At 40.0% G+C, this 60,948-nt stretch overlaps 4 protein-coding genes across 6 annotated transcripts; 1 reads left to right on the plus strand and 3 right to left on the minus strand.

Moving 5' to 3' along the window:
* Positions 1 to 2,244: 2,244 nt before the first annotated feature.
* On the minus strand, positions 2,245 to 8,974 carry LOC127431327 (protein ABHD11-like). Of its 2 annotated transcripts, XM_051681727.1 has the most exons (7): positions 8,780 to 8,974; positions 7,516 to 7,651; positions 7,248 to 7,421; positions 6,904 to 7,074; positions 5,502 to 5,683; positions 5,168 to 5,335; positions 2,245 to 2,371 (listed from the first exon to the last, which is right to left on the minus strand). In XM_051681727.1, the coding sequence occupies exons 1-6, from the start codon at positions 8,911 to 8,913 to the stop codon at positions 5,200 to 5,202; spliced, it is 933 nt and encodes a 310-aa protein (XP_051537687.1). In that variant the 5' UTR covers positions 8,914 to 8,974; the 3' UTR covers positions 2,245 to 2,371; positions 5,168 to 5,199. The 2 variants fall into 2 exon arrangements, with proteins under 2 accessions (XP_051537687.1, XP_051537685.1); XM_051681725.1 differs by lacking the exon at positions 2,245 to 2,371 and having other exon boundaries at positions 3,394 to 5,335.
* A 22,235-nt stretch (positions 8,975 to 31,209) lies between these two features.
* On the minus strand, positions 31,210 to 38,256 carry LOC127431329 (claudin-3-like). The gene is made up of 3 exons (XM_051681729.1): positions 38,202 to 38,256; positions 32,746 to 32,894; positions 31,210 to 32,641 (listed from the first exon to the last, which is right to left on the minus strand). The coding sequence occupies exons 1-3, from the start codon at positions 38,239 to 38,241 to the stop codon at positions 31,970 to 31,972; spliced, it is 861 nt and encodes a 286-aa protein (XP_051537689.1). The 5' UTR covers positions 38,242 to 38,256; the 3' UTR covers positions 31,210 to 31,969.
* Positions 38,257 to 45,749: 7,493 nt separating this feature from the next.
* On the minus strand, positions 45,750 to 59,742 carry cldn3d (claudin 3d). Of its 2 annotated transcripts, XM_051681732.1 has the most exons (2): positions 59,192 to 59,742; positions 45,750 to 48,120 (listed from the first exon to the last, which is right to left on the minus strand). In XM_051681732.1, exons 1-2 carry the CDS (start codon positions 59,674 to 59,676, stop codon positions 47,457 to 47,459), a joined length of 1,149 nt encoding a protein of 382 aa, XP_051537692.1. In that variant the 5' UTR covers positions 59,677 to 59,742; the 3' UTR covers positions 45,750 to 47,456. The 2 variants fall into 2 exon arrangements, with proteins under 2 accessions (XP_051537692.1, XP_051537691.1); XM_051681731.1 differs by lacking the exon at positions 59,192 to 59,742 and having other exon boundaries at positions 45,755 to 48,470.
* On the plus strand, positions 56,146 to 57,356 carry LOC127431333 (claudin-4-like). Its single transcript, XM_051681733.1, has one exon. It carries the CDS (start codon positions 56,204 to 56,206, stop codon positions 56,849 to 56,851), a length of 648 nt encoding a protein of 215 aa, XP_051537693.1. The 5' UTR covers positions 56,146 to 56,203; the 3' UTR covers positions 56,852 to 57,356.
* Positions 59,743 to 60,948: the final 1,206 nt, after the last annotated feature.

Consider the following 60,948-nt stretch of genomic DNA (forward strand, 5'->3'; position numbering starts at 1 on the left):
AGACTGCTGATCTGACAGTTGTCCAGAAGACAATCACTGACACCCTTCACAAGGAGGGTAAGCCACAAACATTCATTGCCAAAGAAGCTGGCTGTTCACAGTGTGCTGTATCCAAGCATGTTAACAGAAAGTTGAGTGGAAGGAAAAAGTGTGGAAGAAAAAGATGCACAACCAACCGAGAGAACCGCAGCCTTATGATTGTCAAGCAAAATCGATTCAAGAATTTGGGTGAACTTCACAAGGAATGGACTGAGGCTGGGGTCAAGGCATCAAGAGCCACCACACACAGACATGTCAAGGAATTTGGCTACAGTTGTCGTATTCCTCTTGTTAAGCCACTCCTGAACCACAGACAACGTCAAAGGCGTCTTACCTGGGCTAAGGAGAAGAAGAACTGGACTGTTGCCCAGTGTTCCAAAGTCCTCTTTTCAGATGAGAGCAAGTTTTGTATTTCATTTGGAAACCAAGGTCCTCGAGTCTGGAGGAAGGGTGGAGAAGCTCATAGCCCAAGTTGCTTGAAGTCCAGTGTTAAGTTTCCACAGTCTGTGATGATTTGGGGTGCAATGTCATCTGCTGGTGTAGGTCCATTGTGTTTTTTGAAAACCAAAGTCACTGCACCCGTTTACCAAGAAATTTTGGAGCACTTCATGCTTCCTTCTGCTGACCAGCTTTTTAAAGATGCTGATTTCATTTTCCAGCAGGATTTGGCACCTGCCCACACTGCCAAAAGCACCAAAAGTTGGTTAAATGACCATGGTGTTGGTGTGCTTGACTGGCCAGTAAACTCACCAGACCTGAACCCCATTGAGAATCTATGGGGTATTGTCAAGAGGGAAATGAGAAACAAGAGACCAAAAAATGCAGATGAGCTGAAGGCCACTGTCAAAGAAACCTGGGCTTCCATACCACCTCAGCAGTGCCACAAACTGATCACCTCCATGCCACGCCGAATTGAGTTAGTAATTAAAGCAAAAGGAGCCCCTACCAAGTATTGAGTACAAATACAGTAAATGAACATACTTTCCAGAAGGCCAACAATTCACTAAAAATGTTTTTTTTATTGGTCTTATGATGTATTCCAATTTTTTGAGATAGTGAATTGGTGGGTTTTTGTTAAATGTGAGCCAAAATCATCACAATTAAAAGAACCAAAGACTTAAACTACTTCAGTCTGTGTGCATTGAATTTATTTAATACACGAGTTTCACAATTTGAGTTGAACTACTGAAATAAATGAACCTTTCCACGACATTCTAATTTATTGAGATGCACCTGTATATATACACACACACATATACATACATACATACATACACACATGCACATACATATACACATATATGAATATATATATATATACATATACATATACATACATACACACACACACACAAACACACACACACACACACGTAGTGCAAATCTAAATACAAATCGTTTATGTACAGTGCAAGGGAATGTAATGGCAGAAGAGGTAGGATGTGTTGGATAATTTAAAAAGACTAAGCTGTTATTGCACATTAATTATTACTCAAAGGGGCAGTTTTAACTGTTCATGAGATGGATAGACTGGGGGAAAAACTGTTCCTGTGCCTGACGGTTCTGGTGCTCAGAGCTCTAAAGCGTCGGCCAGAAGGCAACCGTTCAAAAAGTTAGTGGGCAGGGTGAGTGGGGTCCAGAGTGATTTTTCCAGCACTTTTCCTCACTCTGGAAGTGTATAGTTCTTGAAAGGGGGGGGGGGGGGAGCAGGTGGCAACCAATAATCTATCAGCACTCCGAACTGTCCTTTGTAGTCTTCTGATGTCTGATTTCGTAGCTGAACCAAACCAGACAGTTATTGAAGTGCAGAGGACAGACTCAATGACTGCTGAGTAGAACTGTATCAGCAGCGCCTGTGGCAGGTTGAACTTCCTCAACTGGCGAAGGAAGTACAACTTCTGCTGGGCCTTTTTCACAATGGAGTCAATGTGGGTCTCCCACTTCAGATGGTAGTGCCCAGGAACCTGAATGACTCCACTGCTGCCACAGTGCTGTTTAGAATGATGAGGGGGGACAGTGTTGGGGGGTTCCTCCTAAAGTCCACAATCATTTCCACCGTTTTGAGCGTGTTCAGCTCAAGGTTGTTTTGATTGCACCAGACAGCCAGCTGTTTAACCTCCCTTCTGTATGCAGACTCATCATCATCTCGGATGAGGCCGATGACAGTGGTGTCGTCTGCAAACTTCAGGAGTTTGACAGAGGCGATGCAGTCATTGGTGTAGAGGGAGAAGAGTAGTGGGGAGAGCACACATCCCTGGGGGGCACCAGTGCTGATTGTACAGGCGCTGGAAGTGAATTTCCCCTGTCTCACAAGCTGCTGGTAATCCACTTTCTGACAGATAAATATAATAAAGCTGGTAATATATATATATATATATATATATATATATATATATATATATATAAAAGTATAGTGAACAATTACATTTTGAGCATTTCAAAAGTGTATATTTATGCTCCCAATTTTATGCCACACACAATGTTAGCACACCACTGGTCAAGGAAATGTTTCCCATAAACCCCTGCTTTGGTACTTTAAAAATTGTCGTCCAGAACAGGGAAAACCCTACTAAGCTAAAATGAAAAAGTGTGCAGATGAAGGCACATTGTTCTCTCTTTAAATCACACTAACAAAACATCACAGCTATGCAGTATCTAAAAGTTTGAAAAAGCAACAAAACAGGCATTTTAATCACGTGTGGGCTATTGCATGCAGTTTATCTGTTTATACATTAACACACACACACACACACAACACAAATGGGTTTAGTCTGGATTGAAAGAAATGGGAACCAGTGCCAAAAATAAAAGTTTGAGAACTGCTTTCTAGTAAAACAATGCTGTTGAACCTCGTAACAGAATGGGAGTGTAATACCTGACAGAGTAACTCTAATGTTAGCCGTTTTAGTCATATTACAGCAACTCAGCTAAGCTTCATTCCAACAGTTAAGTAAAACATTACAAAACTGCTTTAATTACACAGCTTAACGCAAGTTTAGAATAGTCAACAGCTATTTAAAAAAATAAAATAAAAATGAAGAACGTTAACTTGTAACACATTTTAAAGACTCAACCCATTGAGTTCACTAAAGACATTGTATCATTAATTGCACTGACATCTTAATATTTCTTATTAGAGCACAGTAAAAGCATGTCCATGTTAAAGGTGCTGTAGTTGATTTTTTTCAACCTAGTCGCATAGAATGAATGTTACTATAACTACATTTTAGCAAACTGACTTTTACATGCCGCGTTCTACGTTTCGCTGCAGTTTCCTGTCTAAATAAACACTAGAGGTGCTACAACAACTGCGTTTTATTCACTTTCACACAAATGACTACACATGACTTCAACTGTTGATTATGACTTTATAAACACTTTTCAGACTATTACTCAGACACTGGCATGTTATGATATCGAAACACTTTTACTATAATGCATCTTTTAAAAAACGATACATTTTAACGCTTATATTACAGACTCAACTACATTTACACACTTATTCCACTGTGATTAGCTTCTGTGGTAGCTCACCTCAAAGAGGTCTGGACTTTGAACTTGGAAGACCGCGGTTCGAGACCAAGCACGCAAGCTGACAAGTGAGATGACACAAAATGACTTGGATGCTTCAGAAAATGTGCTGTTCATTTCTCAGTTTGTTTTTGGACACTATTGGTTAGAACCAGGTGTTGGTTTAGGGTTTGTTTTGTGTAACTAATTTTATTTTAGATCACTTTTGGTTAGGTTTAGGTTCAAATTTTAGGTTAGGGAGGTATGTTTTACTCATTAAAACCTCCATCTAAGGGCCTATTTACACTTGGTCACTTGATGTATTTTTACTGATCGGATTGCTATCCGACTGAACAAGTGTAAATAAGCACAACACCATTGTCCATTTGGAAGACCTATTTGCGACAGAGCTTTAAATTCCTGGTGATGTCTTGAGATGTTGCTTCAATATATCCACAAAATTTTCCTTCCTAATGATGCCATCTATTTTGTGAAGTGCACCAGCCCCTCCTGCAGCAAAGCACGCCCACAACATGCTGCTGCCACCCCCATGCTTCACGGTTGGGATGGTGTTCTTCGGCTTGCAAGCTTCACCCTTTTTCCTCCAAACAGAACAATGGTCATTATGGCCAAACAGTTCAATTTGTTTCATCAGACCAGAGGACATTTCTCCAAAAAGTAAGATCTTTGTCCCTATGTGCACTTGCAAACTGTTGTCTGGCTTTTTATGTTGGTTTTGGAGCAGTGGCTTCTTCTTGCTGAGCAGCCTTTCAGGTTATGTCTATATAGGCCCTGCTTTACTGTGGATACAAATACTTGTCTACCTGTTTCCTCCAGCATCTTCACAAGGTCCTTTACTGTTGTTCTGGGATTGATTTGCACTTTTTGCACCAAACTACATTCATCTCTAGGAGACAGAATGCATCACCTTCCTGAGCGGTATGATGGCTACGTGGTCCCATGGTGTTTATACTTGCATACTATTGTTTGTAAAGATGAATGTGGTACCTTCAGGCATTTGGAAATTGCTCCCAAGGATGAACCAGACCTTTTTTCTTAGGTCTTGGCTGATTTCTTTTGATTTTCCCATGATATCAAGCGAAGAGGCAATGAGTTAGAAAGTAGGCCTTAAAATACAACCACAGGTACACCTCCAATTCAGTACACCTCCTATCAGAAGCTAATTGGCTAACTGTCTAAAGGCTTGACATCCTTTTATGGAATTTTCCAAGCTGCTTAAAGGCACAGTTTAACTTAGTTAAATCTGTCTGTAAACAATTGTTGGAAAAATGACTCGTTTCATGCACAAAGTAGATTTACTAAACGACTTGCCAAAGCTATAATTTGCTAATATGAAATCTGTGGAGTGGTTAAAAAATTAGTTTTAATAACTTGTAAGTGTATGTAAGCTTCTGACTTCAACTGTATCTGCTATATATTTCTATATATCCTCTTAATGTGTCCTATGCTAAGCCACAGTGCAAATACAACATTGAAATATGAATACACCAAACAATGTAACTGTCCAATTGTGCATTGTAAGTTAAGGGACTATATGAAAATCAGCATGGTCCACATCCATACCCTTCATTCAGTGCCTGTTTCTCATTGGGCTCACCAGTACAGCATGTCCTCCTCCTGAGACATGGACTATGATTGTAAGAAAGTTATTATGGAGCTGATGAAATCCAAAGGCTTATCAGCATGAATCCAGTGACTGGCATCTGGGATGTACTGGATATCTGCACAGGGAAAAAGCCGCTGGATTTCAGGGTAATCCTCTGAGCTGAGAGGATAACCAAGATGACCAGGGCAGGAAAAGAGATAAAAATTGGAATAATAAACACATATTTAAATAAAATCGAACATTGACAATCGAAGAAAAGACAGAGAGATAACATAAACCCCAATGTGCACACGTATATGGGTAACAGTCCTAAAAAGGTAATTACCTTATGTAGGCAGAACTACTGCCACCCAAGAAAAGGGTAGGGCCCTTATAAGTGGTGTTAAATTTAGGAAAACCTATGACATCCTCTATTTGATTTGTGATGGCATCCAGGTTAATCCTCCAGCCGTACTCGCCATTTTGCTCCTCCAGGTTTGTGAGGAGGAACTGACGCACTGAACGCTCCTGCAAACAACATAAATGTGCACTAGCTCATTTGATCGAAATCTGAATCAGAAAACACATTCACAAAAACTCAATAGAGCGCAACAATGCCCACCCACTTTTTCAGCCGTCTTGGTTTCAGAAGTACTTTTCCCATTTATTTATTTCCATATGAATTTCATTACATTTTTCATAAAACTCAAAGTATTCAAAGCCATGAACCAAACCAACCAGCTCTGAGGTGAATCACTACTTAAAAACTTTGATTAAAAGCATAAACGTATTTAAAAATCAGACAAAAAAACAAAGCTACAGGACTGTGTATATAATATCTTTCACGAGGGCATAAACTACAATCCCATGAAGCATTCTGAATCATCCAATTAAAAACGATGGGAAATATAACACTATTGATTTAAAGTTGTTGATTACAAGTATAGAAACAATATATTTTATTGAAAATATTCAGATATTTGCAAATACACAAGTAGTTTGAGAGTGAAGAGAGTAGCCTGATTGCGGTCGCTGCAGAGCTTGTTTGGCGCACTTTGTTTGCTGGGACTCTCTGATTGATTGGTGGATCGTTTCCCCTCAAGATCATGGGTAGTGTAGTTAGTTCTTCACCAGAAATTCCTCTATTAAACATGATTTTTAAAAACAATTTTTAATTAAGATGAAATAAAGCTAACTGATGGCTTCAACAGAAGTAGATACCGTAGATGAACAACGGTTTATAAGTCTTTATAGGTTTATAAGTTATAATTAAAAAAAAAAAAAAACACTCCCCTATGGAGAAAATGACTGGGAGTTTTGCTTCTGAAACTCCTATGGCTAATGACATTGTTAAATGTCCCTGTTACAATGAGTCCATTTACATGCACACAAATACGCTGATAAAGGGCTGCACAATTAATAAAGATTACAATTAAAGTTGTTGCAATTTTATAATTGTGACAAAATGTCTGACGTCAAAGCGTGAAGAGAAAAATTGGTGTAATGGGTAAAAATCTACCCGTGTCGGTCAGTTATAGTCTTAAGCCGTTTACGGCCTTACACCGATAAAGAAAAGCTGTTTAATGTGTTTACATCACACATGTTGTTGTAAGAATGTGCATGTTAAACGCGCTCACTGCTCCATTGACATACTTATTAGATGTATGTTTGGAAGCAGTTACTGTGATATCCAAAGGAAGATACAGTATATAAACTGGTAACTTTTGATATAGACCTGGCGCGCTTACCTTAACTAGCTTTCTCAGCTGGTCTTCGGCCAGTCTATGTGCTGTGGAACGTGGGATATTGCTGGCTACCTTCACTTCTTTCATTGCCTGAATGTAGGTATGGAAAGTGGTGTGGACTGAAGTCGGAGAGGGGCTTATGTCTACAACAACCAGACGTTCCACTAAACTAGGCTGAATGAGATAGAGACAAAGACTCATTAAGTCACTTATTGTTTTAGTTAACAAACTTTTTCCCAATTATAAACTACAAATATGCAGTATGAATTTGCAGCCATAACTTGAGGAAATTCTTAAAACTTTAAAAATATGCTTTTTATATCCAGACAGGAAGTGGCACACCATACCTGTGACAGAGCTGTCATCATTGCAACTTTGCCCCCCATGCTGTGTCCAATCAGGACACACTTCCCAATGTGCAGCTGGCCAAGCAGATATGTCAGATCACACGTCATTGCTTCATAGGTCAAAACAGGACTGTGTGGGCTTTTGCCATGGTTACGAGCATCTACTGTCAGCACCTAACTAGACAAAGTACAGTCAGGACACTAGCAAAACACTCTGGACAGTCCAGAGCACACATGTTCTAAACCACTGGAGAAACTGGATCCATACCTTCCTGCCCGTCCGCTGTACCAGGGACTTGGCTATGGAGTGAAAGTTGGACTTGCTCCCAAATAAACCATGTAGAAACACCAATGGTGGGCTGTCTCCCTTCCCATCAAACACATCGTATGTCAGGTTTACAGGGCTAGGAGAGAGCAAGTATGACTAGTATGTTTAATGAAGATCTGAGAACTGAAATCATATCACACAATCAAAACAATGACATGCATGATGACAATTATGAACTGACCCGATCAAAACAATTTAAGTCACGTAATTTCAAATGATGTTTATTAAGATACTGAAGTGCAAGCATAAAATGTCCCTATTCTATTCCCTGAGAGATATCAATAAAATCGGTACAATAAAATTCACACCAGTGATAGTATCTGAAAATAGAGGAAGAAATTGGCCGTGGTCAGTTTGACAGTTGGCAATACAAGTTTGAGAACACTATTTTGCTAATGTTGCTCTTTGCTACATGAAGATCTAGAACTGTCGATATGACTCCAGTGGCTTAATCCATGTTTTCTGAAGCAATATGATAGGTGTGGGTGAAAAACAGATCAATATTTAAGACCTTTTTTCCTATAAATCTCTACTTTCACATTCTTCTTTTGTATTTGACTCACATTCTTCATGCATATCGCATGAAGGGACTTAAATATTGATCTGTTTCTCTCCCACACCTATAATATCGCTTCAGAAGACATGGATTAAACCACTGGAGTCATATGGATTATGTTTATGCTGCCTTTATGTCCTTTTTGGAACCTCAAATTTCTGGCCACCATTCACTTGCATTGTATGGACCTACAGAGCTTAAATATTCTTCTAAAAATCTTTGTTTGTGTTCTGCAGAAGAAAGAAAGTAATAAATATCTGGAATTGCATGGAGGTGAGTAAATTTTTCATTTTTGGAAAAAAAAATTAATTCCTTGAACACATGGTGGAGTAAACACATGGCCTTGTTTATTTACCTATTTATTATTTAACTATATAAATGTGATAATTGCTTGTAAAAAACAACAACAACAACAACAACAACAACAACAACAACAACAACAACAACAACAAACAGAGCATGACATGCATACACAGCTTAAGTTTTTGTTCTAGTTTTACTGGCTAATTTGCTAATACGATTCCAGCATACATATACAATCACTTAAAAATACGGTATAGCGAACTTTTCAACGTAACAGCCCTCGCGTCCTCATGCAGCCCTGTGTGATTAACAGTTTGAATCAGAACATGAAAGGGGCAGAAGCACCTTGCAGCGCGGTCCAGTCGCGAGACTCCGCTGCAAAAATCCTGAACTCCGATAACAGATAAACATGATGACGGGCGGCCAAACACTCCTCTTGTCAAAATACGGCGCATGTTATTCATGGCAAAGCGTGACATGCATTCAAACTGGGTTGGCGATCTCAAAGGTCGTGTTGTTGTTAGCTTCACACGACAACCCAGACCGTACATGACGTCAAGACGTCGTGCGTCAAAAATACTTTTTTTTTTAATTTTTTATTATTGAAATATTAGTCCAGACCTCACACCGGGAAAACTGTTGTTTGTGTAAGGCGTGTTCACATATATTTGAGAGGAATTAGTTAAATGATGAGAAATAAAGAAAAAGAAAAACTTCAAACAGGAAATAAAAGAACAATACAGGAAAACAATTTCTGATAAATTACTGAGCACAGCTCGGGTAGTATTACCAGAGAGTGGCGCCACAGACCACAAAGACTTCATACTGTGACGGGAAGTTAAATAAAGCCTACTCAAGACATTTAGTACACAAAAAATATATTTTCGATTAAAACTTATTGTTCAAAACGATCAAAGCTAACTTTAAAATCTTTTTAAAGCAATAGTTCATCCAAAAAAGAAAATTCTCTCATCATTTACTTGCACTTGTGCCATCCCATATGTGTATGATTTTCTCTTTTCTGCAGAACACAAATGCAGATTTTTAGAAGACTATCTCAGCTCTGTAAGGTTCATACAATGCCAGTGAATGGTGACCAGAATTTTGAAGCTCCAAAAAGCACATCAATTCAGCATAAAAGTAATCCATACGACTCCATTTGTTGAACTATTCCTTTAAGTTGAAAATGTAATTAGAACAAATTTAAACTAGCACTCTGATTTCAGCTTTGCATACAGTATACTTCATTCCTGTTCAAATAATGCCATTAACATCCTTTGATGGACCATATTGTTAAACAGTAGGACTTGAAATCAAACTTCATCACAGTATTTTCAATGATAGATCATAAAATTTAGGACTGTGTTAAAACACCTGTCAAAGTAAATAAGAACAGAAGTTTTGCATACCTGTAGATGTAATGTTGCAATGGCAATTTGAAAGTACTGGCTCATTTGCTTCTCAATATTCTTGACTTTGGAAATTTACAATTGCATATCATTTAATTTGGCCCCACAAACAAACAAACAAACAAACAAACAAACAAACAAACAAACAGAAAATAATATATTTTTTGAAAAGTGGTGATGCAGATTAAAGAGGAAGTCTGCACACTATGGGTTGGCTTAGTGGACACAAGACCTATTGTCTGACCAAATACTCCAAAGCAAAACAACAAAAGGCAGACAGAAATAAAAAGAAGAAGCATAATAGTATTAGCAGCAAGATCCTTAAAGTAAACTCAAATGACATTTTTGGAAGGTTAAAAGCCACCAACAAATTTTCTATTAACCAAGACCATGTACTATATTCATAACAAAATCTACTGACTGAGTGTTTCTATACATATTTTTGCAGACAAAACTAAAAGGTTTATGTGGGGAAAGACAGAATAATAATAAATAAATAAATAAATAAATAATAAAAGAGCTTGATCTACTGTATAAAACAGTGATCTATTAGCAGTGGACTTTTGAGAGCATCTTGCTTGACTTGTTATATATCCAGTCAAAGAACAGAAAAGAAACATAACTGGATTGTAATGTTTTTGTGGACCTCAGCAAGGAAATCATCTAAAGCTAATGGATATACAAGTAAAAAAGTAATTTTTTCACACTATAATTTGCCCTAATTTTGTCATAGGGGGTTATTTAAGGTTAACAGTCTGCACATTCCCCACTGTTTTAGTACACAGTTGCCATTTCAGACAATTTAAGACTTAGTATAGTCTGTCAGGGCCAAATGCCTTTTGTTGATTTGCATCTAAGGAGAAAACAGGAGCCGGTGACAAAGTAAGAGCTTTGACTTCTTTCATGTCTGCTGCCGTGGGCAACACAGCAGTGGGAATAAAGCAGCTAACGATTACAGTAACCACGGTGAAGAAGCATCCATGAGAGAACCCTACAATAAGAAGTATTGCGGGGGAAAAAGGAAATGTTGCCTACATGGAAATACACTGAATACACATAATTATTTTTTTTATGTATGATGTAACACACATCTCTGAAATAACTGGGTATAACAGACAATTTTCTTTGTTCAAATAATGGGGTAACACTTTACAATAGGGTTCATTTGTTAACATTAGTTAAAAACATTAGTTAACATGAACTAATAATGAACAATACATTTACAGCATTTATTAATCTTAGTTAATGATAATTTCAGCATATACTAATACATTTTTAAATCAAAAGTTATATTTGTATTAGTTAATGCACTATGAACATGAACTAACAATGAACAACTGTATTATTATTAACTAACATCAACAAAGATTAAAAAAATACATTGTTAATTGTTTGTTCATGATACCTAATGCATTAACTAATGTTAACGAATGGAACCTTATTGTAAAGTGTTACCAATAATGGTTCATCTAGTTACAAAAAGTTGCTTGTCCTACTCATTTAGCTTATTTGAAGAATTAGTTACAGGCCCTAGAAATTAACCTGATAAACTTAGAGATTGACTAAATAATGTGTTTAGATATAATGTGGCAACATTCAATATTGTTAATGCCAACTATATATTGCAAGCCCTCTTGATATTTAATCATGTGCAGGACATGAATTACAGATATCTACAATTCAATTTCCACTAGTCAAAATGCTACTTCTTAATATCAGCTATTAATTTACTAGTAGTGAAAATTATTTTTTTTTATATCAGTAATTAGGTTTGCACTAGTAAAAATGTTATCTCTTGATATAAAAAATGTCATTACTCGAGGGAATAAGTAGGCTATTCTTGAGATAAAAAAAAAAATGGAATTTCAGCTGGTAAAAAACATTATTTTTGATATCTGTAACTGCATATTCAGTTTTCGAATTTCAAAATGATCTGTCATTTACTCCTGTTTAAAACACAATTACAGTTCCCTATTAATTCAGTTCACTTGACCTTGCAATGAACGCTATGGAAAATTCCTTTTCCACGACCTAGCCGAAGCCCTTATATCATAAAGCCAATCTTATGATTGCCAATGATGTTTGAGCCCCACCCCTTTAGGCGCGCATTTGCCCTATATAAGTGGGCGCTCAAACATAATTTCTTCAGAATTTTCTTCATTCAAGACCGACATCGTCTCGTCTTGACTACACATCTGGATCAGCCCTCCCTTCACCGTCAACGGACACCCATCAGCGGACGGGATTTCCCTGCAGACATCAGGACGTTCTTCGCCTGACTCTCAGCGCCTGCAGTAAAAGATTCACTCTAATGTTCTAGTGAAGAAGTCTCTCTGCTTCGCCGCCGGATCAGGTTCTTCGCTCAGCTAGACATCTACCCACTTCCCGCAGCATCCAGGTTGGAGCTGTATTCTTTGAGATATACATATTACATACAAGTGACGTAAAACACTCTATAAAAGTTGTGTGTACGCATCTTTTTGAAGATGTTGTATCGCAAGGTTTCCTGTGAGCGACACATTGCTCCGTCAGAACAACATGAGAGCTGCGTTCACTGCCTGGGCCGCCCATGCCGAAGCAGCTCTCATGGGGACAGACTGCCTTCACTGTAAGGACATGAGTCTCAAGACGCTCAGCTCTAGGGTCTCCCTTGTTCTGAGGGACGATTCCGCCTCCCGCGCCCTCCTGACCGCTTCCTCTATGTTAAGTCTCAAGGAACAACATGAGGAAGCACAGCGGGGCTGCGAGGTAGAAATAGAAGAACCCGAGGAGGATCTCGAGCCGGCGCAAGCCCCACTAGCCCCTCGATCTTCCCACACAGCATCTTCGCTAGTGCAGTATGCACGTGACGACCTCTGGCCCTCTATGAATGAGCACGGTGTTGACGTATTCGGCGGGTCTGATGATGATAATGATGCTGTGTCCCTCGCAGCATCGGAGAATGGTCCATGGAGGATGTTGCAGCCCCTCTCCCCAGTGAGGGTAAGGAGTGCGCACTGGCCATTGATACGAGTTACTCCGCATCATTACACAGGCGGTCAAGCTGTAAAATTCTCGCCTGAATGAATGATTCCTGCACACTGTCCGCCATCAAAAGACAGTGGTTCGGAAAGCAGTGTCGTTCTTCCCTGAGGTTCACACGGAGCTTACTGAGACCTGGTGCGCCCTACTCTGCGCGTGCCCAGATCAGAGGGGTTGCCGTCTTCAGGCATATTTTAGCTTCTTTGTATTGTGACACAAATAGTGCTGTCAGTCCCCACCGGGAAGAATCCCTCTGGAAGTATAGCAATTATAGGAATCTAGAGCTCCTGCCTTTTTCTATTATGTTTCGACTCGCCCTTCCCCGCTATTCTCGCTGGGCATGGGTCAGTTTTTATTGCAACGCTTCCTTACATTGCTTGAATAGCATGAGTACCTCGTAGCGGCTGCTCGACACACGATGAAGGCTGAAAAAGCTCTTTCTTCCTCTCCAGCCAAACTCACTCACCATGATAACCACAGGTGATTGGTGTCTATTGTTAGTTCGCTCGAGCCTTTACTATTAGCGCTGTGCACGGATGTGTGATGCGCTCTGAGTGAGAAGCTGCCATCTGATAAGCGGCAGCTATCTGTGCCCGTTATCTGTGCCCACTTGTGCATTTCGCGATCACGTGGCATGTTTCCGGGCATCTCAGAGAAAAATCAACCCACACTCCACACAAAATGCTCCCGTCTTACAAACAGCAACTCCCCTCAACATACGTGTGAAACTTGGCACCCACTCGCGCATTACACGGTCGCGAGCATTTCTCATTGTGTTAAAAGAACGGTAGTGTGCGGCTATACATTCCTGTTCGCAACGCGACGCGGCCGCCTCGCTTCAACAGCATTCTATCCTCCACGTTACAGTGCATGATACGCCCATTCTGCGCTCCAAGGTAGTAAATCTCCTTATGAGAGATGCAATAGGGGTCGTTCCCCATACAGTGCACAGAGAGAATGTCACAGCCGTTATTTTCTCATCAAAACACAGAAAGATGGTGGCCTCTGGCCTATCTGCATCTGTGACATTTGAATTGAGCCCTCTTTGGGTTCTGTTCATAATGATCACAAAAAAACAATTCTTTCTCTTTTGTTTGCACACTCATAAACAATACCTTAGTGTACTTATTAACTTTGGCTCAGGCCATTCTTTTTTTTTTTTTTTTATCCCCTTTTGTCCCAATTTGGAATGCCCAATTCCCACTACTTAGTAGGTCCTCGTGGTGGCGCAGTTACTCACCTCAATCCGGGTGGCGGTGGACAAGTCTCAGTTGCCTCCGCTTCTGAGACAGTCAATCCACGCATCTTATCACGTGGCTCGTTGTGTGTGACACCATGGAGACTCTGCATGTGGAGGCTCACGCTACTCTCTGCGATCCACGCACAACTTACCACGCGCCCCGTTAAGAGCGAGAACCACTAATGTGACTCTACCCTCCCTAGCAACCGGGTCAATTTGGTTGCTTAGGAGACCTGGCTGGAGTCACTCAGCACACCCTGGATTCAAACTCGCAACTCCAGGGGTGGTAGTCAGTGTCAATACTCGCAGAGCTACCCAGGCCCCCAAGCTCAGGCCATTCTTGAGAATTAGCCTTGCTTCCCCATTTCACACACTGTGCACCACCGCTTCCTAATGGTGAGCAGCACACTATCACAATTAGTGTCAAATATAAAGCGCCCGCTATCCCATTACGTGAATGCATGGCAGGCGCTCATGGGCATGTCAGATTGTGTACTAAAAATGATCGAACACAGGTATTCGATCCAATTCACATGCAGACCGCCTTGCTTCAACACTGTTTTGTCCTCGATAGTTCCGTCATGGGACGTGCCTGTATTACATGCAGAAATTCACAATCTCGCAAAAGATGCTATAGAGATTGTTCCAAGCTGCCACGACTACAAAGGGTTTTACAGCTGCTACCTTTTCTTTACGAAGAAAGGTAGTGGGCTTCAGTCGATTTTAGATCTGAAACACTTGAACAGCGCACTTGCAAAACGCTCATTCAAATGTTAACTCAGAAACAGATCATATCGCACATCTGCCCACAGGACTGGTTTGCGTCAATAGATCTAAAGGACTTATACTTTCATATATGAATCTTACCGCATCACAGGTTGTTCTTGAGATTCGCATTCGAAGGGATGACATATCATTGATGGACAGCGTGTGCATTCTGAATTACCTTGACGATTGGCTATTAAAGGCCCAATCAGAGGCTGTGATATGCGAGCACAGGGACTTGATACTTCACCATTTGAACAGCCTGGATTTGCCAGCATTCACCATCATACCATTAGGTCTTGTACACATGAGACCTCTCCAGTGCTGCTCAAACACCATGGACTGAGTTTCACCTGGCATCAGAGGCGCATGCACGTCACCATGACTCGCTGCTGCCTGGCTGCTCTAGCACCATGGACAGCTCCAAACCTTTATCATAAGGGTGTGATGCTGGGCCAGGTTTTCAGATGAAAAGTGGTGAAAACGGATGTGTCCAACACGGGTTGGGGCACGCTGTGCAATGGACGGCCAGCTTTCAGCACTTGGACAGGTGCGAAACGGGCATGGCACATCAACGCTTGGAAATGCTATCCGTCTTCTTAGTGGTGAAAGCTTTCCATTCCGACATAGTGAATCATCATGATCTGATTCAGTCAGACAATATGTCAGTGGTGCCGTACATAAATCGCCAGTGCGGCACTCGATCGCTACCAATGAATAGCCTGGCACAACGCCTCCTTGTGTGGAGCGGGCACCACCTCCTCCGGGCTGTCTGAACTGCTGAGCGAAGATGCTGTCATGTCAGGGACCAATGTTGGGGGAATGCAGCAAAGACCCAGTGAATTGCTCCATAACGGAGATCCTTACATTCCTTCAAGAGCGGTTGGATGCAGGTCTTACTCCATCAACGCTTAAGGTCTATGTAGAGACAATATCGGCATTTCATGCTCGAGGCTGGTTCTTCTATAGGCAGACATGATCTGATTATGAAGTTCCTTAGGGGAGCGAGGTGCTTGAACCCCCCTCACCTTGCTACGATTCCAACATGGGACATAAATCTGGTGCTGAGGGCGCTCACGAGCCCCCAGTTTGAACCATTGGAATCTGCTGAGTTACATGTGCTTTTTTTAAAGACTGCACTGCTGTTGGCTCTGGCCTCAGTCAAACAGGTTGAAGATATACAGGTGCTGTTGGTTGACAGTTCATGTCTGGAATTTGGTCTGGGGTTTTCAAAAGCCACCATCAAACCTAAAAAAGACTATGTGCCTAAGGTGCTTTCCACACCTTTCAGGGCTCAGATAGTGCACCTACAAGCTTTCTCTTCTCCACCATCTAATTCGGATGAGGAGCAGTTAGCGCATTTATTATGCCCCGTGCGGGCATTGCACATGGATGAGAAGCGCACTCGCCAGTTTAGACTGTCAGATCAGCATTTCCTTTGTTATGGAGGATGCACAAAAGGCATGTCCGTCTCCAAACAAAAGCTCTCTCACTAGATCGTTGATGCGATCGTCCTCGCTTATGAGTCACAGGGCATTATATGCCTTATTGGCAAAAAGGCACATTCAACTAGAGGCATGGCTTCCTCATGGGCATGGACAAATGATATATCCCTACAGGATATATGCTTTGCAGCAGAATGATCTTCACAGAACACGTTCGTGAGGTTTTATAACCTAGACATGGTATCCATCGCTTCGTGAATCCTTTCTGTCTAGAGAGCTTACTATTCCATCACCCAGCGGGTGAGCCTGAGCTACTTATTACGTGTGGGCTGCCTGTTATAATTTTAATACAGCTGCCTGTGTAGGCCGATATCCAATTTACTCCCACTAGAAGTCACAAGCACGTTCAATAGAATAAAACTTCCCTCCCTACCTCTGGTTATGAAGGGGTTAATTATTCTGTGTGTATTTTATGACTCATATAGATCCTCAGATTAACGTTCCATTTGGTTTTCACCATGTGGGGTTATTCATTTTCATACACACTTGAAGATATATATAAGTCATCGCCCGAAGGGCCAGTGACCTCATATACATATTCTTCTAAGTGTTTCTACCCTGGTACATCTTAGGATATGACGCTACGTAGTGCGGCGTGATGGGACTCCATTCCCCATAGCGTTCATTGCAATGTCAAGTGAACTGAATCGATAAGGAATGTCTCCGGTTACTCATGTAGCCTCGGTTCCCTGAGATAAAGGTAACGAGACATTGCAAAACTTGGCCGCACTACTACTTCAGATTTTCGATGGAATGAGTGAAGTGTTCTTGTCCCTCAGTCAGAAAATTCTGAAGAAATTATGTTTGAGCGCCCGCTCAATATTGTCTTGTATAGGGCAAATGCATGCCTAAAGGGGCGGGGCTCAAACATCATTGCCAGTCATAAGATTGGTGTTATGATACAATGGCTTCAACTTGGTCATGGAAAAGGAACTTCCCATAGCATTCATTGCAATGTCTCGTTGCCTTCATCTCAGGGAACTGAGGTTACATGAGTAACTAATGTCTTAGTAGCTGAAATTCCTATTTCACTTATCAGCTATGTACTTTTTTACTAGTAAAAATTATGATTTCTGATATCAATAATTACATTGTTACTAATACAAATATCCATTCCTGATATCAACTATAATTCAGCGAGTAATGAAGTCATTGACATCATTGATGACATTACCTGTATCAAGAATTAGCATTTTATTTAACGAAAATTTAATTGCAGGTCTATCATTCACATCCTGCAGATGATTAAATGTCAAAAGTGCTTGCGATGAACCATGAAGGCCTATGTAGTGTTGACTATTATTTATCCATTGATTCTTGGCAGAAGCATGAAATAACTGTAGGTACTAAATTAGGAAATGGAGGGCATTCATTATACAGTAGCTTTTCAGTCAATTTAATATAAATTTCATAAATGCTAATTAAATAATCATTTAACAAAAACAATTTTAATGACTGGAAATGGAGATGAGACTCATTTTTCTTATTTTGTATTAAGCGACTTCTTTTGAAAACTGAATACGTCGATGAAAGCATCCTAATCAATTTCCTTCTATGCTGTTTTGTCAACAAAAGAGGAGAAGTTTGGGGAGTTCTTCATTAGCAAACTATGACATTTTTAGGCAGACATCCGCCAGGCAGGTATGTCACTGTAAACACTCGCAAATACTGACCTTACTCACCTGCTGTGGCATCGGTCATGTGTTTCACTAGTTTCATTATGGACACTGTGGCTGCAGGTAAACTAGAACAGCCTGACTAAACAGAATTTAATTGGCCTCATCTCTATGTTCATATGTATATAAGCTTCATGATGGTGCCGCAGATGGCCGCCTCAGTGTGGTGCGCTTCTATTGTTTTGTTGTTTTTGTTTGTTTGTCCTGTGTTTAGTAATCTTTTTCCAGTCAGTTTTACCAGAGACAAACTGCTGAACATTCGACAGCTTATACCAGACAGTCTTTTCCTGATTTTTGAATATTCAGACATTTTGCTAGACATTTTAGTTGGAGGTGCAGCTTTGTTGTTCAGGAGACGCAGGCGAGGAAGACGAGCCGGTGCGCTTGAAACTCCGTCGGCGGGGCTTTCGAACAACGCTGCCGAACATTCATCTTGCGAATCTCTGCTCTCTTCCTAACGAAATGGACAAACTACATCTCCTCACCCGCACAAACAAGGACTTTTCAACCTCTGCTGCCTTGTGCTTCACAGAAACCTGGCTGAGTGAAGCCATTCCGGACAGCGCGTTACATCTGCCGGGCTTCCAGCTGTTCAGAGTGGATTGCATCGCAGAGTTAACGGGGAAAACGAGAGCCGGTGGAACATGCTTTTACATCAGTGAAAGTTGGTGTACAGATGTAACAACGTTAAAGAGGATGTGCTGTCCTAATTTGGAAGCACTCTTTATTAACTGTAAGCCTTTCTACTCGCCGCGGTAGTTTTCCTCATTTATTCTGGTGAGTGTGTATATCGCGTCAAACGCGTGTTTGAATTCGGCGCTGCAACAGCTGGCTGATCAAATCACAGACACGGAACAACAATACCCAGACTCAGATATTATTATTCTTGGGGATTTTAACAAAGCAAATCTCACATGTGAACTGCCCAAATACAAACAGCACATTACATGCCCCACCAGAGACAGGAACATACTGGGTCATTGCTACACAACAATAAAGGATGCATATCGCTCTGTCCGTAGAGCAGCTTTGGGACTCTCTGATCACTGTCTGGTTCATCTTCCAACTTACAGGCAGAAATTAAAATCAACCAAGCCAGTAGTAAGGACTGTAAAGAGATGGACCAATGAAGCAGAGTGGGAACTACAAGCCTGTTTCAATTGGATGGATTGGAGTGTTTATGAGGCTGCAGCCACAGACCTGGACAAGCTCACAGATACTGTTACATCATATACAGTGCATCCGGAAAGTATTCACAGCACTTCACTTTTTCCACATTTTGTTATGTTACAGCCTTATTCCAAAATTGATTAAATTCATTATTTTCCTCAAAATTCTACAAACAATACCCCATAATGACAATGTGAAAGAAGTTTGTTTGAAATCTTTGCAAATGTATTAAAAATAAAAAAACGTACCTTCACAGCCTTTGCTCAATACTTTGTTGAAGCACCTTTGTCACCAATTACAGCCTCAAGTCTTTTTGAGTATTATGCTACAAGCTTGGCACACCTATTTTTGGGCAGTTTCTCCCATTCTTCTTTGCAGGACCTCTCAAGGTCCATCAGATTGGATGGGGAGCGTCGGTGCACAGCCATTTTCAGATCTCTCCAGAGATGTTCAATCAGGTTCAAGTCTGGGCTCTGGCTGGGCCACTCAAGGACATTCACAGAGTTGTCCCGGAGCCACTCCTTTGTTATCTTCGCTGTGTGCTTAGGGTCGTTGTCCTGTTGGAAGATGAACCTTTGCCCCAGTCTGAGGTCCAGAGTGCTCTGGAGCAGGTTTTCATCAAGGATGTCTCTGTACATTGCTGCATTCATCTTTCCCTTGATCCTGACTAGTCTCCCAGTTCCTGCCACTGAAAAACATCCCCACAGCATGATGCTGCCACCACCATGCTTCACTGTAGGGATGGTATTGGCCAAGTGATGAGCGGTGCCTGGTTTCCTCCAGACATGACGCTTGCCATTCAGGCCAAAGAGTTCAATCTTTGTTTATCATGGTCTGAGAGTCCTTCAGGTGCCTTTTGGCAAACTCCAGGCGGGCTGTCATGTGCCTTTTACTGAGGAGTGGCTTCCGTCTGGCCACTCTACCATACAGGCCTGATTGGTGGAGTGCTGCAGAGATGGTTGTTCTTCTGGAAGGTTCTCCTCTCTCCACAGAGAAATGCTGGAGCTCTGTCAGAGTGACCATCAGGTTCTTGGTCACCTCCCTGACTAACGCCCTTCTCCCCCGATCACGCAGTTTGGCCAGGCGGCCAGCTCTAGGAAGAGTCCTAGTGGATCCAAACTTCTTCCATTTATGGATGATGGAGGCCACTGTGCTCATTGGGACCTTCAATGCTGCAGAAATTTTTCTGTACCCTTCCCCAGATCTGTGCCTCGATACAATCCTGTCTCGGACTTCATGGATTGGTTTGTGCTCTGACATGCACTGTTAACTGTGGGACCTTATATAGACAGGTGTGTGCCTTTCCAAATCATGTCCAATCAACTGAATTTACCACAGGTGGGCTCCAATCAAGTTGTAGAAACATCTCAAGGATGATCAGTGGAAACAAGATGCACCTGAGCTCAATTTTGAGTGTCATGGCAAAGGCTGTGAATACTTATGTACATGTGATTTTTTTTTCATTTTTTATTTTTAATACATTTGCAAAGATTTCAAACAAACTTCTTTCACATTGTCATTATGGGGTATTGTCTGTAGAATTTTGAGGAAAATAATGAATTTAATCCATTTTGGAATAAGGCTGTAACGTAACAAAATGTGGAAAAATGAAGCGCTGTGAATACTTTCCGGATGCACTGTATCAGTTTCTGTGAGGATATGTGCATTCCTACTAGGACTTATTTAAAGTTCAACAACGACAAACCGTGGTTTACAGCAGAGCTCAGGCAGCTTCGTCAGGCCAAAGAGGATGCTTACAGGGGTGGGGATAAAGTCTTGTACAGTCAGGCCAGGAACACACTGAAGAAGGAAATCAGAGTGGTTAAAAGGAGATACTCTGAGAAGCTGAAAAACAAATTTTCAGCTAACGACCCTGCATCAGCGTGGAGTGGCATGAAACCAATCACAAATTACAGGACTACTACCCCCAACCCTGTGGTGGACCAACAACTGGCTGATGACCTGAATGTATTCTACTGCAGATTTGAAAGGCCCAATCTCACACCCCACACCCACTCTGACCTTCACTTCACACAAACACCAACACCTCCTGCAACCCCCCTCCTCCGCCTCCTGCTACTCAACCTACACTTAAGATCTGTGAAGATGATGTGAGCCGCGTCTTTCGGAAACAATAGACGAGGAAATCTTCAGGCCCAGATGGCGTCTCACCAGCGTGTCTTCGATCCTGTGCTAACCAGCTGGCCCCCATCTTCACACAGATCTTCAATAAATCACTGGAGCAGTGTAAAGTCCCATGCTGCTTCAAACGCTCAATCATTATTCCTGTCCCAAAGAAACCAAAAATCACAGGACTTAATGACTACAGACCTGTCGCCCTGACGTCTGTGGTCATGAAATCATTTGAGAGACTGGTGTTGGCCCACCTGAAGAACATCACCGGATCCTCTCTAGATCCCCTTCAATTTGCTTATCGAGCAAACAGGTCTGTGGATGATGCAGTCATCATGGGATTGCATCAAATCCTGCTACATCTGGACAGACCAGGGACATATGCAAGGATCCTTTCTGTGGACTTCAGTTCGGCTTTCAACACCATCATCCCAGCTATAGTCCAGAATAAATTACACCAACTCTCTGATCCCATGTCTATCTGTCAGTGGATTACCAGCTTTCTAACAGAGAGGCTGTAGCTTGTGAGACAGGGGAAACTCACTTCCAGCACTTGTACAATCAGCACTGGTGCCCCTCAGGGATGTGTGCTCTCCCCACTACTCTTCTCCCTCTACACCAATGACTGCATCGCCAAGGACCCCTCTGTCAAGCTCCTGAAGTTTGCAGATGACACCACTGTCATCGGCCTCATCCGAGATGACGATGAGTCTGCATACAGAAGGGAGGTTAAACAGCTGGCTGTTTGGTGCAGTCAAAACAACCTTGAGCTGAACACGCTCAAAACAGTGGAGATGATTGTGAACACCCCAACACTGACCCCCTCACCATTCTAAACAGCACTGTGGCAGCAGTGGAGTCATTCAGATTCCTGGGCACTACCATCTCACAGGACCTGAAGTGGGAGACCCACATTGACTCCATTGTGAAAAAGGCCCAGCAGAGGTTGTACTTCCTTCACCAGCTGAGGAAGTTCAACCTGCCACAGGCGCTGCTGATAAAGTTCTACTCAGCAGTCCTTGAGTCTGTCCTCTGCACTTCAGTATCTGTCTGGTGTGGTTCAGCTATGAAATCAGACATCAGAAGACTACAAAGGACAATTCGGACTGCTGAGAGGATTATTGGTTGCCCCCTGCCCCCATTCAAGAACTATACACTTCCAGAGTGAGGAAAAAGGCTGGAAAAATCACTCTGGACCCAACTCACCCTGCCCATTACCTTTTTGAACTGTTGCCTTCTGGCCAACACTTCAGAGATCTGAGCACCAGAACCGTCAGGCACAGGAACAGTTTTTTCCCTCAGGCTATCCATCTCATGAACAGTTAAATTGCCCCATTGAGCAATAACTATGTGCAATACACAGTTTAGTATTTTTTATATTTATCCAACACCTCTAACCTCTTCTGCCATTTCATTCCTCTGAAAAAGAAACAACAACAAAAAAAATGTGCTCTGTACATAACAGATTTGTATTTGCACTGTACATAACAGATAACAGATTTGTATTAGATTGCACTACGTATGTGTAGGTGTGTATGTATGTATGTATGTGTGTGTCTGTGTGTGTATGTACGTATGTGTATAACTATTTTTTATTTTTTATTAATATCTATGTCTTGCTGCTGTTTTTGTATTGTTTTTGTATTGTTGTACACTGGAAGCTCCTGTCACCAAGACAAATTCCTTGTATGTGTAAGCATACTTGGCAATAAAGCTGATTCTGATTCTGATTCTGATATGTATTGTCATACATCGGTTACCTTGTTAGGAATTTTACATTAAATGTAGTAGGATATTAACTAAGTGTACAATGAAAAGGTAGGCTGTACATACGTCTGGCGCTTTATGACAAACATGACAAAAGCCCAGATGGTTTAAAAAAAAGTTCAGGTTCAAAAGCTTTATTTGAATTCAGACTCACGATAACAAATAAAAAAACCATTTAAATTCCGCTTCTCCAATTAGAAGGAATTTTTGGGCAAATCTCTTGCCCGACATATCCAGTGTGTGCTCTCAGTAATTTATAACTAACAATATATAAACATGATTTTATGTAAACACGCTCAGCAGCCATATCATCCTGTATCTCTAGACTGGTTTTCCACTGAAGCTAAGCAGAGTTGAGCCTTGTCAGTACCTGGATGGGAGACCTCCTGGGAAAACTAAGGTTGCTGCTGGAAGAGGTGTTAGTGAGGCCAGCAGGGGGTGCTCACCCTGCGGTCTGTGTGGATCCTAACACCCCAGTATAGTGATGGGGACACTATACTGTAAAAAGGCACCGTCTTTTGGATGAGATGTTAAACCAAGGTCCTGACTCTCAGTGGTCATTAAAATCCCAGGGCAATTCTTGTAAAGAGTATGGGTGTAATCCCCGGTGTCCTGGCCAAATTCCCCTTATTGGCCCTCATCCATCATGTCCTCCTAATAATCCCCATCCAATAACTGGCTGAATCAGTTCACTCTCTCCTCTCCACCAATAGCTGGTGTGTGGGGAGCGTACTGGCACACTGTGGCTGCCATTTACATTAATTATTTGGCAGACACTTTTATCCAAAGCGACTTACAAAAGAGGAAAACAAAAGCGAATCATCTTAAGGAGACAGTGGTATGAAAAGTGCCATACTACAAAGTTTCACTAGCATCAGAATAGTATTCAGAACAGATTAAAAGTGCAACAAGAATTTTTATTTTTTTAATTTTTTTTATTATTATTAATGACTGGTTAAGTGCTCATGGAAAAGATGTGTTTTTAGTCGTGTTTGGATGAAAGAGAGTGAGTCAGCTTCACAGATGAAGTTGGGAAGGTCATTCCACCATCATGGTATGATGAAGCTGAAAGTCCGGGAAAGTGTTTTGGTGCCTTTTTGTGTTGGTACAACAAGGCAACATTCCCTAGCCGACCACAGGCTTCTAGTGGGCCCGTAGCTCTACATAAATGATTTTAGGTATGCTGGAGCAGACCCAGTGACTGTTCTGTGTGGCAGCATCAGAGCCTTGAATTTGATACGTGCATCAACCGGCAGCCAGTGGAGAGAGACAAGAAGTGGTGTAACATGTACTCTCTTTGGTTCATTAAAGACCAGATGTGCTGCTGCATTCTGGATCATTTGCAGGGGTCTATTTGCACATGCAGGGAGGCCTGCAATGAGAGCGTTACAGTATTCCAGTCTAGTTATGACAAGTGACTGGACAAGCAGTTGTGTGGCATGTTCAGAGAGGAAGGGTCTTATCTTCCTGATATTGTAGAGTGTAAATCTACATGATCTTGCGGTCAATGAGATTTGGTCTGTGAAATTTAGTCTGTTGTCGATGGTTGCCCCTAGATTTCTGACCGTTTTGGAAGGCGTTACTGTAGTTGCACCCAGCTGCACAGTGATGTTGTGTTCAACAGCAGGGTTGGCTGGAAAGACAAGCAGTTCAGTCTTGGCTGGGTTGAGTTGCAGGTGGTGTTCCTTCATCCAGGCCAAGATGTCTGCCAGGCAGGCTGAAATTCGAACAGTCACTGTGGTGTCGTTGGGCTGGAAAGACAAGTAGAGTTGCGTGTCATCAGCATAGCAGTGGTAAGAGAAACCATGTGCCTGAATGATGGGTCCCAGTGATGTTGTGTATATTGAGAAGAGAAGTGGCCCAAGCACTGATCCCTGAGGTACCCTAGTAAGTAGCTGATGTGGCTTGGATACCTCACCTCTCCAGGCTACATTGAAGGACCTACCTGAGAGATAGGAATGAAACCAGTCAAGTACAGTTCCTGTGATGCCCAGAGAGGAGAGGGTAGAGAGTAAGATCTGATGGTTGACTGTGTCAAAGGCTGCAGAAAGGTCCAGCAGAATCAGGACGGATTATCTCAATTCAGCTTTCGCCTGTCTCAGCGACTCAGTGACAGAAAGCAGGGCAGTCTCGGTGGAGTGTCCACTTTTGAAGCCTGACTGATTGTCATCCAGCAGCTTGTTCTGTGAGAGATAGGCAGAGATTTGATTGAAAACTGCCCTTTTAAGTGTTTTTGCCATGAACGGGATGAGAGAGACTGGTCTGTAGTGTTCTATTTGTGTGGGGTTAAGTGTGGGTTTCTTCAGCAGCGGGGTTACTCGAGCCTGCCATCGCATCATCCAGGTGAAGAGGAACAGTTCAGAGGAACAGTTCAAAGGATTTATTAACAATAAATATCAACTTCCAATGTGCTGGCGAAGACTGAGGATCCCGGCACCGGCTGCAGTTGTGGAGAGGAGCTTGAGGATGCTTGCGCGTTGTGGCCACACAATGGGTAAATCCGTGAATAGTGTGTTCTTAAGAGAGTGTGTGCATTGTGGAAGTCGGGAGCAGATTCGTAGGAATCCTCTGTTGAAGCGTAGTGAGGTGCAGAGAACAAGCGTACATCAAATTCGAAGGCAACCACACTCCCGACATGCAGGCAGAGACAGGCAACCAAACAGATACATGAGACAGGACTAACTAGGCAGAGAGAGTGAGGTAAATTACTTCACATCTACCAACTTCCTATAATGATAACACACAACATACTACAGACTACATTCATTCAATAAACTACATTCAATAATCCAGAGAAGAACATGAGACACGAGGGGATTAAAATAGGCAGGAACAAACAAGGGACAGATGCTGTTTGCTAGCTGAGAGTTGGCATGATCGGTGTTCCCATGGAAACAATCAGGGTTCCCATGGAAACACTGATTCAGTGTGCCAGTGGCACCTGAAACACATGAGGGAGAAAACGTCAACAAAATTGGAACAAAACAAACAGAACATGGAGCATGAGTGCCAGATCCCGACACAGACCGACACCGAACCATACAGGAAGTCAGGATCCAGACACCCTGCTCCTGACATGAAACAAGACTGACCGAAGAGCACACAGCAGTAACTCACAACTGGACCCATGCGCTCATACAAAGAACGTACGCGAAACACATGTGATAATGATGTCACAGTCCCGTCAGATAAAAACCCAAGTTGACAGAATGACAGGACGACATTACCGAAGAGTGCACGGCAGTAACTCACACCTTAGGCCTGTACAATGAAGCCAGTTTCAGTGGCTAGCCAGGTAATTTTAGATTAGTTTGCCTCAACCCCACGTTTTAGGTCCCATGATAGTTGGCTGGCTTTTAGTGGTGTTCATCTCCATGGTAACCTACGCTACACAGCTAACCTGCTCCGTAGCAGGTTTCATTCTGGATTACAGATCGCTAACAGCTGCTGAACCAATCAGCTGTCAATAAAATGACATCTCTGACGCAATCAAGTCACTCCCCCGTGTCTCTTAAAGCTCACTTTACAAATAAAATCTTAGAAATCCACAAAATTGATGTTTCATGATAAATTATTTATTTGAGAATCTAAATGTAGATTTTCAGCAGATAGAGTGTTGTATTTCATTTAAAATTTAATTGCTTTTCATTTACCGTCTTTAGCCATAGCAAAATATACCTTTGAAAATATAAACACACTATATAAGGCAATCTATAAAACAGCCAGCAAGATGGATAAATATGATACCTGCAAAAATATTTTTATATAAAAAAAATATTAAAAGCTCAAGATTGCTTCTTTCTTTCATGGACTCGTGATGAACATACAGTATTTTACTTGAAGTTATAATAATATAAGCAATAAGTAATATAAGCAATACACAAAATATGTATTTTATAAAAAAGAACAAATACATCTTACAATTGTATACCATTTTTTTGTATACAGTATTCCAAGTGCTCACTTTTTAATTAATAAATAGTAGCCTTTTTTATGCTTTTTATTTTTTGCATTTTTTTTTACTAAAGACAAAGTACAAATTGTACATCAAGAAAGATAAATAAAAATAGAAAAAACATGATGTTATTTTGAATAACCTTATCAAACAACCATTCACAACACATTTCATAAATAACGTGTAATTCATTCATTTACATTATATATTTTATTTCAAATAAAGTGGAAGGAAAGTTAAGACATCACCTCCTTTTTTTAAATATTAAATGAGATAGGGCATCATACCTCGTATTTTAACTAATTTTGTTCAAAAATCAAGAATCTGAAGGACACAATCTATCTAAATTAATTTATAACATTTTCAAGTAAATCCCATTTATGTTCACATTCCAGACTTTTATTATTAATTATAAATGTTATTTGGTATATTTCCAAAATTGTTTCTCTCCATCTTTGAAATTGTAGGGGTTCTGGTTTAATTTTTTGTAATGTTTCAAAGTTGCTATTCTGATTACCCTAAATATATTTTGTTCAGTTTTATTTCTTAAGGACAATGGCATTTTACCCAAAATAAGGTTTTCTGGATGTATTTTTATTGTGCAGTTAAATAATAAATTAACCTGTCTAATCACTTTCCTATTATCCCGTATATATTTACAAAGTAGCCTGTTCCATTGTCTAAAAACACTTTTTGATATACTAACTGGTAGAATTTGACAAAGGAAAATAAACTTAGGGAGAATATTCATCTTTATATTCTCTATTAGTTTTGTAATCAATAGTAGCCTATATTTATTTGTAATAGTTTTGAATGATATATAACATTTTCAATTCAAAGAAATATAAAAGCTTTTATATTTTAAATAAATGTAAGCTTTCAAAATTAATAAGCCAGTGTGTTCTTGTTGTGGGCCTATATTAATTCACTTATGCACTGATATGCCAGCTGTTTTAATTTTTTTTTATCACATTAAGAATTTGTTTGCAGCAGTCCTCTTGAGCTCTCTTAGCAGCCACTGTTTCTTCTTTAATGTCTTTAATTGCTTCGTAATTTTACAGTTATCCCATGTACTGTGTAAATCATGTGTTTTAAGTCTTCACGATTTCATGCTGAACACTTGAGCAGTGTAAATGCATTTTATTTATTTGATATTTTCTATATATTTTTTTTAAAACAATGTCTTTTGTACAGTTTAAATTAATTTAAATTCATAATCATCAGAGGTAAATCCCGCTGAGTCTCTCACGAGAAGTGAATCACGCTCTCTCACACAATTGGTTGTGCACTGCAAACGTCACTCATTCATGTGCACGAGCACGTAATCTAATCTTAAAATCAGAATCGAAGCCTGAGTTGACAGAGAAAGTTGATGAGCTGCATCATGGTACCAATTAAACCTGATTGGATTGGTTTGAATTTGTCAACTTGAAACCAATCCTGAAACCCTGAGTTCGTTTAGCAACCTTCATGGTACAGGCCTCCGGACCCATGTGCTCAACACAAAGACAGGACACGAAACACAAGACAGAACAAGACAAAAACCCATCCTGAAAAGGTGACAGGACCGTGACACCCCTGTTCACTGTGTAAAGCGCTTTGAGTGTAGTGTCAGAAAAGCGCTATATAAATGTAACATTCATTCATTCATAAATGTGATTTATATTATGATAAAGAAATAATAAAAAACAGTTGTTCTAACAATCACACTGACTTTGTTAAGTTAAAATAAATACTGTAGACTAAGTTGTTGACATTAGTGAATGGATTAAGTTAAACTTAACAACTGTGGCAAATATGTTTTGTAATTTGGTTCACTAAATAATTAAATATGATATAATGATTGTTCTTGTCATCTGATGAAAACAATGTTGCTAACAATTATAGTACACTTATCTGGCGGACGGAACGGCTCCTCCTCTTCCTGGCAGAGGGCAGCGGCGAGAACTCGTGACAGCACATCCCTGCTCCTGGATGATTAGGTGACTCAGCGCCGGCCATGCCCTCCTCCTCGTCACAGTATTATTTAGTTTATAAGCCTACTGAGACAAATTCCATAAAACTATGCTGGCATGACAACAAAAATATTGCATCTTGGCGTTTGAGTTGATTATGGCCATTAAGAAAATTTCAGGATAGAAATCTGCCCTGAAATGTTAATACTGCAATCAAATTTGTTGTTGTACTTGCATGATTTTGTTGAGGACTGCATTTCATTCCCTTTGTGAGAGAGTCATCCCGTACAAAGTGTGCCCTAAATTTCAAATGAGGGATCAGTCTGTTAACTCGAATGAAAGAATACTGCTACAAATCCCTATCTTTACGACCTTCTCCTGAAAGGGGAGGAAATCTTCAGCTCACATTCCTGAGATAATCAACACGGCAGGCTGAGAGAATTCTGTTTACCCTTGCTTTGGATAACACACTTTTTGTGTAATTTCTTTCTGAGATTTTATGAATAAACTCTTGTGTGCTGTAAAGTTAATATGTATAGTAGTGATTTGGTCTTGTCACTGTTTTGTTGTATAAGTAATCATTTTCAACAGCGGCTAGGTAAATTCATACAACAGAATCACAAAACTGTTGATAAAAATTAAATCATTAAATAACTAAAGAAATGCCCTTTGTCCCAGTAAAGCTTGTTATTTGGAGGTAGACCACTCTGCCCCTAATATCTCTGCATGAAAGAAGCAGTTTGTTCCACTTGACCTTATTGAAAGGATAAAGTTGAACTTGACAATTGTATGTGGCAAATATGTTAGGTAATATTGGTAAGGTCTTGGAGGTGCAGTTGGTTGGAAATGTGATATATTTGATTAGTCCAATAGCAGAGCAAAAACCAACTCTTTGTTTTGGTTAGACTTTTTTCTCATGTCTTTTTGTTTGCTTTGAAACTTTGTTCAGTAAAAAACCGTTAACTGCACATGTTGTTTGCATTCGCATATTCTCCTGCAGCATGACATGGGTGAACATCTGTGCATTTATTAACACAACAAAATGCCCTTACACTTGACTGACAAAATTTAATTAGTCTATTTATAAACCTAAATCAATGGTCTTTACAGTGTGTTGGCTGCATTTGTCTGTTTATGAACACTTTACAGCCAAGTTACCTACAGTAACATAACCATCCTTCCTTAAAACATCCTTCCTTACCTCTTGATACTCTAACAATGGATTTGTTCATATTTCTGCAAAATAGTGACGCAATGCTGTTTAGATTCTTTATAAGCAGAATAATGTTTGTGGTATTGTCCTTCAATTAATAAAACATTGTATTTAATAACATAAATGTTCTGTTTTTACACGCTGGATTAATGAGGTTGAAATTAGATTTAGTTTTGAACCCTCTTGAATCGCCTTGAATTACAGAGAATATACAGACTAGAAGGAAGCATTAGTTTAAAAAAAATAAATAAAACACCTTGGTGACTCATTTTGCTGCACGGACTTCCCCTCCCCTCTAACAGGTGGAAACAGGGTGTCACCCAGAGGAGCATTGTCTCCATGGCAGCAGTGTTACAGAGCATACTTTAAATCTTGCCACCATGGGCAACAAAATCTAAGTGGCTGGATTATGTTAACATCCCTTAAGGGTTAGGAGTTATGTGTTTGCCCTTCACTATGGTTTCATTGCCCTGCTGCCTGACTTATGTTTGAGGTTCGATATATATATATATATATATATATATATATATATATATATATATATATATATATATATATATATATATATATATATATATATATATATATATGTATATGTGTGTATATATATATATATATATATATATATATATATATATATATATATATATATATATATATATATAAAATCTCCCCTTTACCAGAATAATGTAACGTGTACTGAAGGCTATGTGTGGATCTTTATGTGTTTTAATACCTTCATAAAGCAAACTCAAAACACTTTGTGCCTTAATCATTTAACTTAAAATACCAATCCCTCCCTCCCAGCCCAACCATTCAAACTGGTTTTGGTTGGATCTGTCTGCCACCACCTATGACAAACAGTACAGCTTTTCTAAGCTTTGTATGCCTGTTGGTCTCTCCCAGAATGTGTATTCACAATACTGCCCCAATTATATAACAAAGGAGCAATGTAAATTGATCTACAAGGTACAACCACTCCATCAGCCCATATCATGCTATAAACGACTACTTAATTTTGTTATCAGCTCTTTTGCATGTAATCAAATTTAATAATATAAAGGCAACACAATGGACATATAGTACTCCAATGATTATGAAAAAAAAAAAAGAAACATACGTATGTGGATAATCATAAACGCAACTCTCTACGAATTATAAAAACATTGTACAAAAAGTTTTAAGGAAACTATACAGAAACAAGTTCAATCTGATGTAAATACATGCAAATACATGTAAAGAGCTAAACGTCTGCCTGTTCCTGTCTATGTTAGTATTCAACAAAGCATCAGACTGAAGCAGGGACAGCTTGCTAAAAAAAATATTTACTGTATATTAACTTACACAGAACAATGAATCTATTTTCTGGTCTGACATATAAGAACACCATTTAAGATGACCTTTTTTGTATCACATAATACAAAGAACATTATCGGACAACAGTTGAACATTGCAGTTGAAAAAAGAAAACAGGTGAATTTAAACATCTGAAATGATATAAAACTGGAAATGTTTTAACACATAGCAAACATATCAAACTCTCTCACAAAATCCCTGACAAGTAAACCTATGAAACCAGCCCTGAACACACACCAGTCTTAAACAGAGGAAAAGCAAATATTGACAGCATCGTATGACCCTTCATTTCGGAGTCCTCTCAGAAGTATCTCCACCCCGTGTGTATGAGATCTTCAAATCCTTCTTCTTTCTGCAACAAAGCAATATTTTAAACATAGTCCTTCTTGTCATAGCCACCACTGACGGAACGTGGAGCCGAGTAGCCCATTCTTGGAGGTTTGTACTTCTTCTCCTTTGGGGGACAGGTGCAGCACAACATCGCTCCTCCAATTATTAGCAGAGCAGCGGCTGCAAATCCTATGTAGAGGGATGCCCCAAGCTCTCTTTGCTGAGCGTTGCTCAGAAGTGGGTTGTAGAAGTCCCGAATAGTTTGGTTTGCCACCCAGGCCACTGGAACGAGCTGTAGGATGCCAGCAAGAATGAAGAGGATGCCAGAAACAATCATCACTTTAGCCTTGGATGCTTCGTCCTCGATACAATTGGTGCACTTGGCGCCCATGATGGAGACCATCACACCAAGGATTGCCAAGATGATGGAGATGATGCACATGGCTCTGGAAGCCTGCAGATCCTGAGACAAAGCTAGCATGGAATCGTAAACCTTACATTGCATCTGTCCAGTGCTCTGGACAACACAGTTCATCCATAAACCCTCCCAAATGACTTGGGCAGTGACAATGTTCGCGCCAACAAAGGCTGAGACACGCCACATAGGGAGAGCGCAAGTGACAATGCCAATGATCCAACCAATGAGGCCCAAGGCAATGCCCCCAATCTCTAATCCCATTGACATTGTTGCTTTTTTGGGTTTACTTCTTATCTAAAAACAAAAAGCAGCCACTAATCAGTCATTTCACAAACAATGAGGTGTACCCTCAAATAGAAGATTGTTTTTTAAATAGAAGGAAAAGGAACAGAATTTACCAAGTGCTGCGATCTCTTCAATGCCAATATAGATGTGTGTGTCCTGATCCTTTGTTTCTTTGTGTAGCCTACTATACTGATGTGAAAGCTGATGTAAAAGCAAGCAGCCTTTATATTCCCAAAGAGACAGGTGTGGGAGAAGGAGGAACCTAGCATGATGACATAGGGAGGTTAGATGCTATACAGGTTCTTGCACTTTTCACCTGCCTACTGTGGCCACTGTGGGGAGAACGACGATGCGTTTGTGTTGGCTTTCGCTTGTAATTCAATGCCTACTAACATTGTGTCTGTTGAAGTAGAGAAACTGGCTCAACGGGGAGGAAAAAAAACCTGGAGGCAGAGTCGATGACAAGAGGGTGGAGAAGGGCATTAATATTACACCTAAATTGGTGAAATGGTGTAGTTGCATTGTGAAAAATAGCACTGGATGTATACAAGAGATGCAGCATTTGAAGAATGTCAAAATGGCACTGATCAACAGAGCCCAACAGTGCCCACCCACTTTTTTAGCCATCTTAGTTCTTCTATAGAAATTCATCATTAAAGAGTTCTGAGACATGAACCAAACAAACCAGCTTTGAGGTGAATTACAATTACACATTTTCACTTGAAGCAATAAATAAATAAATACAAATAATAATATTTGAGTCTGAGTGTGTGTATGACTGTGAGTGTGTGTATGACTTTTGATTGCACGTTGGGACACTCATAGACTTAACGATGTTGGTCCAGGCAGTTGCGACAGCTGTTTTTGTAGTTGCACTCAGAAGACTGATTGTTTTTGGTAGAAGTGACTGTTATAGCCTACTTAAAATAATCAATAACTGAATACTTTACCCATCTTTTCATTTATTATTACACTACTGGTTGTTGTAAGTGTATTGTGCTGTAGAGAATATGTAAGAACATATTTATAATATTTTATTTTGTGAAAATAATTGTAAAAGTTAATAATTTTTAATCATTTTGATTTTCAATACATTGTACATTAAAATATGTTTAACTGTAAAATTGAATTGTCCATAATTGCTGTAAAATATTAAATATAAGCCATTTCTCTCTACTTTATTTCTCATTAATACACTGCATAAAACTTATTAAAAATATATATAAAAACATTATTCTATAAACATGTGTGATTCATTAATAACTACAACTACAAACCATTTAAATTATATGCTTTAGCATTTCAGTTAAGACAACCAAAGACTGCTTTATACAACTTATCAGTATGTGGTTTCATTAAACAAATAAAAAGCATTAAAACTTTATTTTAAATGTTTATAAAGAGAAAGAAACCATGGTAATAGTTAATAAATTTTTTATTTTAAAACAACATTTACTAATTCATATATTATATGCCACACTGGCTGATAAATGACCAAAATCACAAGTATTAGGCAAGAACAAACAAAATAAGGTGATTATTGGGTGAGAAGGATAACAAAGAGGTATATAAATAAACATCATATATATTTAGTCATTATGATGCTGCTATTAAGTCATCCCCACCAGTTGTGAACATTATATTACGCTTTATGTTGAATATATTTATATATGCAAAAATAAATATATACTTTACTTACCTTTTACCAGAGGTGGGTAAAGTAGCCAAAAACTTTACTCAAGTACAATTACTTTAAAAAATAAAATAATTACTCAAGTAGAAGTAAAAGTAATAATGTTAAAAATGACTCGAGTAAGAGTAAGAAAGTATGAAATAAAAAGAATACTCAAGTTGAGAGTATCTATCTACTTTCATATATAATGTAATGGATGTTTACTATCCTATATTCCAGTACATGATACACATTTAACATGCATTACAGAATGATTAATAATAATAATAATAATACTATTAATATTATTGTAAATAATGGAAATTGTCATAATTTACCACCATGTTGTTCTAAACCCATATGACTTCTTTCTTCCTTGCATCAAATTAAAGGGATAGTTCACCAAAAAATGTAAATGCTCTCATTTTCTCACCCTCATGACATCCCAGATGTGTATGATTTTCTTTCTTCTGCAGAACACAAATTAAGTTTTTTAGAAGAATTTCTCAGCTCTGTTGGTCCATACAATGCAAGTGAATGGTGACCAGAACTTTGAAACTCCAAAAAGCACATAGAGGCAGCATAAAAGTAATTCATATGACTCCAGTGATTTTCAGAAGCAATATGATAGGCGTGGGTGAGAAACAGATAAATATATATAACTTTATAATATATAAAGTCATTTCTTACTATTAATTCTCCTCCCTGCCCAGTAGGTGGCAACAAGAAGAAGAATGTGAAAGTGGTGATTTAATAGTAAAAAAGGATTTTCACCCACATTTATCATATCGCTTCTGAAGATACAGATTGAACCAGTGTTATTTGAATTCCTTTAATGCTGCCTTTGTGCTTTCTGAGCTTCAAAGTTTTGGTCACCATTCACTTGGATTCTAGTATAAACTAACAGAGCTGAGATATTCTTCTAAAAATCTTTGTGTTCAGCAGAAGAAAAAATCAACACACATCTGGGATGGCATGAGGGTGAGTAAATAATGCAAGAATTTTCAATTTTGGAAAAATTATTCCTATAAGGAGAAATGCTAACCTTAATCATCATTTAATTTACTGCATGTTTTTTTCCCCCTCCATATTTTGAAAGGTAATGGTGACTGAGGCTGTCACTCCCTAACATTCTGTCTAACATCTTTTGGGTTCCACAGAATACAGAAAGTTTCACAGGTTTGGAGGAACATGAGGGTGGGGAAATGATGATATAATATTAATTTAAAGGCTGAACTTTTAAGGATGCTCCTCAGATTTGGACGAATCTGTCAATTAGAAGAGAAATTTGGAAACCTTTTTCTAGTAATTATTACAGTGAAAAACGTGAACAACTTCACACAGTCCCAAAATATATATAATGTTTAATTATACACTGAAGCAAGATCATTCTTTATTCATGCCTTCTGTCATTATTTCACAGCTTTATGCATGTCCTGCGTGAATTTAATTCAGTGATGGTCCAGCATTGTCAGTGTCGAAATAATTTAGCTAATTAGTTCTGTACACTGGGTAAATTGCACCTTTTCTCTGTGTTTGGAAGCGTGTTGTCCATAAGACAAAGCCTCCCGCATCTGTCAAACACAGTGCACGCGCCAACCTTGCACGTGCAGAAATGCTCACAACCGCGATCGGCAGGGCAAAACATTTGCACTTAAAGTGGATGTTTACAAGGATTTATAAAGCAGGCACCAATATGTTACAGCACTGATATAAAAATGTAAACTTAGAAACTGAGGACATAAGAGCCCACAATTAAAGATTCATTCTGAAAATGAATGAGTATCACCATGACACAGACAAGCCCACATTGTCACAATCTCTAAAATTTACCTCATCGTGTTGGGGCTGCAATTTTACATCCTTATCTTTGTGTAAAATCAAGGCATCGCATGGAGTGAAGAAATGTTTGTTTTGCGCACTTGCTGCTGCAGTGTTAAACGCGACTTGAGTGACAGCGTGCAGCTGTGAAGTTCCGCTGTCGTAAGAGTCCCATTCAAATATCTCACTAAATTATGCAATTATTAACACTTGTTAAATTAAAACCAGTAATGTAACGACAGGAACGCTACCCATTGAAACGAAGTAAAAGTAAAACATTTTCATCAGAAATATATTTAACAGTGAAAAGTACCCACTATTAAACATACTCATAAAAGTAAATTATTTCCAAAAAGTTAAGTTACTCAAGTAAATGTAACGGAGTAAATATAGTGTGTTACTTCCCACCTCTGCCTTTTACAATCTGATTATAATAAATAACTTGAAAAAGCTTGAAAAGCTTTCCTTATTGTCATCATGGCAAAAATGCACCGATTGCTCGGGAATGCAGGGTGAGAGCTCCTGAACATGATGAACTCTGGAACTTAGCCTGAAAGACCGCTCTGAAGTGGTATTCGGGCAGGGGTGGATTTAGTGTGGGTTAAGTGCGCTGAGCTTTGGCCTGTTTTAGACATGGGACAGTCTTGAACACTTACTCGATGCCGCGTGCATGCACACTTAAGAATCAAGAACGCAAGTGGAGGTTTTGTTACAGGACCGTACTTTACGTCTTTCATGCGTGAATGAACTACAATCCCATGATGCATTATGATTGATGTAACTGAATTAAAAACAATGGAAGAATATAAAAGCATTAATTTAATTGCTTGATTACAAGTATATAAACAATATATTTTAGCCCTAAGTTTATTGCATAATATTCAGATATTTTAAAAGTGGCACATCATGGAAGTGGATGGTCAATGCAAAGCTCTTTTGTTGCATTTTGTTTGCCGTGATTCCCTGATTGGTAGATCTTTCCCTTTAGGATTCATGGGTAGTGTAGTTCTTCACAAGGAATTCCATCGTTAAACACTTATGTTTTAAATTAAGTTGAAATAATGTGTGCTGATGACTTCAAAAGAAGCATGTACTATTGGAGCTGAAGGTCTGTATTTAAAGGTATATCATTACAAACCAATTTGTCTATGGAGCAAACAAATTAGATTTTCCTTCTGGAACCCGTCAGTTGTTGATTGGTTATTGATTTTAAATGTGATTTTGTGTAGTGATATCTTTTAGATGAAGAATAAAGTTGGGATCACTGGATGAAGCACAGAGGAATCCATTTTTACCCTGTTTTTGTTATAATCAAAAAGACACTCCTTGCTCTTCTGTATCTTCAGCACAGCAAAACAGAGGAACAATTAAGGGCTTTTATGATGTAAGTACAAAGCTATTGTAAGGACTGAATGCTCAGGTGTCTTTATGTCCATTAGTGGTCACAAACAAACACCAAGAGATTCATGAAAAGGGAATGTTCTTATTAAGACATGCTGTGATTAGAGGCAGACAGAAGGCAAGGAAAGAGAGAGAAAACAGCTTTCAATTATTCTACAAAATTAGTTTGTGAAGTGCTAATTATAATCAACATTCATAGATTTCAAGTTACATTATTTTTTATTAATGCAATAACACTACTAGGTCATTATTTATTCATTTAAAGGGGTCATGACATACACTTTATATCCACTAATAATGTCAGTAAAGTTTTTTATGCACCAAAACAGTCATAATTTAATAATATATGATGATTTTCCACCCTGTCTCTGGCCCTCTGTCTAAAAGCTCAGTTTAAAGCTATTTGGCCCTTTAAGACTGTAAACGCCCACTGTTCTGATTGGCTAACATCGTGCAGTCCCTCAAATACAGCTATATTTGAAACTCAATCGAAAGAAAATTAACAAACTTTACATTATAATATATAACACTACATTACAGGGTTAATACATAACATTTACCCAGCATATTTCATCTGAATATATAAAAATATTCCCTAAATAGGATGACCAGATTCCTGCTTGTGGAAAATGGGACAGCCCCCTCCCAGCAAAATTGAAATTGACGTATCCTTACCTAGGCGCAGATCAGTGCGAAGTAGAGGGTGCATCCGCATCTGTAACTGTTGTCACCTTGTACTTTTCGCTAGCAGCAATTTTTCTCAGTGTGCGCTTGTCTTTTAAGAGTTTATCGTAAAATGCAGAGCAGTTCAGTCCAAAATTAAGATGTAAGAAAAGCATTGCCTTCATGATTGTTACACTGAGTCGAGATTTATCCGGTGTCCATGCTGCATTCATTAATGAGAACACACGCTCCACAGATGTCCCAGGCAGGCATAAAACAAACTCCACTACCTTGGCTAAGACTAAGAAGTTGATGGCCTTGCTCTCCAGCTCATGAAAAATGTCTGTCCATCTCTCAGACACTGCCGTCTTGTTCATGTTCCACTCAGTGATGCAACGAGTGACAATGTTTTTCATCAAAGAGCGTGGTTTTGTCAATCAAACTGAGAGCAGGGATTCTGGAGTAGAAGTGTTCAAGGCTGCTCTGAATGTTTTTCCACTCTGGGATGTCTCTCAGAAGGGCCCACTCAAGTTTTTCTGTGTTCTCCAATTTTGGAGGAAATCCACCGATGCTGAATAAAAGTTTCTAACTGCACAAAAGAAATCATCCGCTCACATGTCACCAGCTTCAACCAGGGCATCCAACTGCTTTTTAATGTCAGAGGATAAGAATGATTCCTCCAGCCTGGCCTGCAAGACTTTTCTCAGGTCATGAATGTGCAAAGCTATGGCCGTGCACAACAGAATGATAAGCAAAAAGTCCTTCACTTGCGTGCACCTTGTCAGATTTGGAACTTTGCTTCACAAAAAAATCACTAACACTTGGTGTGACACACTTACTTTTAGCAGCAACCACATCCTTTTTTGTATGAACATGCTGTGCGATGTCGGTGCGGCCTCCATGGGCGATGGAAAAACGAGCTCTACAAATCTCACACCTCACTTTACTAGGCTCTGTCTGTGACTCCTTTTTTAGAATTTAAACTCTTTTTGAAGATCCTCATTAAATGTACATGCACGCTTCCTTGACATTTTTCCAGCCGCAATTTCATCTGTGTGCTCTTTCAAACTGACTCTTCAATCAGTTCACTAACTGGATGTCTATTGATTGGGTACCGTGATTGGATAGTTTAATCCAATCATGTACTTCAAATAACATGGTGTGATTTTATTGGTTTTACAAGCCATATCCTTGGCTATCTTTGATAGAATACTCACTGTGACTGAGAAAGCTGCATAGGCTATCGAGAAATTTTAGGAGAGGGGAAATACGGGACAAAACATGATTTTAGTCGGGACACTAGAAAAAGTGCTTAAATATGGGACTGTCTTGGGAAAAACGGGATGTCTGGCCACCCTATCCCTAAAGCACAGCTGTGAGGGAAGGAAGGTCATTGGGACAGGAAGGTTCAGGTCTCAGGTGAGCTTTTAATCACAAACTTAGGGGTAACACAGTCACAACTGGCACAGTAACTTCTTAAGCTTCACAAACTCTTTAGCGTCACAGGCTCCTAGTCACAGCCTCTTCATCATCACAAAGTCTTTATCACAACTCTTTTAGCATCACGAACTCAGTAGCTTCACAATGAGATTCTCGTGCCAGACTCTCTCTCCCTTCTGGCGGTGGCGTGGCTGTTTATATGCTGCTCTCCCCAGGCTCACTGGAATTAGAGACAGGTGTTAGACATAATTTAGCTCAGGTGTAAGCGCCCTTACTGCTTTCTCTCTCTCCAGATGGGCGCTTGACCACGCCCCCGCTGCCACATACCCCCACTGCCAAGGAAGTTGGCGACAGCCATCTGTGCCCCCGGTCTGTGCACCACCTTGAATTTAAAGGGCTGGAGAGCCAGATACCAACGGGTGATCCACAAGCCATTGGAGTGGGGCATGGTCCGAGCAGAGGGTGAAGACCCGCCCCAGCAGGTAGTAGCAGAGGGTGAGGACCACCCACTTGATGGCCAGACACTCCTTCTCCACAGTGCTGTACTTGGTCTACATCAAGGAGAGCTTGCGGCTGATGTACAGCACCGGGCGCTCCTTCCCCTCCACCACCCCCAGTCCTCTGTCTGAAGCATCCATCTGTAATAGGAAAGGGAGAGAGAAATGAGGTGCATGCAAAAGCGGCCCCCCGCAAAGTGCAGTTTTAATTTGCGTGAACACCTGTTGGCACTGCTCTGTCCACTGGACCGGGTCTGGAGCCCCCTTTTTAGTGAGATAAGTCAGCGGGCTGGTGAAGTCTGAATAATTAGGCACAAACCTCCTGTAATAGCCAGCCAGCCAGAGGAACTGTCTCACCCCCTTTTTGGTCTTGGGTCAATATGGGGACGCACCTGCCCATGACCCAAGTGGAACCCCAGATACTGTACCTCCACCCGCCCAATCGCACACTTCTTGGGGTTTGCTGTGAGTCCCGCCCGCCGCAGCAATCTCAGGACCACCCTCAGATGCTGCATGTGCCGCTGCCAATCATTACCGTAAATGATAATGTCATCTAGATAGGCAGCGGCGTAAGCCGAATGTTGTCTGAGGATTCGGTCCATGAGATGCTGAAACGTAGCCGGGGCCCCAAACAAACCAAACGGAAGCGTCACAAATTGGTGCAATCCAAACGGCGTGAAGAAGGCTGTTTTTTCAAGGGTAATTGGTGTCAAGGAGATCTACCAATAGCCCTTTGTCAAATCCAATGTCGAATAAAATCAAGCAGTACCTAACCGATCGACCAACTCATCAACGCGAGGCATCGGGTATGCATCAAATTTAGACACTGCGTTGACTTTCCTATAATCCACACAGAGCCGCACAAACCTGTCGCTCTTAGGCACTAGAACAACCGGGCTGGACCAGTAGCTATGGGATTCCTCTATTAATCCCATATCAAGCATCGCATCCAATTCTTCCCGAACTATTTTCTTTTTGTGTTCAGGCAAGCGATAGAGACGGCTACGTACCACCACTCCCGGTTTGGTCTCAATGTGGTGCTGGATGAGGTTCGTATGACCCGGTAGAGGGGAGAACACGTCTGCAAATTCTTGTTGCAACTTGGCAACCCCTGCGAGATGATACGGTGAGAGGTGGTCTCCGCAAGTGACCGGGGTGCTATGATTAGGTTTTATATTCACCTCCGGCCCGAGCTCCGCCCTCTCCGGAACTACCGTAGCCAACGTCTCAGGGACCGCCTCGCACCACAATTTCAGGAGGTTGAGGTGATATATTTGACGTGTGCCCCCTCTATCGGTTCGCTTTACCTCATAATCAAGATCCCCCACTCGTCGTGTGACCTCAAAGGGTCCTTGCAACTTGGCGAGTAATTTGGAGCTCGATGTGGGTAGTAATACAAGTACCTTATCTCCTGGTGTGAATTCCCGCAGCCGAGCACCCCTGTTATACAGTCGCCTCTGTCGTTCTTGAGCTTGGAGCAAATTCTCCTGTGTTAATTGTCCCAAGGTGTGGAGTTTTGCTCTAAGATCAAGAACGTACTGAATTTCATTCTTGCTATCTGAAGGCCCCTCCTCCCAAGCTTCGTGGATGACGTCAAGCACCCCGTGCTGGCGCCACCCATACTGCAGCTCGAACGGGGAAAAGCCAGTGGAGGCTTGCGGGACCTCTCGTACTGAAAATAACAGGGGGTCGAGCCATTTATCCCAATTCCTAGCAACCTCGTGCACGAACTTACGAATCATGTTCTTAAGGGTTTTATTAAAACGCTCCACCAGGCCGTCTGTCTGTGGGTGGTAGACACTGGTGTGTATCGCCTTACTGCCCAATAATTCTTAAAGTTCGCGTAGTGCCCGTGACATAAAAGTTGTGCCCTGGTCGGTGAGGATTTCTTTCGGAATCCCCACCCGGGAGATTATCTTGAAGAGTGCCTCTGCAACACTGCGTGCTGAGATGCTGCACAGAGGCACTGCTTCTGGATATCGCGTTGCATAATCCACTAGGACTAATACAAAGCGATGTCCGCGTGCTGACAGCTCTAATGGCCCGACGAGGTCCATGCCAATTCTCTTGAAAGGGACCTCGATCAATGGAAGGGGACACAATGGTGCTTTTGGGGTGGCCGGTGGATTCACCAGCTGACATTCACGGCACACCGCACACCACCTGCGGACATCACCACCAATGCCCGGCCAATAAAACCGGGCTATTAATCGGTTCAGTGTCTTCCTTTCCCCTAGGTGTCCCACCATCAGATTACAGTGAGCTGCCTGGAATAGCATTTCCCGGCGGCTCCGCGGTATTAAGAGCTGGGTTGTATCTTCTTTTGTTTGAGTGTCCTGCGTCACTCTATACAACCGCTCATTTATAATCATAAAATAGGGATATGAAAGTGTGACACTCGGCCAGAGTGGTTGACCATCAATTACTCTCACTTAGTCGAAGGCTTGCTTGAGGGTCTCGTCTCGCGACTGCTCTATGGTTTGTTCCCCGAAATTTTATCACCAGGGTCACCATAGGGTATTTGTGAATATCCCCATGCACACACCTCACCCTCACCATTTTAGCGGTGCCCAATGCCTCGCATTGAACCAAGCATTGATTACGTGGTTTGATTACAACCTGTGTCCACCAGTGCTTGCTGAGTTCCCCCCTTGATTCTTACCAGTATCTGGTACACTCCAGCTCGGTCGGGGGCAGCCTGTGGGGTGTCGGGGATCCAGACCACCGTCCCCAGCTCCATCACCGGGCATTGATCCCGGAAGTGCCCCGGATCCCCGCAACCCCAGCAGAACGGCCCAGACGCCATGCCGCACCTGCATCGGCGGGCACTTCCACCTGAGGGGGAGAGCGATGGGGCACCATAGAGGTAGGGGGCAGTGTCCACCTCCTCAGGCGAGGAACTAGCTCTGGGGAGAGAGCAGAGTGAGAGGGATGGGGGTAACACATAGAGGGAGGGGGTAGAGAAGGAGAGAGAGAGAAGGGCTCTTCCGCCCTCGACGCAGGTGGTGGCACTGGACCCACTCCGCTGTCCCCTGCAGCAGTCGATGAATCAGCTGTTCCAGTACCACCTGGTCGATCACTCCCCCGACGTCACGATTCCCCGCCAGCAGCCATTTCCGGCACGCGTCTCGGAGCCGTTGGGAAAAGGCAAACGGGCGGTCGGTCTTCCCCAGCTTCAAGGTCCGGAACAGTTGGCGATCACAAAAAAAATGCTTCACAAACTCTTTAGCGTAACAGGCTCCTAGTCACAGCCTCTTAATCATCACAAAGTCTTTATTCAACTCTTTTAGCATCACGAACTCAGTAGCTTCACCATGAGACTCTCATGCCAGACTCTCTCTCCCTTCTGGCGGTGGCGTGGCTGTTTATATGCTGCTCTCCCCAGGCTCACTGGAATTAGAGACAGGTGTAAGACATAATTTAGCTCAGGTGTAAGCACCCTTACTGTTTTCTCTCTCTCCGGATGGGCGCATGACCATGCCCCCGCATATCAAACAGTCATGACATTTGAAATATTTGTGAATTAAACTGTGTATTCATGGTAGAGGTCTGCATGGGCCTTAAAATGAAAGACCCGTACCCGAGACCATGTGGCCCGACTCTACCTGGCCCGAACGATTCTGTCAGATTATAAGCCCGAACCCGAGTTGCAGACCTCTAACTCATGGGTCCGGTAGTGTTTAACTGCCGCATCTTTCAGTTCCTTGCAAAGCTTGAATCATATTGTGACTGGTTCAAAAGCAATCCACTCTGATATGAGCCAAAAACATACAATCCATGTTGAAATTTTCTGAATACCCAAATGTAATACAGTCCATGGTGATGTTGGGATGCTTCAACCGGCTTCAACAGGCCAAAGCAGAGATGCTGGTCTTCACATCTCACATCTTCCGCGTTTGTTTATACACAGGATTGCATGTATTTCTCCCAGTCAGTTCTCCCAGTGGCAGCAGCAGAATGAGATGCATTTTTAAAAGTTGTGCTTGTACCATTCTTAAAACGTGCCACAGATCACCGGAAACACATTGAAATGATTAGAGACGTCCATATAGTGCATTTGTACAAAAGACTAACAACTCGTGATGGGAAGATCGTATCATTTTACTGACTTCGATCTTTGAGTCTCGTTCAGCAAAACGAATGAATCTTTATTCAAGTCATTTCATTCATTTGAGCAGAATTAAATTAAAATGTTACATTTTCAATAGCTAAATCCCCCCAACATGTCTACTTACGCAAACATTGATTATAGTCCCAATAAGGAAAATTGATAATACAGTCAAGGACAAATTATGAGAAACAGAAATGATTAGTTCACCTTCGGAATCTTCTTGTCCGAGTCGTTCGTTCTTTTGTCAAGTGACAGCCGTATAGCGTATATGGCTGTCACATGACAAAAGAACAAACAACTCAGACCAGATGACTCAGGAGGTGAACTAATCATTTCTGTTTCCTGTGTGAGCAATGCATAGCGTATACGGCTGTCACGTGACAAAAGAACAAACGACTCGGACAAAAAGAGAAAACACAAAATGAACGAATCACTCTCTGAGACTACTCGATCTTCTGAGTCACATAAAAGATTCATTCAAAATAAACAAACCGTTCATGTACGACCCATCACTACTAAAAACTAAAAATAGTACAGATGGATGCAAAAACGGTCCAAGATGCCTTCAAAACAGCACAACTGCAAGATGAAACAAGATGGGGGTCTCCTTTTTAAGAGTAACTAAGTAACCTAACTTGACATTGTGTCTTATAAAAGCGGCACGAGATGAATAATAACAGTCAAAGCCATCTAGTGCAGGTTTATGTTGAAAAACATTTAAATCCAGATAGGCACATGGAGGTGTCCTGTGTAAGTCCCCTTTGGATGAATCTTCCATGACAGGCCCTCTCTCCTCTTCACCTGTGTGACTGACTGTCTGAGCTCAAGTGGGTGGGGCCAAGGGTGCAATGATGAAAAATAGGTGTTGATGTGTTGCTGAAGAGGCAGTCATATGCAGATGTATTTGGTCCTTATGATGTCACAAGTTCCACAAATTCCAAATGGCTCGTTTCTAGAGCCTGGTTTAAATAAATGCTCTTTTTCTTTTGAGGAAATTTTCAGTTCTGAAACTTTCAGTATGTTTTTATAGTACAATGACCTCCTGTATGTCAAAAGATCAAGTAAAATGTGATTCCTCATGTCATAACCCCTTTAAAACAATTAATTTAGTGCAGCCCGACTGCTAAGTAATTCTGTGTTGGTTTCTTGTGTGTGTGTGTGTGTGTGTGTGTGCATGCGCGCGCGTGTGTATGTGTGTGTTTTATTACTCCATTTGTCTTTTCTTTTCTTTTTTTTTTCTTTTTTATTATATAATATAGATTTATTTTCCACTTAACGTTTAACAAATGAGATGCATACATTGATTTTCACTTACCTTAACTAATTTCTTTATGCCCATCCTTTTTTCAAACTATTTTATTTGGTGTCCATTAGTCGAATTCCTTTGTCAGAAAAGTCTTTATGGTGTATTTTTGTTCAGTATATTGTTGTTTTTTGAGAAGTTACTAGTTCAGCAAATTATCTGAAATGTAGAAGTGCAGCTTGTTTGAACTATTTAATAGTCAAGAATTTATATGAATATATTTATTCAAATACATTATCAACAAGGCAAGTGGCAAATACACACCTGTACAATGTACATTTAATCCATAATGAAAGTTTGGGAGGTGTCTGCTCATATAATCTCTATATACCCTGTTGTGTTATCCAGGGTTGGAATTTATTTCATGCTTGTGTCTCTCCATAGTGGAAAGCAAACCAAATGTATTTTCCCTTTTCATAATCTGTTTTAATGTTTATGCAGTCTAATAAAATATGCACACACAAATGCTAAATGCATACATCTACATGTACATTTTGTATATTGATAGCACACATGCAACAGCACTTAAAGGAATAGTTCACCCACAAATTTTAATTCTCTCATCATTTATTCATCCTCATGCCATCCCAGATGTGTATGTCTTTCTTTCTTCTGCAATATTATATATATTATATTGGTCCTCACAATACAAGTGAATGGTGACCAGAACTTTGAAGGTTCAAAAGGCAGTATAAAAGTTGTCTAAGACACCAGTAGTTTAATCCATGTCTTCAGAATCGATTTGATAGGGTGATAGGGATTTGGGTGAGAAACAGATCAATATCTGTAAATCTACACTTTCACATACAGCCACCTACTGTTTGGGGCTGGTCAAAGGTGGAGATTGATAGTAAAAAAAAGGACTTAAATAATTATCTGTTTCTCACCCACACTTATCATATTGCTTCAGTAGATATGGATTTAGCCACTGGAGTCTTATGGTTTACTTTCATGCCTCCATGTCATTTTTGGAGCTTCAAAGTTCTGGTCACCATTCACTTGCATTGTGAGGACCTACAGAGCTGAGATATTCTTCTAAAAATCTTTGTTTGTGTACAGCAGAAGAATGAAAGTCATGCACATCTAGGATGGCATGAGGAGGAGTAAATGATGAGAGAATTTTCATTTTTGGGTGAACTATCCCTTTAACATTCCTCAGTCCAAACACTATCCTACAGCAAGACAAAGTGTACAATATAACCTATCATATCTAAGAGATGATTAGGTATTGGACCAGTATTAAAATGATCAACTACATTTGCATTTAAAAGGTAGGTTGGTGCTTTTCCTCTATAGCATATGTTGTCATGATTCTAAAAACAGGAAGTCTAAAAACAAAAACAGCCTAGTTACTTACTGTAGCTAAATGTAAGAGGAAGCATTTGTTTAAACAAGATCATCTTATCTGAGGTCTGTTCAAAGTCATAAATTAAACAGACTCAAATTTGTTTAATTATTATGAAATTGGAGGCTAATGTGTGGCTAAACTAAATATACAGCTAGTTTCAACACACATTATAGCACTAGACAACAGAGAACGAGAACGTACATGCCAAATAAAGAAAAGGAAAAAAAAATCAATCTCAGTCTTACTTTCACTGCTTTGTCCCCACATTTTCCTTTAAATCACCTAACAAATTGATTTAAAACATACAATCTTAACTGTATCTCAATATTCATGCACCTGGATCCAAAATATGTTTAACAAAGTGTGGAGTGACAATAGGCACTTATTGGCAAAAAAACAAAAAGCAAAAAAAAAAAAAAAAAAACATACAAAGCAAAAATATACCTTATGCAAAAATATGTAGACATATTCACAGACAAAAAGTAAACTACATTTTCAGTTATGGTTACCTCCGACCCACATGGTCACAATTTACTTCTATGAAAGACTCAAATGTTCTGTGATGCACTCAGACATAGTCTCTCTTGTTGTATGTGCTTGTAGCCACTGAGTGGTAAGGTGAGTAGCCAATACGACTTTGGGGTAGGTACTTTGGCATCTCTTGAGGTGGGCAACTGCAGCACAGGATGGATCCCCCGACCAGAAACAGAGCCGCAGCAGCCCAGCCCAGGTACAGCGATGCTCCTATTTCCATCTTCTGAGCTTCTGGTACAACTGGGCTATAGAACTCCAAAATAACAGTGTGTGCTGACCAGGACACTGGAATGAGCAGCATGACTCCAGCAGTTATGAAAGCAGCACCAGAGCTGATCATCACACGAGCTTTGGTCGCTTCATCTGCAATGCAGTTGGTGCACTTGGCCCCCACTATAGCAACAAGTAGCGCTAGGACACCTAAGATGATGGACACCACCACCAGGGCGCGAGCTGCCTGTAGGTCCATCGGAAGAGCCAGCATGGAGTCGTACACTTTACACTGCATCTGTCCCGTACTCTGGACCACACAGCTCATCCAGATTCCCTCCCAGTACACCTGCGATGTGACAATATTGGCGCCGATGAACGCGGTAACCCTCCACATGGGCATGGCACAGCACACAATGCCGAGAATCCAGCCAAGAACTGAGAGAGTGACTCCCACTATCTCCAAACCAAAGGCAGCCATGTCTCCGCTCTATCTTCTTTCAAAACTCACTCAGACCTCTCTTTCACTCTAACTTATGCTCAATGAAACTCTCCCTGTGTCCGTAAAAGTCCTTGAGACACTTGCATCAGGAATTTCCAAAGTCACAAAAGGATTGGCCGAGCATGAAGGTGGATGTTTGTTCACTGAATCTCCACTTGTGCTCAAGGATGGCTGGAATGTTCTGTCCTAGCCGAAACTTCCCTCAACAAATCTTATCTTCTGAGAATAAGGGCTGACCTACCTGGGTTCTGACATCAGATGATAAGGTGCAATCTTAGCATTGGCTGGCAACCTCATAAAAAGGGAGCTGCTTGCTCTTAACCCTATTGACAATGTAGCTTCCAATAAAGGTTTGTTTAAACCAAAGGTTGGTGTTGTTTTCCAGTGTTAACCAATAACTAGAACAATGAGGTAGATCTGTGAAAAAATGCTCCTTGATGGACAATTATTGACAACACCAACGTGAATGCCTTAGCATGGCCCATTATGCACCCATGCTAAAGATTTAAAAGAACAGTTCACCAAAAAATAGAAATGCACCCTCATGATTTTTTTTTTTTTTTTTTTTTGTGTAACTCAAAATGATAGCAGAATGACCAGGCAACTCTTTTCCATACAATAAAAGAGGATGCTGACCTGACTGTCAAGCTCCAAAAAGTACAAACAAGTACCATAAAGTAGTCCAAATGACTGATGCATTAAATTGTGAAGGATAGGCTGAAATGTATGTTGTTATTCATTGAAAATGGCAGAAATATTTTCGGAGTGACTATTTTCACGCCGGCATAAATATCATCTGCCACACAGTGCAGCTATTAGTCTGGTGGAACCAAAGAAATATATGACAAACTAGACAGTTGGTGCCGCTGCAGTGGCACGGGGTGTAAAGATGGTGTGTGAATGTGTACTGTTGTCCTAGTGACCCTGGTTCGATTCCGCCTTTTGTCCCACATTTTTTTTCACCATCCGATTTCCTGTTTCCTCTCTTAATATTTACTTTAATACTACTTAGAATAATAAATAAAAATGTATATAAAGGTTGATTTCATCGCAGTGATTTGGTCACGGTGAATGTCCAAGAGTAGAGAGAAGGGTTTGATCCGGAGGTGGGGTCTGTCGATTGCACTCGTTCCTGTGGCTCGGCATCGCTTGTGTGTACATTGCATCACTATCGTAATATTGTAATAACCATGTTTTTTGGCAGAAATCATAGTTTTAATGCAATTAACTATGGTGTTACCATAGTAATATGGTGGTAATATAGTAACCATGGTTACATTTTTTAGTTACTATAATTTTACTACAAAATACCATGGTGAAACTATGGTTACTGTAGTAAAAACAAGGTTTATTTTTTTCTAAGGGAAGGTAAAGGTTAGGTTTAGGGGTTAATGTAGTGTGTCTGTGGGACTCTAAATAAACCAAATAAACACGATAAACATGCTGCAGTGATGCCCCTATGCTGTATGTTAGTATTTAAATATGGGTGCAAATAGTATCAGACACTATTTGCACCAGGGTGCAATAAGTATCTACCATTATTTGCACCAGAGATGGGGTGCAAGTAATATCTACCATTATTTGCACCAGGGTGCAAGTAGCATCTGGCAAATGTTTTTTTTTTTTTTTTTTTTGGAGGGGGGGTGAATTATCCCTTTGAATGCTAAAAGTCACTGCATCTCACAAGCTATATTTGTTTAAATCCAGTTGTGGCCCTTAAAATGGCAAAATAAATAGATAAATAAATACAATCTAATGTGTTAATGTAGAAATAGTCTTGAAATTCAAACCTTGCATCAATTCCTGTTCGATCTTTGTGTGGCACTAATAAACACTTCTGTTGTTGTTTTAAAACTTCCCCATAGAAATACAACAGATAATTATACTGACCTTCTTAGCAAAGCAGTGTATTTAAGCAGACTAACTACTGAATTCAAAGTCCTGGTAGCAATCTAGGGCATCTTCAGCTGCAGGCCATAAAATCTAGCAGCAAAACATGGATGACTAGGGAATATTAGATGTCCATTTCCTGGTTGTCTACATGAAAAGGATTTAATTTACTGATGCAACCCAAAAACAAATGTGTTTAGAAGTGACACTAAGAAACTGATATGGCTATGTCCATTAGTAAATATGGTGGTGTGGTGATGGGGTCGTGGCTAAGCGATGTCTGTGGAGAGCGAGGCCAAGAGAGTGAGTGCGGTAAGGGTTGACACCTGTAGGAAATCACCTCTAACAACTGTTTTGTGGTGTGTGTGTGTGTGTGTGTGCATGCATGTGTGTGTTTGTGTGAAAATAAAAATACCTTTTGAGTTTGATGCACTGTCTCCTGCTTCCTCCTTGAGAGAGTGAAAGAACCTTGTTGCAGGTGGTTAAACAATTCTATCTTTAGGAGAATTGAAAGCACAAGTTTCAGTTTAAAAAATGTGATGCATGCTGAGAGAGACCAGGTTAGGTGAAACTGTTATTATCTTTTATTATCTTATATCAATATATACATTGCAGTTCGAGCTTTGTTCACTCAGTGGAAAAAGACATGTCTCTTCTGATGTGTACACACATATGAAGGCAGGAGTATGTGGTAATGTTCTGCTAGTGTCAAAGTATTGCTAGTGTTAGTGTCAACACAAAAGAACCAGATTGTTAAATTCCAAGGAACTCTTCATTTATGACATTCAGGAAATAAGGTATTTAGGAATTCAATGTGTGGAAATGTAACTTAAAGAAATAGTTCACCCAAAAATTACAATTCTGTCATCATTTACTCATCCTCATGTCACTCCAAAACTTTATGACTTTCTTTCTGCGGAACACAAAATAAGATATTTTGAAGAATGTATGAGGTGTTTTTTCTGTACAATGCAAGTCAATGATTCAATAGTTTCAACTGTTTTTGTCCATACAATGTAAATCATTTGGGTCCAAAACAACACTGGATCCCATTGACTTTCATTGTACGGACAAAAAGACATTTTGAGAAATTTTTCAAAATATTTTCTTCCATGTTAAATTTTGATATTTTGAAGATGCTGCTCTGTTTTCCATACAGTGAAAATGAATGATGACTGAGGCTGTAAGTCCCTAACATTCTGCTAACTAACATCGAATTTTGTGTTCAACATGAGGGTGAGTAAATTGACAGAATTTGTATTTTTGGGTGAACTATGCCTTTAAATTGTTTTATTTTTTTAAGTACTTCACATACACGTCAAAATAATAATAATAATAATAATAATAAAAGAAAAAGAAAAAGAAATGGCATTTGTCTTGTTTATAAAAGTCACAAAAAGGTGAGTGTGACATCATCAGTTTGATGGCCTTGTTCACATCCGGAAAACATTAATTCTATTTGAATGAGTTTCAGTGAGTTTCTGTGAGATAGGGAACAAGCGATGACTAATGAGTTTCAGTGAAGATGTTGTTCTCTCAAGCGTCACTGATGCAGATTCTCCTGCGCTCTTCTTTCTGCTCGTTAGCTCTCGTGAGGGCGGGATTGTTTGAAAGAAAGCCACAATACACGGCAAATACAGCAACACGGAACCAAAAGTCCGCACGCGCTCTCGGTTTAGATAAACATGACGGCGAGGGAGGGTGTGTATTTGTAAAAGGTAACTAGCTTAGAAAGACATCTACCCCAGTTATGCCTATAGAAAACCGGAATGATAAGTGATCTATATCTGCGATGACCTGCTTGAAACATTCTGAAATTGGCAGTGTTTTGATAACAAATGTGAATCATCAACCGACCTGGTGTGACGTCAGCATACGCATCCAAGCACTCATGTGATCACAGGCGTGTGTCTGTGTGTGTGTGTGTGTGTGTGTGTGTGTGTGTGTGTGTGAGTGTGTGTGTGTGTGAGAGAGAGAGAGAGAGAGAGAACAAAAGCTGACCAAAATACTACACATTACATGATTGTTTGTGCAGTTTTAACATTTCATGACACAACAAGAAATTAGTCTTAGGTATTATGTTTGTGCTTCAAATAGATGATAGAAAATTAAGTATGAGGTTCAGTAAATTTTTTCTGTGATCATGTTGCAACTTACAGTAAGCTGTTGGTTTCTTATGCTTCATCAAGTAGTTTGAATTATGTCAAAATGATCTTTGTCCTAAATGTTAGGAATTCACATAAACACTATGGGGACTTTATGTTCTATTGTTGTTGTTGTTGTTGTTTTTTTGTTTCCTGAGTTAATGATCTAAACATGATCTATATGGCAGGGACTTCCTGAACTTCCATTGTTATTAAAGAAAGCCAATTATAATAGCCATTTTTAGAGGTGAGTTAAGACATTATTTATATTTTTTTATAAACATGTATTTATGTTTATTTCCTAGATTTAGCTCAATACTGGAAAAAAAGTTCAGCAATTGTGTCCCCAAAGTAGGTCAGAAACACACAATTGAATACATAATCAAACAATCAAATCTTTACATTGTCAGTACAATCATTTGAGTAGATTAAGCACTGAACATGTGAGACATTCTTCTCACCCCATAGTGTTAGAAGTATTAGAAACTCTTATCTTTAATACTCACTGCATGTACAACAAACACTGAAGTTGTTTGACATTTTTTGAAAGATTTCTTATTTAAAAATGGACTGTGTTTTGACAGGATTGTGTTTAAAATGAGAGGCTACCTCAATCACTGATACTGGTATGGTAAGCTGTCATTATGACCAGTAGATTAAAGTTTTTGTTCCTAAATATTTCTTGTTCACAGCATAATACCATCTCTAATTGGGTTCTCAGACTGTTATTAAACAATAGCAACTCATTAACCTTTTTTTTTTCTTTTTTTTTTCCTTCTTTTTAAATGTGGCAGTACATGTTATGAATAAACAAGGACATTTTTTAGGGAATACAACTGGAAGCATAGGAAACATAATAATAAAAACCTATAGAAAACATATTGTTACTAGCCATATTATATTTATAAATGGTGAGATTATGTGAAAAAGTCTCTTTTATTTATGTCAGTAATTTTCACTGGTACGACAACAAACTAATTGTAATAATTCACTATTTGTCTGTTATTGTCAGTTAAAAAAAAACAAAAAAAAAACGTGTTGATGCGATGATCTGTTGAAGTTCTCTGTCCAGTCTTGCCCAGACATAATGCCAGCAGTCACCTGTGTCCCGATCAGAAACTGGTTTGACTAGTTCAGGTGGGTACAGGTGTATTCTGGGGAAGTAGTTGCCATGGGAATTTCTAATGTGCTGAGTAAGATACAACGTAAATCACGTACCTGTACTTGTTACATATGTGTGGTATCTAAAAGTAATAAACAATGAAGTCTCATTTGAAATATCCTTGAAGTGAATGGAGTGCTAAGAGATAATGATGAATGTCCCACAGCCCACTGAATGCATTCCAGAATCAGAATCAGCTTTATTGCCAAGTATGCTTACACACATAAGGAATTTCCCATGGTGACAGAAGCTTCCAGTTCAAAGAGAATACAAAAAAAATATACATATACAACATATACACACAAACATTTGAACTATACATATAAACATATATACATAAACAGTGAAATAAGAATAAAAAATAAGATTAATATATAGAGGAAACTACAGTAGGGCAATAATATTGTTCAAATATGTTTTATACAGATTTACATTTATGTGCAAGGTGATTTAATGTATTTGCAGAAGAGGTAGGATATGTCAAATAAATTTAAATGGAATATAAATATGAATGAATAGCTGAATATGAACATGATTGTATTGCCACAATGGAGAGTATTGGGGGCAGTTTTAACTGTTCATAAGGTGAATGGCCTGAGGGAAGAAACTGTTCTTGTACCTGACTGTTCTGGTGCTCAGTGCTCTGTAGTGCCGGCCAGAGGGCAACAGTTCAAAAAGGTAGTGTGCTGCATGAAAGGGGTCCAAAGCAGTTTTTCCAGCCCTTTCCTCACTCTGGAAGTGTACAGTTCTTGGAGGGTGGGAAGGTGAGAACCAGTAATCTGCTCAGCAGCCCGGACCATCCTTTGAAGTCTTCTGATGTCTGACTGGGTAGCTGAACCAAACCAGACAGTTATTGAAGAGCAGTGGACAGACTCAATGACTGCTGAGTAGAACTGGATCAGCAGTACCTTTATTCATCAGCAAAACCCCCCACATCCGCCGTATTGTGTTACATGAAACCAACTGCCACTTTCTCGTTACTTTGTAGACTATCATGAGGGTGTACAAATCAAAGACTTTAAAATGTGGTCAAGGTCATTATTGTGTTTTCCTGGAACAAAATTCCTTACATACTGTAAATAAGAATATTTATTCAGTACATTGATTATTTTGTGATCAGGTTTGGCTACCAGCACTTAAATTGCCCACAATCCTTTAAAGGAATATCCTGGGTTCAATACAAGTTAAGTTCAATGGACAGCATTTGTATAAATGCATAAAGTTAATTACCACCAAAAAATATATTTTCGAATCGTGCTTTACTTATTTTTTATTTGTTTTTGTTTTTAAAGAAAAAGAAAAGAAAAAAAATAATGGATACAGTAAGGCATTTACAATGGAAGTGAATGGGGCCAGTCCATAAGCATTCAAATACACCTTGTTTCAAAAGTATAGCCACAAGATGTAAACATTATACATGTTAACATGATTTTAGTTTGATGAAATCACTTACTATCAGTGTAAAGTTACAGTATATCCAAGATTACAACTTTACCATGACTACATAACATTGGTAAACCTTGTAAGCAGTCTTATCATAAAAATCATGTAGGACAGGCACTTCTATTGTAGGTGCCTCACTGTAACAGTGATTTTTGCATTAAAAAAAAAAATGAGGGACGAGTCTAAAATAATTTTTGTAATTAACATTGTACAAAGGCTGTTGATTATGCTTAAAGGGATAGCTCGCCCCAATATGAAAATTTTCTCATCATTTACTCACCCTCATACCATCCCAGATGTGTATGGCTTTCTTTCTTCTGCAGAACACAAATTAAGATTTTAGAAGAATATTTCAGCGCTGTAGGTCCATACAATGCAAATGAATGGGTGCCAAAATGTTGAAACCCTCAAATCCACATAAAGAGAGCATAAAAGTAATCCATAAGACTCCAGTAGTTAAATCCATGTGTTCAAAATGAAAGGTGTGGGTGAGAAACAGATAAATATTTAAGTAATTTTTTTTTCATAAATTCTCCTCCCTGCCTAGTAGGAGGAATTATGCATGAAGAATGTGAATCACCAGAAACAGGAGTAGTGAAAGTGAAGGAAAAAATACATAAAAATGTATCTGTTTCTCACTCAAACCTGTCATATCGCTTCAGAAGATATGGATTTAACCACCAGAGTCATCTGAATTACTTTTATGTTGCTCTTATGTGGATTTTGGAGCTTCAAAATTTTGGCACCCATTCACTTGCATTGTATGGAACTACAGAGCTGAAAAAATCTTCTATAAATCTTTGTTTGTATTCTGCAGAAGAAAGAAAGTCATACACATCTGGGATGGCATGAGGGTGAGTAAAAAATGGGAGAATTTTCATTTTTGGGTGAACTGTCCCTTTAACTTGTATTTAACCTGAAACATTCCTTCAACATTTTCTAAAAATAGTTCCATGTTTTGTTTTGTTTTCCTGGAGAATTTAATGTGGTCACTTCCTGTCATGGGCATTTCTTAACTTAAAACATCAACATCAACTACTGAGTAATAAGAAAAACCCTTGATACCATATTTTTCTTAATAGCACAATACACATGTGCTTGATTTGGTTTACTGATCCCTCCATGGATTTTTTTCATATAGATATTTTAAGTTTGAAGAGTAAATATTTTAGTTTGAAGAAACCAAATAAGGTATTGTATCTCCGGTGGAAAATGTGTAGGCAGTGACTCACACTTAAGCCTGGGAACAGTCGCACCTCATGAAGAGACCAAAAAACCAGCAGAGCAGGTCATCAGTTAGAAGTCCCGCCCCTATACCTCTAGAAGTACTATTAAAGCATCTGCGCACACCATTTTGAAACATACACCTGTAAGCAGTGCAAAGAGAGCCATTTCAAGAGGCGATCAAGAGACAAAGACAGCATAGCATCATGGTGTCTGCTGGCCTTCAGATGCTGGGCACCGCCCTGGCCATTATAGGATGGATTGGTGTCATTGTGGTCTGCGCACTTCCCATGTGGAAGGTCACAGCCTTCATTGGTAATAATATTGTGACGGCACAGATATCATGGGAGGGAATCTGGATGAGCTGTGTTGTGCAGAGCACTGGACAGATGCAATGCAAAGTCTATGACTCCATGCTGGCCCTCTCGTCAGACCTTCAGGCTGCCCGTGCCCTCATCATCATTTCCATCGTGATTGGAATCTTGGGCATCCTTCTGGCTTTGGCTGGTGGCAAATGCACCAACTGTGTCGAGGACGAGAGCTCCAAATCCAAGGTTGGTGTCACTTCGGGAGCGATTTTCATCGTAGCTGGGGTGCTGTGTTTAGTCCCGGTGTGCTGGACAGCCCACGTCATCATCCAGGACTTCTACAATCCCTTGCTCAATGCGGCTCAAAAGAGAGAGATTGGAGCAGCACTTTACATTGGCTGGGGGGCCGCCGCCCTGTTGCTCATTGGGGGAGGTTTGCTCTGCTGCAACTGCCCGCCAAAGGAGGATAGAGGAAATTACACAGCCAAGTATAACGCTGCCCCTCGGTCTGACGCTTCTGCACCCACCAGAAAAAACTTTGTGTGAAACTAAGATCTAATGGATTCTGGAAATAATGGATAATGGATTCTACCTTTGATGTTTACAATCTTGGGTTTGTCCAAGGTGTAATGGCTCAGAGAGTTTGGAGCTAAGCAGGTATCATGGGAACTTGAAAAGCATTGAATGAAAAGCCAATGGTACAAGTTTCCCCAAATTTATATACACAGTACTTAGAAAACAAGAGGAAAATGAGGAACCACTTAAATTGTTTAAAAAACCTCTTGTCAGTTAAAGGAGGCTAAGCTGGAAATCTGTCTTGTCTGAATATGATTTAATTGTTAACTCTTTTGTAATACGGTCCTGATAAATGTGTCATGTGATTTACTTTTATTATGCTTTTTCGTTTTTTTAAAGTATTCAAACTCATGTTTTTTTTTGTAAATATTCCAATTATATACAGCAAACAGCAACATATTTGGACATTTTTCTGCTTTTTTGATATGAACACATGTCAAATGGAAAAAATAAAAAAATACATATTGCTATTATACTTGTCTGTTTGAGTGTGGAGTGTGAACTGTTTTTTTAACTGCATGAAAGTCAGTTTTCTATCGTGTTGCAGCCCTTCATTATGTATCACCAACCCTCTGACACAAGTGATTTCAAAAGAGTCACTTTGTGCAAAATATTCTCAAAGGGAGTTGTCTTACACAGAAAATCCAGAACAGGTGTGGTTTTTCAGGTTCTCTCTCAGGTCCTGGAGCATGTTAATGCATATAACAAAGAAAGACTGGGGGTTTGGCTTGTGTATATTCAGTGCCAGATAATTCTATGCTGACTTCTATATCTGATCAACTAGTTCAGCATTAAACTTTTTCCTCAAAAACAATTTTAATTGTAAAAGTCAATAGTAACATCAACAAAACAACAAAAAAACAAAACAAAAAAAAAAAACAATGAAAATGAAAGAAGAGAAAACCTATTCTCATCAATAGCATGTACATGTCACAATTTACCCATTTTAATGCAAAAAATATTTCACCAATACACATGCATTTTTACTGCTTCGTCGAGCGCATCATAGAGGAATAGCTCAACCAAATGTGATAATTCTCTCATAATTTACACCCTCATGCTGTTCCAAACCTGTTTGACTTTCTTTGTTCTGTGGAATACAAATGAAGATATACTGAAGAATGTATGAGGTGTTGTTTCTATACAAAGCAAGTCAATGGGGCCATAAACTTTCAAGATCTAAAAAGTACTTAAAGGCACTATAGAAGTAATCCATCCGACGTAAGTGGGAATTTGGGAAATATAAATTGAGTTCATAACTTTGCACTTGTAATAAAATGTGATTAACAAATATGCGTGCAATTAGTGTGACTGATCAGAGCCCTGAAAACATTCATTTTTCATTCACTCATATAGACACGTTTACTACTTTCTAAATGGGGCATACCATAGACTTCTATTCTTTTTATTTTAAGCTAATCATACATTAACTATAGACTAACCCTAACCCACATCCTTAAAACCAAACACAAATATATATATATATATATATATATATATATATATATATATATATATATATATATATATATATATATATAGTATAAACATTATTTAATGTATGTAGGCTATGCATCATTTTTCCAACTTCCCAGAATGTGCTCAAAGTGAGATTTTGTCCAATGTAGCTCACTTTTGGGTATAAATTTGCCCCCAAACCATGTTGAACACTCCTCTGTTGACCATTCCACAGCTGCAGTTTTTGTGTGACTGTTGCTTTTGTACCCCTACAAAGAATAAGTTATTACCGTTGTCAAGGGCGAACTCTGTGCATTTCTGTCATTGTGCAAAATTACACAACCTCAAGCATTAATTACAGAACTTAATACATTCACTTTAAACAAGCATTGAATAACAGCATTTTATGTCTAAAAAGCAATAGTAGAAACAAATGTTCATTGTTATTTATTTGAATGTAGCGCTTTTACAGTATTATATTGACTAACATTTTTATTGCAATTAGCTCTTTGTACAAGGTGTTATGCTGAAACAGTCTAAACAATCTTCATATGGGTTACATATAAACATCGTCATCGGATTAATAGCCCATATCAAAAGTGTAACATTTCACACTTTAAATTAACATACAAAATGTCCTTTATAAAAACTATGGAATGGATTATTGTGCTACAGTTATGTGATAATTCCATGTACTTTATGCATCATACAAATTCCTTTCCCGAGGAGTTTGATGTCGGTGCTGTGTATTTGGCGATGAATGGTCGTTCCTTTTTCGGTGGACACTGGCAGCACAGTATTGCGCCCCCGGTGAGCAGAAGCCCCGCAGCGCCCCAGCCAGTGTAGAGCGACGCCCCGAGCTCCCGTCTCTGCGCATCTGGAAAGAGCGGGTTGTAGAAGTCTCGGATGATGGTATGTGCTGACCAGCAGACAGGTGTGAGACACAGCAGACTACTTATAATGAAAAACACCCCCGCAGATACCACAACTCTTGCCTTCGCGGTTTTGTTCTCGATACAAGTGGTGCATTTGCCACCCACGATGGCCAAGAGGATGCCAAAGAGAGAGAGCAAGATCGAGATGACGACCAGAGCGCGCGCGGCTTGCAAGTCAGGGGACAGCGCGAGCATTGAATCGTACACTTTGCACTGCATCTGTCCCGTGCTCTGTACCACACAGACCATCCACAGTCCCTCGCAAGTGGCCTGCGCCGTAACGATGTTGTTGCCGATGAAAGCTGTAACTCTCCACATAGGAATGATGCAGGTTATGATGTCCCCTAAGCACCCGACAAACGCGAGCGCAATTCCTAACATCTGCAACCCCAAAGATGCCATGGCTGCGTTTTGCGCGATTTCTCTGCTATTTGTGTCCCTTGTTTAAAACCACCCGTTTCGTTTAACTTGAGTTTATCGACTGAGGGTGGTGGACAAGTTTGCAGAGCCCCAGACTTTGGGTGGGATTTGAAGATTTATGAGACAGGAATGTTGTGGGGATAAACAAGGACTCCCAGAGTTGAGGCCAACAAACGGGGATTCACAGTGACAAAACCACCTTGCCTTGAGAATCCAGACCATAAAATTAAAACAAATATGAATGTTTTTTCTTTTTTCCTTTTTTACTATTGAAGTCAGTCACCTAAAGGCAATTCTAATTTTCAAAAATGGTGACACAATGCAAGAGAGGATATAACAACAGCCATGTTAATAGGCCTAATTGTTGTTGTTGTTCTTCTTATGATTTTTAGAGAACCTTTCACTTCAGTTGCTAGTGCTTTACCTAATATAAGCTATTCCATGATGCAAATAAATAAGCAGGCTACTTGGCCACTTTGCGGTAGCCTTTAAAAAAGGTCACAAATATAAATGGCCACATTTTGGTATCAAGTTAAATGGGACACTTCTTGGAAAATCATCCAGGGGTGTGTTTCCCAAATGCATCGTTAGCGAACTATGGTCGCAAGTTTCATCATTACCAACATAGTTCAACAATTTGGCGTTTCCCAAAACCGTAGTTCCAACGAACATTCGCAAACAGCGTCGCAAAATTATACAGCAACATCACACGAGCAAGAGTGTGATATTGCCCTGCATCAGCACTGCTGTGATTCGGCCGCAGGTCGAGTGTTGTAGGTAATCACAGCAGTGCTGATTTAGGGCCATATAGCACGATTACGATTGTGATATTGCTTATATTCAACAGTTCAATGAACAAGTAAATTTGTAAAAATTAGGAAAAACTGAGTATGGTCACAAAAAACGTATTTGTGCATGGAACTACTTTCTTACGCGACGGATCAGAATCAGCCATTGCTGGTTCAAACCAAATGATGCGTCTAGGCCTTCATTAGTAATTCAAAAATTTCACTTTAGAACTAAATCACGGCTTGGGCTGTTTCTAACAAGTTAGTGGAGAAACAAGGATGTGTGTGTGTGTGTGTGTGTGAGAGAGAGAGAGAGAGATGGAGTGTGTGCGATCACCTGTAGATGATGCTGTAGTCTGTTATGGGGCTTTTCCACTGCACAGTACAGCTCGACTCGACTCGACTCTGCTCGCTTTTTGGGTGTTTTCTACTGTGGATAGTACCTGGTACCTGATACTTTTTTTAG

The sequence above is a fragment of the Myxocyprinus asiaticus genome, chromosome 40, assembly GCF_019703515.2.
Source record: "Myxocyprinus asiaticus isolate MX2 ecotype Aquarium Trade chromosome 40, UBuf_Myxa_2, whole genome shotgun sequence".
In the NCBI taxonomy this organism is placed as follows: domain Eukaryota; kingdom Metazoa; phylum Chordata; class Actinopteri; order Cypriniformes; family Catostomidae; genus Myxocyprinus; species Myxocyprinus asiaticus.

Excerpts from the sequence above, each read along its gene's own strand:
- LOC127431327 (XM_051681727.1), bottom strand. The coding sequence starts at position 8,913 with ATGTCACGCTTTGCCATGAATAACATGCGCCGTATTTTGACAAGAGGA. Across the intron at positions 7,652-8,779 it reads CGACTGGACCGCGCTGCAAG|CCCTGTAAACCTGACATACG; the intron begins GTGCTTCTGCCC and ends GCTCTCTCCTAG. Across the intron at positions 7,422-7,515 it reads TACAGCGGACGGGCAGGAAG|GTGCTGACAGTAGATGCTCG; the intron begins GTATGGATCCAG and ends TTGTCTAGTTAG.
- LOC127431329 (XM_051681729.1), bottom strand. The coding sequence starts at position 38,241 with ATGCGGATGCACCCTCTACTTCGCACTGATCTGCGCCTAG. Across the intron at positions 32,895-38,201 it reads TCGCACTGATCTGCGCCTAG|GTTCCTCCTTCTCCCACACC; the intron begins GTAAGGATACGT and ends TCATCATGCTAG. Across the intron at positions 32,642-32,745 it reads TGAAGAGATCGCAGCACTTG|ATAAGAAGTAAACCCAAAAA; the intron begins GTAAATTCTGTT and ends TTTTGTTTTTAG.
- LOC127431333 (XM_051681733.1), top strand. The coding sequence starts at position 56,204 with ATGGTGTCTGCTGGCCTTCAGATGCTGGGCACCGCCCTGGCCATTATA.
- cldn3d (XM_051681732.1), bottom strand. The coding sequence starts at position 59,676 with ATGGCATCTTTGGGGTTGCAGATGTTAGGAATTGCGCTCGCGTTTGTC. Across the intron at positions 48,121-59,191 it reads CAGAGACGGGAGCTCGGGGC|CGGAGACATGGCTGCCTTTG; the intron begins GTCGCTCTACAC and ends AAGAAGATAGAG.